At 49.0% G+C, this 72,089-nt stretch overlaps 1 protein-coding gene across 1 annotated transcript; it reads right to left on the bottom strand.

Moving 5' to 3' along the window:
- Window positions 1-48,015: 48,015 nt before the first annotated feature.
- Window positions 48,016-48,606, bottom strand: LOC138287031 (olfactory receptor 5G25-like). The gene has a single exon (XM_069227392.1). The coding sequence runs from the start codon at window positions 48,604-48,606 to the stop codon at window positions 48,016-48,018; it is 591 nt and encodes a 196-aa protein (XP_069083493.1).
- Between the last annotated feature and the right edge of the window lie 23,483 nt (window positions 48,607-72,089).

Genomic DNA, 72,089 nt, shown 5'->3' with positions numbered 1-72,089 from the left:
AGGCCAGGATAAACATAGGAAACTAAGTGGTTTGGCAGCTGTTTTTTTATCTCTCCTGTTAAATACTAGGGATAGTGTTAGTTGTTAGTAAATGTTTCTCACTGCATATCACAAGGTTTTACTGATGTAAACAACAAAGACATTTGAGATGTCAAAGAAAATGTGACTTCATTTTAGCTTTCTAGAGCACTAAACTTAATTTATGTGACAAAATGAAACCTGTGGTTTTGTTCCTCTACTGCAGTCTTCTTTTTAGGGAGTGCTTTGAGTTTTACAGCTCTGATTCTATCTAGATGACATTCAGGTGTGACACAATGTAACCATAAAGACAGAATGTTAGCACTGTAGATGCTCATTAAAACTCTATGGTGAAGCTGCACTTCTTCCAATAACAGACTGCTACTGGTGTTGAAACTATAGGTTTCAGTCTGCAAGTCAAAATGTGTTACTGAAATGGATGAGGCATTTGGTAATTAATACAAAATGTGTCATCCTTTTACCTTTCTAGAACACTTACCATAATTTCGAGGACAAAATGAATCTCTCATTTCCTTCATTTCTAAACTAGATGCTGTAGGACAGCTTTGAAACTACCAAGGTGTTTTTTAGGAGTGACAACGTTTTGAGAAAAAGCAGAATGTTAGTGCACTAATAGCACTTAGAACCCCTGTTTGAAGCTGCAGAAAAACATTGGGGAATAAACTGACAACACAACATTATGATAAATCTGCCCAAACGTGGCTAAAGAAACTAAAACTGCTGTTCCTGAAAGCAACTTCAGAACTGATGCATGGTCAGCTTGGCTTATAGGGGAACCTGACAGTGCTGTAGGGCTGGTCTGACGTCATGTGGGACATTTTTAGTGTGTATGGGCCTGTTTTACAGTTTGTTAGGATGGTTTTCACTTTTGATTTCACTAATATTACCACCAACATTGACCACTAGGCATACTATGCAAAACTCCTTACCAGTGTGTTTGTACACTCAACTGATCTGCAAATGTGGGCAGTTTGTTAGCTGGTTGATTAGCTAAGATAGGATACATTTGTTTTGGTGCCCAGTCTATGTCCTGTTCCAGTCTGACACAGAACTGCTACACAAACCTCTATTCATACCCCTTTTTTGTCACACTGGGAAGGCGGTAATGCCCAGCTCCATGGCTTTCCAGCTCCATGCTGACATCCTTTACATGCATCCTACAATCTTTAGCATGTCATGTACAGGGCCTAAAGAGATATGAACACATCATCGCCATCCTGATGGAACTTCACTAACTCCCTTTACTGGCCCACACCATCTTCAAAAGCAGCTGACATGATTACGACCGGCATCTCCGCTCGTCTTGCAGACAAGTTCAACTTCTCTGGTGATGCTTGCCACATCTGCAGCCAGATCTTCATCAGACTGTGGACTAAAATGTGGAAAGAAATGTGGAATAAACAAGACAGCAGGCCCTTTCAATCTATCCACCCAGGATCTGGAACAACATCCCAATAGCTGTGCTATGTGCTTGCTTTTGACCCTGTATATGTCTCTGCTGGGTTTTAGCTAGGATTGCATTATATTCAGATTGCACACATGCATACATTTATTGCCGAACAATGTCTGACATTCACATGAAATCGTCGTCAGACTTGCCTATGGAAATTTGAGTGACAAACAACGTATGGGAGCAATACTAATATTAGAGCAAGTTAAAATGAATAATAATGATAAGATAATGCAACCCTTCTTAATACTACTTCCTATTAAAAAAAACTACCCTGTATATCCAGAAAGAAGACATGTTAAAGGAATATCCTTCGAATTTCAAGCCATCCTTTTATGTTCTGCAGACAGGGAGGAATTGCCTAGCCTCTACTTTTTGCAACATTGAATAGACAGAGTTTGTTTGTTTGTTGTTCAACCCCAGCAAGCAATCCTAGAATGGCATTCAGTGCTCCCAAAGTATGAGTGCCAGTGACCAGGAATGGCCTGCAGAACACCTCAAGATGGACAGGAATCCTCGTGTAGCTAAGGATACAGATGAGTACAATTAAGGTAGCAGGAAATTGGCCTCTTAATACACCATGTTAGTTACAGTATGTCTGTCTCGAAACTCTCTAACCCTATGATAAGAATTACATTCATTTAGATACTCCATGACTATAGCTCGTAGAAAACAAAGTTAGTCATCCACTACTGACATTGAAAGATAGTGACGCTTCAGCATAAAGTAATCATAGGGTGTCAGCTACTTACATATCCCAGCGTGACATCTTCAGGATTTTTCTCAATTGGTCAAATGCCACTTTACGCACATAATCAATCCGATGATCACAGGTCAATATGGTGTATTAGCGTCAAACAAGTAACTCGTTTGCATTGGTGTCTCCACAGCACGAATCTAGCTGTGAAGCAATACATATTATCCTGTATCTAACATTGCAGTGTTCTCTCTGTGAAATAAGACAGGTCTTAAAATCCCACGGATGCACCTTCGGCTGCTCACTAACTCTGCTCTGTGCAGAATTGTAGGCACATTGGAGAACGTGGGAGTCTGTTCTCCGCCCTGCGTGTCAATGATGGTCTGCGTTGGTAGTGCAGGGGTTTTACCTGTTCAATGGTCTTTCCACGTCTACTGGGGCCTTCAGTCAATGCCCCCCCTGAAGCCCGTAATCCTTATAGAAGCCGGCTATGAACAAGGACAATGTTGTCTGAGAAACAGGGTAAATGCCAATCCACAACAAATAAATGCAAATACTTTCCAATACTGATGTACTAAGAGGTTAACACCAGGCTGACCTCTTTGAGAAATCCATCTTTCTTGCACCATTCCATTTAACCTCTGTGTTCTTCTTTGAGAAGCAGTTTACTCTTGGGGTTCCCTATGTTTCACTGCAGAACCCTTTCTGAAAGCGTTCTCAGCTGGGACAGTGAGATTGGATATATGTCAGACTGATTTTTTGGAAGCAGACTTGGTTAGGTGTCCGACAGTAAATGTAAACGCAAATATTTAATAGAAAACGAATAATGCAGCAATCCAACAAAAGAGTTTGATGATTCACAGATGCGATCGGGTGAGGACAAATCCAAATTCTCTGGTGTTATCCAGCAGTTTCCCGGATTTGTTTAGTTGGAAGCTAAGAGCCTGATTCAAGGAAAGTGGCGCTGCACCCAGTGCTGGACCATTTTTCTTGCACCCCTCAGTGCCCCCCTCTACCGCCACCATGTGTTTGGTGCACCATGACGGTAGTTAGGGAACTAGCATCAGAATTTTTGACACTAGTTCGGAGCTTTGCAGGACTAGGGTAAAAAATGTTTATGCTAATCCTGCAAAGCCCCCTGAGGCCCATTGTAAACCATGGTGTGCCTCCTTTTAACGCCTGCTCTGAGCATGCGTTAAAAGTGCCAACAGAAATGACGCAAGGAGATTCCTTTGTGCCATTTTTTCCAGCCCCCTGAAGGGGGAACGCCCTCCTTTGCATACGTTATGCCTGGCGCAGTCGGAATGTAGCGCAAAGGGTTACAAAGTGGCGCAACTCATGGTACAAGATTTGTCGTATCTCATATTGTGGTGACACAAACTTCAGAATTCACTTACCATCAATCAGTGACTTTGTGGTACATTGATCAGTCGAACCGTGCATATTTGTTCAAGAGACTGTGGGGGTCATTCCGACCCTGGTGGTCCATGACCGCCAGGGCCGGGGACCGCGGAAGCACCACTAACAGGCTGGCGGTGCTTCCTGGGCCATTCTGACCGCAGTGGGAAAGCCGCGGTCAGAAAAGGTGAACCAGCGGTTTCCCGCCGGTTTTCCCCTGGCCCAGGGAATCCTCCATGGCGGCGCTGCTTGCAGCGCCGCCATGGGGATTCCGACCCCCTTCCCGCTATCCCGTTCCTGGCGGTTTTTACCGCCAGGAACAGGATGGTGGGAACAGGTGTCGTGGGGCCCCTGGGGGCCCCTGCACCGCCCATGCCACTGGCATGGGCAGTGCAGGGGCCCCCTAACGGGGCCCATAATGATTTTCAGTGTCTGCTTTGCAGACACTGAAAATCGCGACGGGTGCCACTGCACCCGTCGCACCCAAGCAACTCCGCCGGCTCCATTCGGAGCCGGCTTCATCGTTGCTGGGTCTTTCCCGCTGGGCCGGCGGGCGGCCTTTTGGTGGTCGCCCGCCGGCCCAGCGGGAAAGCCAGAATGGCCGCCGCGGTCTTTTGACCGCGGTGCGGTCATTTAGCGGTGACCGCATGGCGGGCGGCGACCACCGCCCGCCGCGGTCAGAATGACCGCCTGTGTATGCAGCTGTCCCCTCCACAAACTCAAACCTTCACATTACTTTACTCCAAAAGGTGCGTGGACACCAGCTCTGCCTAAGTTGTACTGCAATCTAATTTACCTATAAGATGAAGATGAACATGGCACAGCCAGTGGTTCCTGTAGGATATCACTTGTGCCAGCAGCGGCTGCGGAAGAGCACTTATCCATTTCGCTTCCATGGTGTAGCTGTGGAAGTGTGTGCCTGCTTAGTTATAACGTCTGAGACCCTCCAGGGATGCGAGCCCTGAGGAATGAGGGCTCCCACAGTACAAAAGGACATTAGCAGCTGTGGATCGCCCCGCCCCATTGTCCCTCCTTGACAGCAATGCCACTGAGAGTTTAATCTTTAATCTTATTGTCTCAGGACTTTTGGGAATTAAATTGAATGTAGATGTCAATCAAACTGCTACTCCGGGAGTCTTTAGATGATAAGAATGTATTTTTCCGAAGTCTGAAGAGTTCACAGGATGGGACAGAACTTACTGTAATTGATTGCTGACCCTGTAGATATGGCCCTAAGCATTGCAGTTCAGCTGTTTACAATGCAAATATTTTCATGTGCACCAAAACGCTCTTTGCTATTGTTTCCTCCCTGATCCTGGTGGTTATGGGTAGACCAGATCCCAAATCATATTCAGTAATAGTTTTTAATGCCACATCAGTGTAATTTTTCGTTCCTGCAAACAGAGGTAGCTTGGTAAGTAGGACTGGGTGGGCGGTGTTGCAGGTGTGCGACGGGTGCAGTTGCACCCGTCGCGCTTTTCACTGTCTGCTAAGCAGACAGTGAAAAGCTTCATGGGGCCCTGTTAGGGGGCCCCTGGACACCCGTTCCCGCCAGCCTGTTCCTGGCGGTGAAAACCGCCAGAAACAGGCTGGCGGGAAGGGGGTCAGAATCCCCTGGGCAGCGCTGCTTGCAGCGCTGCCCTGGCGGATTCGCCCAGCCGGGGGAAATCCGGCGGGAAACCGCCGGACCCGGTTTTCTGACCGCGGCATCAGAATGGGCTGGAAAGCACCGCTAGCCTGTTGGCGGTGCTTCCGTCATTCGTGGCCCTGGCGGTCTTCGACCGCCAGGGTCAGAATGACCCCCACAGACTGTCTATACATAGCTCCATATAAATGTAAGTTGACAGCATGTCATCGCCCAAGCTATTAAGGTACGAGAAAATAGAGGGACAAAATATCAAAAAGTAAGTGCATATTGGAAAGTATAGATTTACTATGCCTAACTCTATCTATGTATCCTGAATGTATATGTGCTGCATAGGTACATATATGTAGAGTTAGGTATAGAAAATCTAAACTTACCTGTTAAAATTATTGTTCAATATTTTGTCCTATCAATAATATGTGTATTTAAGTAGAGTAAATCTATATGTCCTTACCTCTATATTTGGTCATGATATCATGCCCACTCAATGTCCTATACTTCATATTCCAAACTACAACCCTATGCCAATACATTTGACGCTAACAAAACAAATTATATGAGTCTATTTCACCCATGCAAGAGACCCTATAATATTTGTGGTTTATCCCCTAACAGTAAAATACATATGTTGGAAATTGGGTTTTCTAGTTGGCAGAGGTTTGCACAATGTCAAGACAGGAACCACAATCCTTGTCAGGGTAAGTCAGATACAGCCCCTAAATTAACATATGTGCACCTTCAGGTAGCTTGGCACAGAGCAGTCAGGCTTAACCTAGGAGGCAATGTGTAAAGTATTTGTGCAACACTTCAAATAGTACCTCATTGAAAACACCACATAAAGATGCCACACCAAGATAGAAAAATAGATTATAGTTTAATGAAAAAAACAAGACCACAATGACACAAATCCAATAAATAAAAGAGTTGAGTTATGATTTTTTAAAGAATAAACTTAGCTGTAATGCTTAGAAGTGTATAGTAGTAACTGGGGCTATATGGTCCTGCTAAACTGGGTCAGGTACAAGAACCAGCCTTGGTCCACTGAAATAGTACCTTTGTTCAGACATGGTTTGATGTCGAGAACAAGATGTGAGGAGCAAAGGAGGAGGTGTGTTGGCACAGCTCTGGAAGATGCAGGCGATGCTTCGGGTCTGAGCTGTGCAAAGTCAGAGATGCGCCAGGAATGGAGAGTGATGTGTCATGAAGTTGGCAATGCAGTGCTCCTGATCCTCGCAGCAGCAGTGATGTGCAGTAGTTGACGGTGATGATGTGCCCTCAATCCTCGCAGCAGTGGCGATGCATTGGCGTTGATGAAGATGTACCGATCTTGGTTGGCGCAACTGCATTGATGCACAGGTCTTGGCAGTTGCAGCACTTTATACCCACTTCCAAGGACCCAGAACTGGATTAACACCACTTTGCAGGGCAAGACCTGCAGCCAGCAAAGTCCAGATGCTGTTGATGATAAGTTGGAAGTTTTTTGTGCCCCGAGACTTCAGAAGAACAGAAAGCAAGCCAGCAAACCCTTAGAGTCACTTTTGGTTCAAATTAAATGGGTCCATTCCATTCCTTCCTCAGCAGAGGAGAGGGCAGCAGACAGCAGGGCAGCACAGCAAAAAAACAGTCCATAGTCACAGTTCTTGTAGCAGCACAGCAGTCCTTCCTGGCAGAGTTCTTCACAGGTCCAGTAGTGTACTAAGTTGGTAGGGTCAGAGGTCCAGTACTTATACCTAGTTTTGCCATTAAAGTAGGGATGACTTCGAAAAAGGGACTTTGAAGTGCACAGAGCTCATTACTTTGTGCTCTTGTTCCAGGTTCACTACAAGGGATTATGCAGCCCTTTGTGTTGAAGCAGGACATTACCCATTCCAAGTGTGTCAGCTCCTCCCTCCCATCCTGCACAGGATGGGCCATCAGAATGTTGATGGCTTATCAGTCACACCTAAGCTCCCTTTGTGTGTGGCTGCCTAGAAGAAATGCACAAAGTCCAGCTGTCACCCAGACCAGATGTGTTTTGGAGACAGTCTGGAGGCACAAAGAGCTAAGAGCAGGAACATACCAACTTTCTAAAAGTGATATTTTCAAAATTGTAACAGTAACAATAATTCGGACTTTTTCATTGAATAGGATTTATTATTACAATTCCATAGGTACTAAACATGAGATATCTAGTCCTTCTCAATTAGGAATTACACCTTATTAAACATATTAAGGCATCCCTAAAGTTAAATTGGGAGTTTTTCACTTCCAAGACACATAAAACTTAAAAGTATATGTCCTGACTCTTCTTTACACAGCATCCTGCCCTATGGGCTACCTAGGGCCTATCTTAGGTGTGTCATATATGTATTAAAAGAAGAGTTTAAGGCTTGGCTAGAGGTGTAGTGGGGTTATTTTAGTGTTTTGCATGGGAACATTATTTTACCTCTGGGCCCGAGGCCTGTGCCCTTTCACCTAGTTGTGTTTCATTGTATTCCTTTTTATTATTTTAGCAAAAGTTTTATTTTAGTGGAGATATTTTATTATTTTTTATCAGTTGCCCTTTTATGCAGAATTTGTTATTAGTTCCTTTGCGCAACATTTCATCTTGTACTCGGCCCAGGGCTATACATGATCGTTTACTGGGTATTGCAGGTCCAAAGAATGCCATGTCTACTTTCCAAAGAAAAGATTTATCATCACGTCAGGGCACTCCTTAGAACAACAACATGTTTATTATAAAACAACATCCTGCCCAAACCAAGGCAGAGGTGACATTCCAGTCAGCCAGCCATCTTATGCTGCACCTTGTCATTGTAGTTCTGCGTCTTCTCTCTATCCACTTGAGAGGACTCCCAGCATACTAACAGATCTCTTCTCCACCTACTGCTACAAGTATGGGGAAAAAGAATCCTTTCAGAGACTAGACGGGCAGGTTAGGACTAAAACTGCTATTGCTCTCATGTAGATTTTTAGTAGTGTTATTATTGTGACAATGTGTTGGGACTTTTTTTTTTGTTTCTCTTGTCTGGTCACCGTGATAATAGTGTTGTGTTTCATTATCCTAACAATCACAATTCATGCCTTTTTACATAGAAAACAGTTTCTTCGATAAAATGTATTGAACCAAATCCTGCATCTATTTGTCTTTGCAAGTATGAGACTTGTGTAACTGAGAGAAAGGGGTAAGATTTGTTCCACCACGACTTTCCTGAGAAGTCTTAGAGGGTCAAGCATCAGGCTGCCACAAATCACCCTTACTCTTGGGTTTTGGTGAGGTGCTGCTAGCTTTAGCCGAAAGGGTTAGGCCGACAGCTATCAGACAGTGTGGGATAAGACTCAGTCACCCACATGTGGTGGTGCTGCTGCCCGAATCCAGCATGATGAGAGTTCTACCATTGAAGTTTGAAATGCTAAGTTGACATGGGAGTGTAACTGCACATGTAGGCTCTGAATGGCAGGCTTAAGAAATGATTAAGGGTTACTTGAGTGGGCGGCACAAGCAATGCTGCAGTCCTAGCAGTAGCAGTTAGTTTACAGGCCCTGGGTACATGTGGTGCACTTTACTAGGAACTTCTGAGTAAATTAAATATGCCAGTTATAGATGTAAAACTCAAACCATGTTTAGGGGAGAGAGCACATACACTTTAGTCTGGTCAGCAATAGTTATGTGCCCAGCGCCCTAAGACGAACACAAAGATATCAGAAATACTGTGGGGCAAATGCCCTATTTTTTCTGTGGTCATCTTCATTTTTATGCTGTATTTTGTAGCTAGTGTTTAGACTCTGAACATTGGGGTATGGCTCTCCAGGGACAGTATAAATATTCTGACCTCTAATACATGTAAAAATTGCCTAATCCCTAATTAGTTTACTTACATTTTCTATGAGGCCACAGTGTATGGTGAATAAACGCACCCATGGCATTAAGGCCCTCATTACAACTCTGGCGGTCGGTGATAAAGCGGTGGTAATACTGCCAACAGGCTGGCGGTAAATACCACCAAATTATGACCATGGCTGAAAAAGCTCAGACAGAGAGCCACTTACCACACCAACTGCCAGGGCAGAATCAACAGGCACCACGACGGTAGCCGTCTACACCCAGGCGGAAGTCAATGTTCTGCCCACTGTATTATGAGTCAGGAAACCAACATCTTTTCAGTGGCAGTACCAATGACATCAAAAGCCTGGCGGAAACACTGCACAGAAGGGAAACAACTCACCTGTGGAGACTCAGGGAAGAACCACGGTGTCATGGAGCCTGAGCTGTACACATTCCCGATGCTGTTCTACGTCCTGCTCCACCATGAACACCAACAACAGCGAAGACGACCATGGTGAGTACTGCCACCTAGCACACAGGGGAGGGAGGGAGGAAAAAGAGAGTGACACACACACACACGCGATATGCAACACCCCCACCCCCACCCCAACACCATACACACAAGCAGATGCAGTAACATAACATATATACCCTGTACCTCTCAGGAATAATGCAAGGACAACACCAATAGATCAAAGTGAGTGTAATAAGATAAATATAGTAGTAATACGTGCATCCAAATCAAAAAGTATATGCATATGTACAAATGAAGGGACACTGCCTAGTCGTCAATGTTCATGGGCCACAGGCCATAGGGCCACATTACAAAGTCCAAGGCCCCACTTGACTCCTGCAACAACACGGAGGAACACTGCAGAGGCATCAGGTCCAAAATAGGCAGGCACCTCTGGGGTACGGGGAACGGGGGGCATCTCACCCGGCAGATGGAACTACACCACTGGTCCTGGAGGGGGCAATGTGCCCATTACTCTGTCCTGGGGAGTGCAAAGCCACAGTCCCTCAAGTTGCTACTGGAGGGGGCATCATGCCCAGTGATCTTCATCCTGGGGAGGATGGAGTGAGTGGATGGCTTCTCCACTGGTTCTGGCATCATGCCCTGTGAACTTCATCCTGGGGAAGATGGGATGAGTGGATGGCTTCTCCACTGGTTTCGGAGGGGGCATCGTACCCTGTGAGGCAGAGCTTGGGGAGTGCAAGGTCACAGTTTCTCAGCTAGGTGTCATACCCACAGGATTTGCAGTGGGCAGGCCACACAACAGCCTGTGGAGGCAGGTCTACAGAATATCCGCCGGCGGTGATGGCTGCTCAGTGGTGGCAGTGGTGGTGGTGCTGCTGCTGCTGGTGGTTGTGGGGGGAAGCGCCTGCCCATCCCCTGCAGCCTCAGACGGCTGCCCACTGGTGCTGCTGCTGGAGGTGGTGCTGGTGGAGCTGGTGGTGGAGCTGGTGGTAGAGGTGGGGGGAGGCTCCTGCCCTTCCCCTGCAGCCTCGGATGGCTGCCCTCTGGTGCTTCTGCTGGTGGTGGTGCTGGCGGAGCTGGTGGTGGAGCTGGTGGTGGTGGTGGGGAGAGGCTCCTGCCCATCCCCTGCAGCCTCAGACAGCTGGCACCACCATGGTTAGTGGTGTGGGCTCCGACTGAGTCCCAACACCAGGCCCCTTGTCCTTTCTACCTGCTGGTGCAGGCCCCTTGCCCAGGGGATAGTTCCTTGATCCTTTTGGCAGCAGCTGGAAAGGGCTCCTTGCTCCTTTTGGCAGCAGCTAGTGATTGCTCCTTGCCCGTTCTTTTAGCAGCTGGGGGTGGCACCTTGCCCTTCCTTGCAACAGATGGAGGTGGCCCCTTGCCCTTCCTGGCAGCACTTGGCTCAGGCACCCTTTCCGTGTGGCTGACTGGTGTCCGGGATCCTTTCCTGCCATGAGTTGCTGTGGACACTACTAGGCCCGTGGACTGGGTGGCTGAGGGGCTTTCCTGGGTTTTAACCACCCTGGCCTGAAGGATGGGGGGAAGGAGGGGTAGGAGGGGTAGAGAATAGGTCAATGGTGGAGAGGACAAGCTTCTTAGGGACATTGGGAGGGGAAGAGGGAGAAGGTTTGGGAGTGGAGGAAGTGGGAGTGGTTGTAGGATGTGTCTGTCTGCTGTGTTTGGGTGCAGGTGCATGGGCTGGATGCTGTTGTGAGGTGGATGGCTGTTGGGTGTCTGTGTGCTTGCGTTTGTGTACTTTGGGAGGAGGGGGCACAGATACAGTGGGAGAGGACACAGGGGACGTGTGCATGGATGTGGGTGTGGTGACTGCCAGTGAGGTGTGCTCTGATAGGTGTGCTGGTGATGGTGGTAGTGGATGAGGATGTAGTGCATGTAGGTGTGAGAGTAGATGCAACTGGGAGGGAGGTGGAGGAGGAGGGGGACACAGTGGAGGCAGTGGATGTTGGTATGTCTGCATCTGGATGGTGTTTGTGTGATTGCCTGTGGGATGAAGTGTGGTGCCTGTGTTTGCCTGTGCCAATCTTGTGTGTTGTCCTGTGTGCATGCTCATCTGCCTGTGCTTGGTATAGGTTGGGGTTGAGGGGAATGGGATTGGGTAGAGGAAGTTGGAGGAGGGAGGGTGGAGTGTGGAAACAGGGACAATGGCTGCCATCAGAGAGGAGGCCGGAGCCTGATTGATCTCTGTTGGGCTGCCAAGCTCCAGTGGCACTAAACACTGCACCGTATTTACAAGGTGGCGTTAAGCCACTTTTTGTGGCTTAACCCCACCTTGTAAATACGGCTCCTTCACATGCAAAACTTTGCATGTAAGGGGCGAGCAGTGGGTGTTGCTGTGGGCATGCCATGGCAACATCCATTGCATTTCGATACTGCCCCAGATTTACGAGTTTTTGTAAACCTGAGGCAGTGTCAAAATCTAACGCCACCCCAGGGATGACGGAAGCAGGGCGCAATGAGGACAAAGGCTTTAATTTCTGAGACCAGATACCCCTTTTCAAAGGAAGATGGACATCTTAGTAAAAGCAAGCCCTCCAGAAAAGCATTGGACTGTTGCATTTGGCTACCCGCCCCTGGATGGCATTCACAATGGTTGACTGCCCAACAGAGATGGATCGCAGGAGGTCAATAGCCTCCTCACTCAGGGCAGTGGGGCTAGCTGGGGCAGGGCCTGAGGTGCCTGGGCGAAAGAGATGCCCACCCTCCTGGGTGAGCGGGCACGGGCAACTCACTGAGGGGCTGCTGGGAGGGTGGTGCCAGTATGGGGGTGGCGGCTGTACCTGTAGCTGGGATGGGCACAGAGGTGTCCGCCACCACCAGGGAGCTTCCAACGGAGGAGGTATCCATGGCAGAACTGTCCCCTCCAGTCTCCGTTGTGGTGTTCCCCTCGCCCTCCGTCCCACTGGTGCCCTCACCTTTGGTGAACTCTGCCTTCTGGGTCCTGTGGGATGCATCTTTCTTCCGTCGCCGGTGCCCCTGCTCCTCCGCCAGATGATGCGAATGCACATAAGGACAGGATGACAAAACACTTGGTCAATTGCTGCACCAACTCCACCGTTGGCATACACAACACACTCACACACAGGGAACAGCCCTACGCACTAGCCTATGCACTACCAGTAACAATGCTAGTCACCAGGGCATGGGGAGGGACACATACTGCCAACTGCAGCATACCTGGGACCCACACGGCCCTGCCCAGTAGTGGATGCCTACTAGCTAGGTAGGAGGAATTTCACATCAGAACCCTGCCCAACATGGGACCTACACTGCAATGTCGACCCTGGCTAAGGGTACCCAGAGGCACACTTCCGCCATTCGGATACCACCCCACCAGGCATAAGTAGTAATGATGGCCACTGTACTCACCCCCTTGTTGCTGCTGTGATGCCCCCAAGCGCCCATCCAGCTCAGGATAGGCCACCGCTAGTATGCGGGCTACCATGGGGGTCAGGGATCAACGGGCACTCCTTCCTCCTTGGGAGGCCTTCCCCAGCTGGGCCTCCGTGGTCTTCCGTGCCCAGCGTCTCAGGTCCTCCCACCATTTCCAACAGTGGGTGCTCTGCCTGCAGTAGACACCCTGGGTCTGCACATCCTTGGCGATGGCACGCCATATTCCCTTCTTTTGATGGGCGCTAACCTGCAGAGAAAATATACACAGGAAAGGTATTAGTTAGACCATCCTGCCTGTTACATTCATGGCCCACCATATCCATTCCCATCCCCTTACACACGGACATGGCCCAGTGTACATGCTGCATGCTGCCCAGGGCCCATCCACAAACCCCCCTATACGAGGCCTTCACACACAGCACTCCATGCATGCATGCCCCATGCATCACACTCACAATGTACTCACCTGTTGTCTGAAGGCACATGCAGCAGTCGGTACTGGGGTAGGACCCCATCCACCAGTCTCTCCGACTCCGCAGAGGTGACGGCAGGGGCCCTTTCCCCAGTCATACGAGCCATGGTAGGTTCCAGACACAGGTCACAGCAGCACATGCAGTGTAGGTCCTCTCCTGTTCAAGATCAGGTAGTAAGTGAGAGTAACTGAGTGACAGTCAAAACATGTCGGTGATGTCCGCGGCGGTGCATACCGCCGGCATACATGACCATTGGCCACTGTACCCCATAGGGCCCAATGATAACCAATCAGGAGTTGCACGGTGGTTCCCGACCACCTCCAGCAATGGCGCACAACATCAGCGGAATCACCTCGCTTCCACTTGTCCCTCCGTACACGACAGGTGGATGACATTTCAGGGGGTGAGGGCAGGCCATGGATCCTAACTGTGTCACAGTTCACAATTGTACATTCAGCACATATGCCACCAACAAATTGTAAAAATCACATCAGTACTGGTTACAATATACAGATTAAGACTGGCTCCTCACTCTTTTGCCCTATAGATTGCAACCGCTGCGGATGAACAGGAGATAGAGATATACCACTGTGTACAGACCCCTGGTTGACTTGGCAACACTGGAGGACAGGCACATCATCCTCACCTACAGACTTGACAGGGCTACAATCACAGAGCTGTGTGCCCAATTGGAGCCTGAACTGATATCTGCTATCCGTCACCACACTGGGATCCCCCCTCTTGTGCAAGTGCTATCAGTGCTCCATTTTTTTGCCTTCATCTAACAGGTGGATCCCTGTACTACTCACCCAAGAAGGTCTGCCAGATAATTGTGGCATGCTGTATGTTGCACAACCTTGCCTTGAGACTCGATGTGCCTTTTCTGCAGGAGGAGGAGGCTGGAGATGGCCGTGTGGCAGCAGTGGACCCTGTGGACAGTGAAGATGAGGAGGCAGAGGATGAGGATGAGGACAACAGAAATGCAGTGATTCTTCAAAACTTCCAATAACACATAGGTAAGACAGTGTAACTTCACATTTCATTGACAGTTTAATGTTTGACATTGTCACTGGTAGGCTGTGAATTCAACCTTCTATGCCCACTCACTGTACCCTTAGGCATCTCTTATTGCAGATGTTGGTGCCCCACTATTGCTCCAGGTGTGTTCACTGCAGCCAACTATCGGTCTTTCCAATGTAAACATCACTGTACATTTGAATTGCAATGTTTCAACCTTGTCTCAATTTTAGTGACGCTCCTAGTGGCACTATGTACTGCACTGTATTTACAAGGTGCGTTAAGCCACTTTTTGTGGCTTAATGCCACCTTGTAAATACAGCTCCTTCACATGCAGCACTTTGCATGTAAAGGGCAAGCAGTGGGTGTTGCTGTGGGCATGCCATAGCATCACCTATTGCATTTTGAAGCTGCCCCAGATTTACGAGTATGAAACCTGAGGAAGTGTCAAAATCTAACGCCACCCCAGGGGTGACGGAAGCAGGGAGCAATGGGGAGAAATGCTTTAATTTCTCCTCATTTTATGCTCCTTCTATGTGTGCTGCGTTCTGCACATTCCCAAGGCAAAGTAAATGTGTTTTCTCTGCATTTCCACCATGAAAGGTTATGAGTAAACTTTGAAGGATGTGTTTGCATCCTTGCTTTTTTTAGCACAATATATCATGTAGTAATTGTGATCTGTGGGTTCTTTCTTGTCATCTGCTTCTGAGACCAGATACCCCTTTTCAAAGGAAGATGGACAGCTTAGTAAAAGGACACCCCTGAATGCGTTTCCCACTGATTTTGAGGACACATTCTTGATGAACAAGTATATTGTTACATATCCACTATAGAAAGAAGCACTTAATGAGTGCCTTGAGATAGGCCTCAAACCCCACTACGCAAGGCTGAAAGTGGTGCGTAGCACAGGTATGGGTGGTCATAAGGAGCTGGGCACAACTAACTCCCAGTGCACATGGATGAAGGCCTTGTGTGAAGCAAAGTTGGGTAGTTGTAGGAGGTTTGCTGCTGGGCTTGGCCACAGGTCAGGCCTTGCAGGCAACACTGCCATCCCGTACATGGCAGGAGGTTGGGCTGGTATGGGGGTTGCAGCCCTTTGGCAGTGATTGAATTAACATACAACAATTAAAATAACTTTACATTAAAAATAATAAAAATTCACTGAAAAACAAAGGTTACGGGAACATAATTGTTAGGAAACAAACTTCATAGAAATTCACTTAAAAAACAAATGGTCACAGAGAGGTTATAGTTTGGTTCACATTTTAAACATACAAAACCTTAGAAGTTCAGAAGTTATAGTTATACGGTAACTATAACTCATGCACTGCTGATTGCCCTAGATATTACAGCACACATGACATCTTTTATAACATAATTGTTAATATTACTGCAACATTTGCTGTAAAATTACTCATGTGAAAACTGTGCATTATAGGGGAGCGAGTATACATATATATGGTCCTTTGTGATTTATACATCAACTGAGAGACCATTGAGGTGTGATGAAAGAACCACAGTGGGCAGCATGTAAGGACTATTGATCCTGTGATGTTTAAACCTGTGTATACTGAATCATGACATTGAATGTCACAAAATACTGAGATTAGGTAGAGTAAAATGTTATGTGGGGACACTACGAATCGTGTTACCCATATTGAATGATGTATTGATGGGTTTACCATGCAAATATATAGAATGTGTGATGCTGTAAATTGACAACATGGAGATTGCAGAAAACCATAATGTTGGAAGTTCAGCACTCTAGAGTTTGGTGTGGTGGGATCAGGATGATGACGAAGGACCATTTCAATAAATACTGGCTGCCATGATACCAATGCTGGCTCAGTCAAAAGTGCTCAGCTGAAACTTGTCAACTGCTTCATTCTTTTAGGTCGAGCCTAGGCAGCCCATGCACTGTCTGTCGACATGCTGTATTCTCTTCTGTGAGCTGTTACCACACCCACCTCTTTTTATTCGTTCCTTCCTGTTGCCTTCTAAATTCCTTGCTTTTTATGGTTGAACGGATGCTATCTGTCCCACCTTTTGGTGTGCTGCTCTCTCCCATGTACACTGTCCCTGTTACATGTGCCCCTACTCTTTTGGGGTACTCTTTTTTATTTCTTTAGCTCAGTCGGTCGTACTCAGTTGTGCCTTGGACTCACCATCATTGTGCTGCCACCGCCCATGTCCCTTCCCCCAGCAAGCGCCTCAGTTCGCAAACCTATGAATACAAAGGGACCGGAGGTTGTGCAGTTAGAGGTGAGGTGGGGGCACTGTGGCAGCTCTTTTGGTCTTCTCTTCACTCCCCCAAGGCACATACGCTTTTGTTATAGTTTTTGCATTCTCTAATGTTTAAAAGAATGTGTGGGTCAATTGCTTAGTTGTCTTCATTTACACCCAGGGCATGCTTTGTACATGTGTGTTGCAGACAGTCGACCTGTGAAAATCGAATGAAGGCAGAAGGAAAGACCAGTGACTAGAGTGGGCTATTTTTCTTGAGGAGGAAAACCAATGTTGGTTGCGGAAGTACAGAAACTGACTCACTTTCAGTGCTCATTAACCAGGGTTCCTAGATGACACTCGGGAACACATTCTTAAAATTGCCTCATTTTATGGAAACGGCTTCCTGAACTTTCCACAGATGTCTCAGTCCTGTGTTCCCTCGACTTCATGACTTCTTTCACATAGACAGGGAAAACAGCTAGATGAAGGAGTACCTTTTCAAGTTTATTACTTCACTGAATATAACATTAATGCATTGGAGGGTCCCAGGGAGAGCTAATCACAGGCTAGTCTTTCCCTGAGAGACTTTGTGGGAGAAGTCATGGTGGAACAGGATTGGTAAAAGTGTGGGGGAGGGTAGTCACATGAGGTGAATTGTGGGTTAAATGAGTTGGGAGAGGAAATGACGTTCTCTTACAGCTCATGGTGAAAGTGAAAGGAGATTTTCAGTGGAGCTCTCTGATTGCTAGGACAATGAGGCCCGTGTAATGCGACTCAGCATGGCAGCACGGCCTGTGCGGGCTGAGCTGCTGCCTTTGGAGGCTGTCGGGCATCAGACTTGTTGCAGCCCGATGTATTGCAGGAGGCCTGGGTCGGTATGGAAAGACAGGGTCAAAGGGTATGGCTGCTGCTGTAGCAGCATGCAGTTCGCCCAAAGGTAAATCTGTGGGGAACGGGAAGGGGAGGAAGGAAGGGGAGTTCTCCTGGGGGTGGGTGGGCAAGATAGTAGAGAGGCCTAAGAGCCTCATAGTGCCCCAGACTGTGCAGGGACTAGGGCCAGTCAAGATGTTTGCAAGGCCTGGGGGTGGAGGGTTCCACAGGGGGTCTGATAGAGGTCAGGGAGAGTCAGAGGGGGCTGGGGGTTTGATAGGCAGTTCAGTTTGGAAGGGCCCCCTGTACCTGAGTGTGCCCAAGGTGGGCAGTAGCCAGAGAGGTGTCAGGGAAGAGGTGCATGGCATTGTGGGAAAGAGAAAACAGGCAAGCAATAGTGGTGGTGATGCCAGGCAGGAGGACAAAGTACTAACTTTTACCCGGGCCAACAAGACTTGGGCACTGTAGCGGGCGTGGCTGCAGTGGAAGTAGGGGTGGGGAGGTGCTGGGGGCCCAGTGTAGTGGGGGCGGGGCTGGCTTGGTGAGTGAACTGTATGACAGGCAGGTGGTGGTTCTCGAGGCCAGGATCAGAGAACAGCTCCAGGCAGGGAAGAGGATTCAGCTTTATTGGAAAGTCTCTGAAGGGCTAAGAAACAAGAAAGGGACCAGGCAAGACACTTCAAGAAACCCAAGGGGATTCCAGTAAAGAGGGGGATTTAGAAAGGGCCGGTAGGCCAGGGGTAAGAGGGGCATTGGCAATGGGTGCACGTGGACACAGAAGAAGTAGAAGAAGTGGAAGGGGCTGGTTTGGGTGGTATTCCCAGTTGAGGTGGCGATGCACCCAATTTTAGCGACCAGATAGGAAATGGCTCAACACCTGCAGGTGAGGCTGGCATTCGGTTGGAGACACCATGATGTTGGCCTGAAGAAATAGGGTGGTTTCATGTGGCCCTCGCTACAGCATAGGATCGAATGCGTGGTGTGCCACCTAAGGAGAGGACAACACGTGAGGGGTCTGTGTGACCTTTTACAGCATCACAATTGAAAGAGTGAGTGTCCAGTGATGCTTATGAATGAATGGATGTTTTGCAGTTGGATTATGATGCAGTGAGTGACAACAGGGTGGAGGGTGAAATGCGTGACAATGAAGGGGGTGGTTGCAAGCAGCTGGCGGGACCTGGAGGGGATTCACAGGAGGCAGGAGTTGGTGTCTTGCAGGAGTCAAATGCGAACGAAGGAGGCACCCAAGGGGATGTTCACAGGGCAAGGCATGCAGGTCGGTGGATGTGGGGAGGGTGTGATTGGTAAGGAGGGTGAACAGCGGCGAAAGGCGGACACAAAAGGGGATGAGGGCAATACAAAGGTGCAAGGTGAGGTGGCCAAGGTCGGAACGGGTGAGATGGAAAAAGCCAAAGATGAGGCAGGGCACAAGAAACGTTTGCCTTAGATGGGGCTCGCCATGCCTTTAGGGTCCCATCTTTCTGATAAAACAAAGGGAAGGATATGGAAGCGCAAACACGTGTATGTCTTCAAGCTTCTTCATAGGAATGTTCAGACTAAGGAAGGGTCAAAGGAAGAGGAGTTGGGAGCTGGCCAGGAGACCTAGGGTTCCCTAGGGTTCCCATTACCATGTAGAACTGGACGTTGGCGTTGTTTTAATCTATGCTAGCTTCTACTGTGACAAATACCCCGACAGGGCAATAGTCTTATTTCAGTATATGGACATCATTCGGAAGGTTCAAATGCATTTTGGGGGTTTTGCCTGGTTTAGCTACAATGAGGAGTTCAGGGCGAGGGTCATTGTTTACCCTGACAAGCCATGGGGGACGTAGATGTTGAGCTTTGGATGCAGTGGATGTCGCCCACCCAATCTACTGCTTCGATGCATACAGCTAGTGGTTTGCCGATCACGTACAAGTCCTTTTAGCTGCGGCCCACCCAGTCAGGGGTGGGCGTTACAGCCAATAATGGAACCAAGAGTGTGTCTGTGGGGGGACATCAGGGGCTTGCTGGAATTTTAACAAAGGTTTGTGCAACAGGAATCCCTGTTGGTTCAAGCATGAGTGCTCCAACTGTGGGGGCCGACATCCTATCATGCAGTGCTTCACACTGGTCAGCTCAACAGAAACATTTAAGTCAGGGAGGGGGAAGAGGACAGCAGGGCCCTGCTGGTCTGAAGGGCTCCTACGTCAATTAAACTAGATACTATGCTGCCATAGTTAGCCCAATATTCAAATGCGGAGGTAGCTTTGAGGCTAGAATGGGATTTTCGGGAAGGTTTTTGAGTGGGGTACCAAGGACCTAGGAGTCGTAGGTGGGCTGACAATTTGCGGTCAGCTAAGGATCTTCCAGAAGTGGTAAAAGCAAAATTGAGCAAGGAAACTCATGAAGGGAGGATTGTGGGCCCTTTTCGAGATTGCCCGATGGATGACCTAATGATATCACCCCTAGGGGTTGTACCTAAGAAGCAGACGAGGGCGTACAGTCTGATACATCACCTTTCTTGGCTTGAAGGTGCATCAGTCAATGATTTCATAGCTGTGGAGGATAAGAGGGTTGTGTATGCCTCGGTTGACAATGCTGTGAGACTGGTCAGGCAGTGTGGGCAGGGGGCTCAACTGGAATAATGTGGTATCAAGTCTGCTTTCTGCTTTCTGCTTGCTGCCTATACACCCTAGTGACTTCACATTGTTAGGTATGGAGTTTGATGGATCTGCTAACGCGTCCTTTTATGTTAACTTATTACACATTAGGACTCGTTTTAGGCCAATGACTCTTTTGACCCACTTGAGAGACACCGTAGGATGAGATAGCTGATCAATATATCAATTAATATATCAATAATATTATCAACATGTATCACAACAATATATTTCATTTCAGTCAAAGTCATTAATCAGTTCAATCGACGCTACCATGACCTTTCAGTCATGAATAACCACACCAGTTTAGTAGAATTTTATGAATTTTATTCCCTATTGGTTACAATCTACGAGTAAATGAGTTAATCTCAAAACCAAGAAGCATAACAGCATAGTCACAATATGGCAACTGTGATAAGATTTCATTAACGTGAGAATCACAAACATCAGAACATAGCACGGCGTAAACATAGATCAAGAATAGCAGAGTGTCAATACGCGTCAGTTCAACATTGCATAATGTCAGTCGTTTGTCTATTTGCATCAGTTTCAGTGAACCCCTGTCCTAACCACTGATTAGCATCCGCATGTTGGGCTTCATGCAAAAGATTTAGAACACCAATTTGGAAAACATCTAGCTATGGTCTCTGTCAAAACAAGCAGTTGGTACCTAGAAAGGAAAAGCAAACAGACAAATTACAAATGCATTGTCATAATTACCCTCCAAAGATTTGGTCAGCACACAGGATCAGTCTTCGTCTTCAGGACATCAGTCAAAACGCCATCAGTCAGGACTCAACTATAGGGCATAAGAGGCATTTTCCTCATAAGGAGGAAAAGTGAAAATGGGCAGTCTATGGGTGAGGATTGTTTTAATAAGTCTCAAGTCACCAATCAGAGTGACAAAGTTTCTGGATAAAATCGATAGCATTCCCTAACTCGCTCTAATGACCTCTCTGTGACATGGGTTTTTATCCCCTTTTCGTAGTACATTCCCCCAAAATTCTATTGGACATTTGCTATACCCCACTATCTTTAACCTATTAAATTTGACATTAGGTAAACCCAAATCTTCACCCCATATTATTTTACAAGCTTTTGACTGGTCTTCATAATTGACGTCTTCAGAGGGGGCACATCCGGCGTCACTTCATTTCTTGGTAATTCTTTGTACATCTTTTGGTCAGCAGTTCTTAGTCGTCAATCAATCAATCAATCAATCAATCAATCAAGGCATTTATAGAGCGTGCTACTCACCCGTGAGGGTCTCAAGGCGCTGGGGGGGGGTTACTGCTGCTCAAAGAGCCAAGTCTTGAGGCGCCTCCTGAAGGCGAGGTGGTCCTGGGTAGTTCTTAGGTGAACGGGAAGGGAGTTCCATGTCTTGACCGCCAGGTAGGAGAAGGATTTACCTCCTGCGGTGGTTCAGCGGATACGCGGGACGGTGGCGAGTGCGAGGCTGGCTGAGCGAAGCTGACGGGTGGGCGTGTAGAACGAGAGGCGTCTGTTGAGGTATTCGGGGCCCCTTTTGTGGAGGGCTTTGTGTGCGTGGGTGAGGAGTCTGAAGGTGATCCTTTTGTTGACGGGGAGCCAGTGCAGGTGTTTCAGGTGGGTGGATATGTGGCAGTGTCGCGGTATGTCGAGGATGAGGTGAGCGGAGGCGTTCTGTATGTGCTGGAGACGTTTCTGTAGCTTTGCAGTGGTTCCTGCGTATAGGGTGTTTCCATAGTCCAGGCGGCTTGTGACGAGGGCGTGGGTAACAGTTTTTCTAGTTTCGGCGGGGATCCAACAGAAGATTTTTCGGAGCATGCGAAGGGTGTGGAAGCAAGAAGACGAGACGGCGTTGACTTGTTTGGTCATAGTGAGGAGGGGGTCCAGGATGAATCCAAGGTTGCGTGCGTGGTCTGAAGGGGTGGGTGCGGTGCCCAGGGCCGTGGGCCACCAAGAGTTGTTCCAGGCGGATGGGGAGTGTCCGAGGATGAGGACCTCCGTCTTGTCTGAGTTCAGCTTCAGGCGGCTGAGCTTCATCCATTCTGCGATGTCTTTCATTCCATCCTGCAGGTTGGCTTTGGCGGTGGCTGGGTCTTTGGTGAGGGAGAGTATCAGCTGGGTGTCCTCGGCGTAGGAGATGATGTTGATGTTGTGTTTGCGAGCGATGTTGGCGAGGGGGCGCATGTAGATATTGAAGAGGGTAGGGCTGAGCGAGGAGCCTTGTGGAACGCCGCAGATGATCTCGGTGGGTTCAGAGCGGAAGGGCGGGAGGTAGACTCTTTAGGTTCGGTCAGAGAGGAACGAGATAATCCAGTCCAGGTCCTGTCCTTGGATTCCAGTGGAGCGGAGGCGGGTTATTAGGGTGCGATGGCACACGGTGTCGAAGGCAGCCAAGAGGTCCAGGAGGATGAGGGCGGTTGTTTCTCCGTTGTCCATCAGGGTTCTGATGTTGTCGGTGACTGCGATGAGGGCGGTTTCTGTGCTGTGGTTGGCACGAAAACCAGATTGAGAGGGGTCGAGCAGGTTGTTATCTTCAAGAAAGTTGGTCAGTTGCTTGTTGACAGACTTCTCGATGACCTTGGCCGGGAAGGGGAGAAGAGAGATGGGGCGGAAGTTCTTCAGGTCGTTGGGGTCAGCCGTGGGTTTTTTCAGGAGAGCGTTGACTTCTGCGTGTTTCCAGCTCTCGGGGAAGGTGGCAGATGCGAACGAGCAGTTGATGATGCTCTTGAGATAGGGGGTGATGATGGCGTCGGCTTTGTTGAAGATGTGATGGGGGCACGGGTCCGAGGGGGAGCCGGAGTGGATGGTGTTCATGGTAATTCTGGTCTCTTCGAAGCTGATGGGGGTCCAGGCGTTGAGGGTGGTGGCTGGGGCTGTAGGTTCCGTGGTGGGCGGCGTGGACTGGGGTCCAAATCTGTTGTGTAGGTCGGTGATCTTTCGATGGAAGAAAGAGGCGAGGGAGTTGCAAAGTTCTTGTGAGGGTGAGATGGTGTTGGAGCTGTTCGCTGTTGTGGGTGTTGTTGTCATGTCTCTCTTTGAAAGATGCCCTTTTGGTGGAGCGGATCAGCTGGTGGTGTTCACGGGTGGCAATCTTGAGGGCTGACATGTTTTCTGCGGTGTGATCTTTGCGCCAGGTTTTTTCAAGGGTCCGGCAGGATTTCTTGGATTCTTTGAGGGCGTCCTGATGTTGGTCTCTCTCGGGTGGCTTCTGAGAGGGGCGAGGTTGTCGGCACAGTTGGTGATCCACTGTGTGAGGCTGAGGGCTGCGTTGTTGGCGTCAGTGGTGATGGCTGGTTGGTTATGGTTAAGTGTTGAGAGGAGCTGCTCTGTGGAGATTTTGTTCCAGGGTCTGCATGGGATTTGTTCTGTGCGGTGGTGGTGGGTCTCACGTTTGAAGGTGAAATGGACACATCTGTGGTTGGTCCAGTGTAGTTCAGAGGAGTGGCTGAAGGATATGTGGTTGCTGGCGGAAAAGATGGGGTCGAGCGTGTGGCCAGCGGTGTGGGTGGTGGTATTTACCAGTAGCTTGAGTCCGAGGTTGGCGAGGTTGTCGAGCAGGGAGGCGGTGTTGGTGTCGTTGTTCTTCTCCAGGTGGAAGTTCAGGTCCCCGATGAGGATGTAGTCTGGCGAGGCTAGGGCCTGCGGGGTGATGAAGTCAGTGATGGATTCGCTGAATAGGGTGCGTGGGCCGGGGGCCTGTAGACAAGAGTACCTCTGAGGGGGGTTCTGGGGTCGGTGTGGACCTGGAAGTTCATGTGCTCGGCGGCGAGGGGGATGTCTTCGGTGAAGGTCGGGATGCTGATGGAGTTCTTGGGATGATGGTGATTCCTCCCCCGATTTGGTTGGCGCGGTCCTTCCGGGCGATCTTGTAGCCGTCGGGGATTGCTACGCGATGTCGGGGGCCGAGGAGGCGTTCATCCAGGTTTCTGTGATGAAGGCGACGTCTGGTGCTGTTGCGTCTAGGACGTCCCATAGTTCAATGGCGTGCTTGTGGGCGGAGCGTGTGTTGAGGAGGATGCATTTGAGGTGGTTGTTGGTGCGAGTGCCGGTAGGAGGTCTGCAGGCTCGGTGGAATGTGGACTTGAAAGCTTGACAGGTGAAGGGTCCGTGAGTGTGTTTAGGGCTGCCTTGGTGGCAGGTGGCTGTGCGTCTGGGGTTGAGGGCATTGAGGGAGGCGGCGTCATATCTAAGACGGGTATTTTGAGTGCGGTAAGGGCCAGGGGTTCTGGCGCTGGGCGCGGGCCAGGCGCGGATGGGCGCAGACGGGCTTGCCTTTGGCGGGCCAGCAGCACGCCCGCTGCGCGCGGCCGCACAGCAGCCGCCATAAGTGGGAAGGGGGGGAGGAGGGGTCAGCTGGGAGGCGGGAGGCGGGAGGTGGGAGGGGGACAACGAATGGGAGCAGGGGGTGGGGCCGCACGGGGCAGCGGTGGGAAAGTGGGAGGCAGGAGAGGGGGAGAGTGGGAAGGCGGGAGAGCGCAAAAAAGGCGACTAGAGGGAAGACGGCAACAGGAGAAAAAAAGGCAGCAATATAGAAAAGGCAAAGAGAGATTAAGGCAACAAGATAGATATTGGCAACAAGAGAGAAAAACGGCAACAGGAGAAGGAAAGGCAGCAAGATACAAGAATGGAGAAAGAGAGAAAACGACCACAGGAGAAGGAAAGGCAGCGAGATACAAGAAGGCAGCAAGAGAGAAAACGACCACAGGAGAAGGAAAGGCAGCGAGATGCAAGAAGGCAGCAAGGGAGATTAAGGCAACAAGACAGAAAAGGCAGCAAGAGAGTACACGGCTATAGGAGAAAGAAGGCAACAAGAGAGAGAGCGGCAGAAGCAAAGCGCAGAGTGGAGTCAAGACATGCACACAGGTGGCAGGGGTCTGGGCAGGTGAAGCTGCAGCGGCGGGGGAGCGACCTACCCGAGGGTCAAGGGTTCCGGTTTGAGTGACCTTGTACATTACATTAATCTACACTTGTTTCAATATATTATAACAATTATTCCAGGGCGCCGAAGATGCGCCTGGGAATGGATTTAACATGGTTACATTCATCTTCCAAGCTTGAAGAAAAAGAACATTGCGGGGTCATGGCCCCTTGTGAGTCAGCACACTGGAAAACAGAAAAATGCATTTAATATGAGAGCCAATCAGCTAATCTGCAGCTCACGCTAATTTAAGGCCTATGAGGATTTTCAATGCAGATTCAGTAATGCGAATGTTAATATAAGCTTGATTGCACGTAACATAAACACTTTATTCATTATTAATAGTTTGTGTATACATTGGTGGCCACTCATCGTGGTCATAATTCAAGTGCACGTTTAAGCAAGATCGCTATTATTGTAGTCTCTATGCGGCATCATTACACATTAATATATAAACATTTCATGTTAATATAGATTACATAAGCTATGCTCTCTCAGATCCATTAACGTGGATATGGTTCTACCCATGGGTTGTGCTGTTTCCTGCACACTGTTTGAGGCTTTCAGCTCTTTTTTGCAAGTTATTTTTTGCAGGGGTGTGGGCATAAGGAGGTCACACATTACCTGGATGTTTTCTTGTTTGTTGAGAAAGTGGGTTCTGGTGCTTGTGACATGTCTTTACAACAGTTTCAGTGCATGGTGGATACCATTGAGATGACTTGTTCCTGAGGAGAAGGACTGCCTCGGTACATTCAAAATGAAAGGCAAAAAGATAAGAGAAAGGCAAAAATGAAAGGCAAAAAGCTAAGAAAAAAGGAAGGAACAAAGAGACAAATGGAGGCATAAGTTCAGAGAGACAAATCGAGAGAAGGCTGAACAGAGGGCAGCAAGCAAGAATGTAGGTGAGTGAACTGCGGCAAGTGGTCAGGAGACCTGTCACAGGAGAGCTAGAACAAGGACCTACTCAAAGGGGTCATGCTGTGGCCTCCTTTAAGTAGGTCCTGGGGAAGGTAGGGGCAAACGGTGGCAAGAGGTGGGAGGAGGGGAAATGGCAGGAAGCCGGTGGAGGGCAGGACGGGTGCTGCGAAGGCAAAAGCTATGAGAAAAGGCAGAAATGGAAGGCAAAAAGCTATGAGAAAAATCTGAAACTAAAGGCAAAATCTATGAGAAACGGTAGAAATGAAAGGCAAAAGCTATGCGAAATGACAGAAATGAAAGACAAAAAGCTAAGAAAAAAAGGAGTTGCAGAGAGACAAATGGAGAAACAGGCTGAAAAGAGAGCAGCAAGCAAGAATGAAGGTGAGTGAACTGTGGCAACTGGTCGGGACCCCTGTGGCAGAGGAGATGGCATGGGGACTTGTTCAATGTGGTTGTACTGTGTCCTCCAATAAGTAGGTCCTGGGAGGATGGCGGGGCCCTGGGTGGCAAGAAGTGGGAGAAGGGAAAATAGTGGGAAGCAGGCAGTGGGAGGGAAGCTAGTAGTGAAGGTAAAAGCTAGGAGAAAAGGCAGAAATGAAATTCTAAAAACTATGAGGAAAGCAGAAATGAAATGCAAAGGCTTTAAGAAGTGACAGAAATGAAATGCAACAGCTATAAGAAACAGCAGAAATGAAAATCAAAAAGCTGTGCAGAAAAGCAGAAATTAAAGGCAAAAGCTATAAGAAATGACAGAAATAAAAGGCAAAAAGCTCATAGAAAAGACAGAAATGAAAGGCAAAAAGCTAAGAAAAAAAGGAGGTGCAGAGAGACAAATGGAGGTGCTGGTGCAGAGAGACAAATGGAGAGAAAGGCTGAACAGAGGGCAGTAAGTGAGAATGAAGCTGAGTGAAATGCAACACTGGTTAGGGGATCTGTGGCAGGGGAGCTGACATGGGGACCTACTCAATGGGGTCATGCTGGGACCTCTATTAAGTAGGTCCTGTGGGGAGATAAAGGCACTGGGTGGTGAAAGGGAGGAAATGGCGGGAAGCGGGCAGCAGGCAGGGAGTGTGCAGTGAAGGTAAAAGCTAGGAGAAAAGGCAGGAATGGAAGGCAAAATGATATAAGGAAAATCTGAAATGAAAGTTTGGTTTATCTGGATATTTGGGGTCACAGACTTTGTTCACATTGACCATATAAACAATCTTAGTCATTTGGAGGAGTATTAAACCTTTCTGGACTCTTTGAGAGGGATCAAGCAAGCGGTCATCAGTGTCACCCCTATAAAAGTTATTGAAACATTTGTGCAAATAAGCCCGCTCTGCAAACGCACCTCCTGGTGTGAAGAATAAGGGGGGTGAAGTCCCATGGTTCAGCTGGGGTCTTGAGGCAGCTCACCCCTTCCTTCATTTCTGTTATGTTCTTTGAACCAGTAGGTGGGACAAAGGCCTGTAATCTGAACCTGAGCTGAATATGGGAATATGGCAAATCTTAAAGCCTCCTATAGAGTGTAGATAGGCTATTAAGGACTGAAAGTTTGAACTCAGGCTGCATATTTAACCTCAGATTGGTAACTTACTAAATTCTGTAGGCCTAATTGAAGCAAAACTGGATTTTTTGCAGGTTTCCCCTAAAATATGTTGCACATTGTAAGCACCACATAATGTTAGTAAACACTACAGACCTACTCTATTAATGCCCACTCAAATTATAAGACCCATCTCAGTCACAAGCTATCCCCTAATAGACCGCTATGCAACAGGCTAACTATGTGCAGAGACCACGTTGAGCAAAACTATACTCTCACACCCTCACAGCCTGCACATATCCGCATGCACTTGTGCCTATGTGTTTACATGTAACCAAGCCAAAACCTCTTACCCTAACTGTGCAGCAGCAGCCTTATTTGTAATGGCGGACATTGGCAGTTAGAACTCTCAGATCAATTATCATGAATTTACAATGAGTGATACTCAGTTAGTAAACTCGCTCAAAGTAAAATCCAAAAAATGGGTAGGCAATTGTGAAAATTCCAGAGAGGGGCCAAATGGGCAGAAGATAGTTTGCTACAGGGACATGTCAAAATCCTTTCTCCTTCTTTTTCCTCTTCCTACTTTTACCTACTTGTCCACCTTCTTTTTTTGTGTCCCTTATGCCTGACCGATAATTGACTTCCTGTTTTCCCTTTTCTTAAGTGGGCTTTGCTTTTGTTTACATGTTGGCATGCACCTAAAAGAAGGCATATACCCACCCCTGATTTTCCCTCCAATAGGAAAGTAATCAACCTCTTCTTGAAAGATGTCCATACAGCTGATTTGTATTTTTAATCCTTGTGTTTATGGTAAGTGTCAAGGATAAGGTAAAGGAGTTTGATGAATGGAAGAATTTGCTGTAGTATCTAAGCTTAAGTGAAAGTTTGACCATGATCAGATGGGGAAGAGATGTGTGAAAGAAGGGAAAACATTGAGAAGGTCAGGAAGCCAGGAAAAATTATTTTTCAACACTGATTGGTGCCAAATATGTTAACTAGAAAGATTACATAACTAGATAATTGTTGGTTTTGAATTGATATATTCAATTACTTTCTGCTACATTTGGCTTATCTCTAGATGATTATTTTCCTAATTGATAGCTGTAAGTTTTGCAAGTAAGAGTGCTGCAATACTATTCCATGAACATAGCCTTAGCAATGTAACCTTGTTCTTTATTCAATAGTGAGATGGACTCAAGGGGGCATGTTCTATTTCTGGCATTTGCTGCTTGAGGTGGATACCTGGTAGTTGCTGTTTTTCCATTGAGCAATTAATGTAAATATAACAAATCTGCAGAAATTGAAGGAGTGGTTTAGAGAGGCATGTCCAAATGCTAAAACACAAACCTAATGAGTAGGACAACTGCTATTCAAAAATGAGTCCTACATCTCTTGTAGTGGTACTATTGATAAATAGATTCAAATGTACTCCATCCAAGCCTTAGAGTAAAGCAAGTGCCACATATGGCTAATCGCTGGTACTGGTCATGGATAGAACTTGATGCAAGTAGTAACTCTGTCACCAAATAGGTAAACAATGAAAATACATGCAAAGCATTGTTCTATGTTTAAAACACACGTTTTGTTAAATGTACGTCTGTATTAATTAAATATATTTTTTAAATTAAAACCAATATCCATTTGAGCTTTATATTAAACATATGCTTAATCAAGGCTAGAAACACATTTACTAGACTTTCTAATGCAAGGGAAGAAGGGAAGCCAATTTCAAGTCATATCTTTACCGCACCCATCAACAGGTGAAACTCAGTGAAACATCAAATCACAGATAGGCTACCCACATAAGAAAGCAGGAGGCAGAGAAGAAAACAATTAGAGGAATTATAAAGAGAGGATCAACATCTTTTCAGAGAAACAGACATTGCTAGGCTTCACGTTTCTCCTTATGTCATCCTGGACCAGTTTTCCGACTAGGAGCAGTGCTTCATTTGTGCCTGTTGTTTCTGGTGGTGTGCACCAGCACTTATTTTTGAGGACCAGCACTTATTTTTCAGCCACAAGCATTTACTGCGAACACAAAAATACCTATGGGGAATACAGAGGAAGAGAAAAACAAAAAAGTGTCACAACGGGAGAAAGCGCAAATTGGCAAGAGTGAGCTGGAGGGGCATGGAGTTGCTGTAAGTGGATTGAAGAGGCCCAAGATGGCTTGTAGGTCGCTCCCCCTGCCGCTTCTCCAGGTTCCTGAGGTCCTGAGACCCACCCCACAATAAGTACCCCCCACCTCCCAGCCCCTCGTTCTGCCCCGCGCTACTCACCCTCTCTCCTGCTCCTGCTTCTTTTCCTCTTTCCTTCTTCTCTGTTCTTCCTCCTCGCTCCTCGTCTGTATTCTTCTTCTGTACTCCTCTTCTCCCCGTCTTCTCTCCTCTTCTCTTCTTCCTCATCTTCTGCTGTGGTATTCTGCACCCTGTTTCTTCGTTTTTTGTATCTCCCTCCGTGTTCTTCTGTGTTCTTCTGTGTTCCTCTGTCTTCTTCTGTCTTCCTCTGTCTTCTTCTGTCTTCCTCTGTGTTTTTCTGTCTTCCTCGGTGTTCTTCTGTCTCCCTCTGTGTTCTTCTGTATTCTTCTCTGTTCTTCTGTCTTCCTCTGTCTTCTTCTGTCTTCCTCTGTGTTCTTCTGTATTCTTCTCTGTTCTTCTGTACTCCTCTCTGTTCTTCTGTGTTCTTCTGTGTTCTTCTGTGTGTCTTCTGCTCTTCCGGTCTTCTGCTCTTCCGGTCTTCAGTCCTTCCGGTCTTCTGCTCTTCTGTTCTTCTTTTCTTCTGTTCTTCTTTTCTTCTTGTCTTCTTGTCTTCTGCCTTCGGCTCTTCTGCCTCCTCCGTCCTCTTCTCCCCGCGCCTGCCCTCCTGCTCCTGCCTCATCCCCCTCCCCCACTCGCATCCCCACCTCTATCTCCCCTATCTAACCCGTTCACTTTCTACCTCCCTCACTCCTCCTATCTACCTATCTCTCCATCTCTCTATCCCACTATCCAACTCCCTCACTCTCCACCTCCTCCTATCTTCCTATCTTCCTATCTCTCTATCTTTTTCCCTATCTATCGATTTCTCTATCTACCTTTTCTCTCTACCTATTTCTCTATCTCTCCCCCCCTCCCGCCACCCCCTCTATTACCTATCTTCCTATCCCCTCACTCTACCTCTCACCCTCACCCACCTCTACAACCCCCCCTCCCCTATCTTCACAACCCTACACCTATCTTTCTCCCTAATCTCCTAAACCTCCTAACACTCTCCCCCCTCCACCCTTAAACCCCCCTCCCCCAGCTCTTCTCACTCTACCTGTCCCCCCCCTCGCGCTTTCCCGCCGCGACCTCCTGCACGCCCCCGCCCCCCAGCTCCCATTCGCCCCCAGCTGACCCTGACCCCCCCCTCCTACCTCATATGGCGGCCGCTGCGCGAGTGCGCAGCGGGCGCGCCGGAGGCGCGCCGGAGGCGCGCCAGAGGCAAGCCCGTCTGCGCCCGTCCGCGCCTGGCCCGCGCCTGGCCCGCGCCTGGCCCGCGCCTGGCCCGCGCCTGGCCCGCGCCCAGCGCCATGACCCCTGGTCCCCAGCGCTCCCAAGCCCCGATGATCCGCTATGACCCCACCACCCTCCATGCCCTCAACCCAGGACGCTCCAACACCTGCTTCCAAGCTCACCCCAAACGCACCCATGGACCCTTCGCCTGCAACTCCTGCAAACGCATCTTCCACCACGCAACAACTACGACCACAAGCCCACGCGCCATCAACCACCTCAAGTGCATCCTAGTCAACGCTCGCTCCGTTCACAAACACGCCGTTGAACTCTGGGACCTCCTAGACTCCACAGCACCGGACGTCGCCTTCATCACGGAGACCTGGATGAACGCCTCCTCTGCTCCAGACATCGCCACCGCCATCCCCGAAGGCTACAAGATCTCCAGGAAAGACCGCACCAACCAAGTAGGAGGAGGCATCGCCATCTTCTTCAAAGACTCCATCAGCGTCACCACCTCCACTGAAGACTCCCCTCTTGCCGCTGAACACCTGCATTTTCAGATTCGCACCGACCCGAGGACCACCCTCAGAAGATCCCTTGTCTACCGTCCTCCCGGACCTCGCGCCCCTTTCAGCGACACCATCGCCGACTTCATCTCCCCGCACGCCCTCGCCTCACCGGACTACATCCTCCTAGGCGACCTCAACTTCCATCTGGAACAAAACAACGACCCCAACACCACCACCCTGCTCGACAACCTCGCCAACCTCGGCCTCAAACAACTGGTGAACACTGCCACCCACATCGCCGGACACACACTCGACCCTATCTTCTCCGCCAGCAAACACGTCTTCTTCAGCCACACCTCCGCCCTTCATTGGACCGACCACAGCTGCGTCCACTTCACATTCCGACGCGAGACCCGCCACCTCCGCACTCAACCCATCCCTCGCCGACAGTGGAACAAGATCCCTGAAGAGCAACTCTTCGCCGCACTCGCCGCCAACCAACCCACCCTCACCACCGACCCCAACGTCGCAGCCCTCAACCTCACAAACTGGATCTCCAACTGCGCAGACAACCTTGCTCCCCTCAAACGCTCGCAGCGACAGAACAACACCAAGAAACCCCTCTGGTTCTCTGACACCCTCAAAGAATCAAAGAAAACTTGTCGCGCACTTGAGAAAGCCTGGCGCAAGGACCGCACCGCTGACAACATGGCCGCCCTCAAGAACGCTACCCGCAAACACCACCACCTGATCCGCACTGCCAAAAGGAATTTTTTCACCGACAGACTGGACAAAAACAGCCACAACAGCAGAGAACTCTTCAGCATCGTCAAGGAGTTCTCCAACCCCAGCGCCAACGCCAACGCCGTCACGCCCTCACAGGATCTGTGCGAATCCCTCGCCACTTTCTTCCATCGCAAGATCAGCGACCTCCACGACAGCTTCGGACACCAGACCCAACCTAACACCACCGAACCCACATCCCCGACCATCACCCTCAACAACTGGACCCACATCAGCACGGAAGAAACCAAATCCATCATGAACTCTATCCACTCCGGCGCCCCTTCGGACCCCTGCCCGCACTTCATCTTTAACAAAGCCGACAACATCATCGCCCCGCACCTCCAGACCGTCATCAACTCTTCTTTTTCTTCTGCTACCTTCCCCGAATGCTGGAAACACGCCGAAGTCAACGCCCTACTAAAGAAACCTACGGCTGACCCGAGCGACCTGAAAAACGTCCGCCCCATCTCCCTTCTGCCTTTCCCAGCCAAAGTAATAGAGAAGACCGTCAACAAACAGCTGACCACCTTCCTGGAAGACAACAACCTGCTCGACCCCTCACAGACCGGATTCCGAACCAACCACAGCACTGAAACTGCCCTCATCTCAGTCACAGACGACATCAGAACCCTGATGGACAACGGTGAAACAGTCGCCCTCATTCTTCTCGACCTCTTGGCTGCCTTTGACACCGTCTGTCACCGCACCCTAATCACCCGCCTCCGCTCCACCGGGATCCAAGACCAGGCCCTGGACTGGATCGCCTCCTTCCTCGTAAACCGCTCCCAAAGAGTCTACCTCCCTCCGTTTCGCTCAGAACCCACTGAGATCATCTGCGGCGTACCTCAAGGCTCATCACTCAGCCCGACACTCTTCAATGTCTACATGAGCCCCCTCGCTAACATCGTACGCAAGCACGACATCATCATCACCTCCTACGCCGACGACACCCAACTTATACTCTCCCTCACCAAGGACCCCGCCAGCGCCAAGACCAACCTACAAGAGGGTATGAAGGACGTCGCAGATTGGATGAGGCTTAGCCGCCTAAAGCTGAACTGTGAAAAAACTGAAGTCCTCATCCTTGGCAACACCCCGTCCGCCTGGGACGACTCCTGGTGGCCCACGGCCCTCGGCACCGCACCGACTCCCGCAGACCACGCCCGCAACCTCGGCTTCATCTTGGACCCCCTTCTCACCATGACCAAGCAAGTCAACGCCGTGTCCTCCGCCTGCTTCCTCACCCTCCGCATGCTCCCCAAGATCTTCCGCTGGATCCCCGCCGACACCAGAAAAACCGTGACCCACGCCCTCGTCACGAGCCGCCTGGACTACGGCAACACCCTCTACGCTGGGACCACCGCCAAACTCCAAAATCGCCTGCAACGCATTCAAAACGCCTCAGCCCGCCTCATCCTCGACGTACCCCGCAACAGCCATATCTCCGCACACCTGAGACACCTGCATTGGCTCCCAGTCAGCAAAAGGATCACCTTCCGACTTCTCACCCACGCACACAAAGCCCGCCACGACAAGGGACCGGAATACCTCAACAGACGGCTCAACTTCTACGTCCCCACCCGCCCCCTCCGCTCCTCTGGCCTCGCACTCGCCGCCGTCCCTCGCATCCGACGCTCCACGGCGTTTGGGAGATCTTTCTCCTTCCTGGCGGCCAAGACCTGGAACTCCCTCCCCACCAGCCTCAGGACCACCCAGGACCACTCCGCTTTCCGGAGACTCCTAAAGACCTGGCTGTTCGAGCAGCGATAACCACCCCCTTTGTCCCTAGCGCCTTGAGACCCGCACGGGTGAGTAGCGCGCTTTATAAATGCTAATGATTTGATTTGATTTGACTTTAGGATTACGCTGCCTGAGTATTCCGTGTTCGCACATTTAGTTGCAGCAGCCACTTGTTTAAGAAGACAGCTTTGGGCACTGGCACGTTTATATTTACAAATTAAGCACTGACTAGGAGCATGAACTAAATTCACCTGCAGCCCACATGAAGGTCATCAATGCAAATGTCAATATACAGGCTGCACCCCAAGATCTGGGCAATGGATCCTTTCAGAGGGTAAGAGGACACAATATCTTAGTGAGAATCTAATCAAGATGCATGTGACTGATACTGAGAGATAGCAGCAGCTGAGTGCACCAGCTACTATGGGACCAGTGCTGATCCAGGTGCTGCTAACTATGTGCTAGATATGAGAAGTACATGTCAGAATTAAAGCATGTATTGAGAGCAGTTGAATCAATTTATACTCTGGAATGAAGGGGTGTTAAAGACTGTATAATAGCTACTTATCTTTGAAGGATGCAGGAGGACAAAATGTGATGAGTGGTAAAAGAGGAACTAGTTGAATGAGGGGATGTCCTGTTACATAGGGTTTCCCTGAAACAGGTAATCCATTTGCAGGTCAGAGTGAATAATGTGGAACACACACTCCTCGATGGTAATGAAACAATTAGGGTCTAACTCATCCAAAAGGAGGTTTTGCCACTTCATGAACTTCTCTTTTAAAAACAACTTGCTTAAGATGATGTAGGTGTGGCTGAGGTTATTAAAACATGGCACAATGGCTTACAGTGTGGAAGAGGTATTGTGTTATGTGGATTACAATTGATAGCAGGTGATATGCATGCCACACCCTATAAGCACCCAACCTTGCACCGTGCACAGCCTTTGCCCGTGCGCAGCAGGTGTTGCCCACAAGGCCTGGCATGCACCCAGTCCCTGTGGCCAACCCCTTTAACCACCCAACCCTACTCAGCACATGGCTCTTCGACTGTGCATGGCTTACCAGTCCCCGGGCCAGTGTTCTGTGTAAAGTGGATATGCAAATTAGGCTAATTATAAATGGCAGTATCAACCTACCATAAGTCCCTAGTATATAGTAGGGAATATAGGTTTAGAGACAACCATAGGTGCACTGCTGAGGTGCCCAGTGTCATTTTAACATCAGACTCATTTGCTGGCTGCTTTTAAACTTAAGTTATATGAAATTCGACTTTGGAATCAAAAGTACTTCCAAAGTTTTAAACTACCTTATTTTTACATATAAGTCCCCCCTGAGGTGTGTCCTATGTACCACTAGAGTTGTATGCCATGTAACTCTAAGTAGGGACCTTGTAAAAAATGTTTTATTAGCCCTGGTGAGGTAAAATGGCCACATTGCTTTTCCCTCACTGTAGTGAATGGCCTCCATAGGCTAAATTCGGGAGTCTTTATTTTAATTAACAAAGTCCCCATAAAAGACAGATACCATGAGTTTGGTATCATATTAATTGTTATAATGAATCCCAAAACTTACCATTGTTGAATTTAATGTAACTATTTGAGGTAAAGAGTTTTTAAACTCTACCTAAAAGTTGCCAACTTCAGCTCTGTAGTGCCCTTCTCTGATTGGCCAGCCTATGGTAGCAAGACCAGGCTACATTGATGAGAAATTAAGTGGTCTGGGCTGAACACAAAGGATGTGCCTGGGGGAGGAAATCCACCTCAGCAGATGGTGAAACAGGATGGGGGTAGAACAGCAAAAGTGGTCTTCAAAGGCAGGGAAGCAGCTAAGGACGTCCCTCATTTTCTGCAACCACAGACAATTAGATCCCCTCTTGATTAGATTAGGAGAGGGCAGGAGAGAGGTGTGTTTAGGACTCTTAGCCACACCAGTGGGTGGGCTCAGCCAGCTATAACCTCCAAAAATCAGTTTCAGACATGTTGGATTTTTGAAAATTTTTGCTGTAGGAGGCTGGCCTGGTTTGTAGTGAATAGTTATCCCTTATTAGTGAAATGTAGTCAGTGTCTAGAAGCCAGGCTCTCTAGGGGTAGTGTGGATGAGCAGCCAAGGCCTAACTAGGAGACATGCAAATCTCATGCAATACCATTGTTGTCACACAGTACGCACACACATGAAAGAAAATACTCAGTGTTACAAAAATAAAGGTACTTTATTTTGCTGACACAAATCCCAAATATACCATAGAGACTATACTCCCTTAGGAGGTAAGTAATACATACATTATATACACTAGTATGCAGAGACAGCTGTAAAAACAGTTAGAAAACAGTGAAAATAGTGAAAATCACTATAGTTAGAAATGGGCCTGGGGGAACACAAACCATATACTAAGAAAGTGGATTGCGAAATTTGGTTCCCCACGAGGCAAGTCTAGTGTGTAGAGGGTCCAGGGAGTATTAAAAAAACACCAAAGGGAAGTAATAGAACCCTCCCAAGAACCCAGAAAATGAGGAGTAAATCATAGTACTTTCCTAGAAAACACAAGAACATGAGGAAGAAGACAATGCAAGAACCAGAAGAGACTGCAAGACACCAACAGTGGATTCCTGAACCTGAAGACCTGTTGAAGAAAGGGACCATGTCCAAGACCAAGTCTGATTGATGCAAAGCAAGTAATAGAACCCACCCCAGAGCCCAGGAAAGCAGGTGTAAATCACTGAACTTTCCTAGAAAACACAAGAACAGGAGAAAGAAGATTATGCAAGAAGCAGAAGAGACTTCAAGACACCAATGATTGATTCCTGGACCTGAATACCTGTGAAAGAAGGGGACAGAGCTCAAGAAGCACTAAAGAGTCCAGGGTGAACAGGAGCCCCTGCTAACCCGGATGAAGGTGCAAAAGAAGAACCACCAGTGATGAACAACAGTCAGTACTGCACCCAAGAAGATGGATGTGGGTTCCTGGTTGGTGCAGGTGATGTCCCACGTCGGATGGATTATTGCAGTTTGGTTTGTGTCACTGAATTCCGCCAACAAGCCTTAGTACATGCAAAGCAACCCATTAGCGGAAAATGTCGCTGCCCGGGACCAGGAGGGGGAGTCAGAGGGGGCTCTCAGTAATTCAGAGAGCACTCAGAAGACCAGTCAGCAGGTACACGAGTCTCACAGCATGGGGAGAAACAAGGTGCAAAAGGAGGCCCAAGCAGCACAACACAAAGGAAGCTGTGCGTCACAAGATAGAGTGATGGGGGCTAGAGCTGCACGATGCATGAAGAACTTCGTGGAAGGATGTCAACAAGCCTTGGCAATTGCAAAACGTGGTGCACAGGGGTACTGTCTTGCGTGGAGAGGCAAGCTCTTACCTCCACCAAAGTTGGACATTAGGACTTCAGGTCCGTCGGGACTACTTCAGTCCACCACCCGTGATGCTGGATCCACGCACTTCATCTGGAGAGGGGACCCAAGCCACCAGTCATTGCTGCAAGGGGTGCCTGCTGAAGCAGAGAAGTGACTCCTTCACTTCAACTGAGATTTCTTTGTTCTTCTGGTGCAGGCTGAAGACAGGCTGTCCTCGGAGGATGAAAGACCTGGAAACAGTTGCAGTTGCTGGCAGGAGCTTAAGATAAAAATTTTCTTCTTTGCTTCTTTGTTGCAGTTTATAGAGTTTGTGGAGGGTCCAGATGCAGTGTAATCAATAAGAAGGTGAAGTAAAGGATGCAGAGGATTCCTGCTGGAGTCTTGCATTCCGAAATCCGAAGAAGCACCCAAGACAGAGACCCTAAATAGGCCTAAAAGGGGGATTGTCAGCTACACAGGTAAGCGCCTATCAGGTGAGGGCTCTGACGTCACCTGCTGGCACTGGCCACTCAGATGCTCCCAGGGTTCCCTGCCAACCTAGATGGCAAAACCCAGGGACCCTATAGAGGAGCTCTGAGCACCACCCCTGGGGTGCTGATGGACAGGGGAGTGGTCACTCCCCTTTCCTTTATCCAGTTTCGCACCAGTTTCGCACCAGAGCAGAGACTGGGGGTCCTGAACCAGTGTATACTGGATTATGCAAGGAGGGCACCATCTGTGCCCTTCAAAGCATTTCCAGAGGCTCTGGGAGACTACCCCTCCCCAGCCTGTAACACCTATTTCCAAAGGGAGAGGGTTTAACACCCCTCTCCCAAAGAAAATCCTTTGTGTTGCCCTCCTGGGCTTGAGCTGCTCAAGCAACAGGAGAGCAAAAACCTGCTTGAGAGGTGGCAGCGGCTGTGGCTGCCTGGAAAACCTCAAACAGCTGTAATGGCAGTACTGGGGCCATCCAAGGAGCCCCCAGAGTACATGGAATCATACAACCAATGCTTGCAAAATCATGGGGGTATTATTCCTACATGTGTGATACCAAACATTGCAATGTTTGGAGTTATCATTTTGTAGCTGGACATAAGTAGTGACCTATGTCCAGTACACCCGTAAAATGGCAGCCCCGCACTCACAAAGTCCGGGAAAAAGGTCCTGGAGGTCATGGTAGCACCTCTGCTAGTGCAGGGGTGCCCTCACACACAGGTACTCTGCACCCTGCCCTCAGGGCTGAAGGGTCTGCTACAGGGGTGACCTATAAGTGACCTGATGCTGTGTAAATGGCAGTGAAAGGGTGCATGCACATTTTCACACACGCTGCAGTGGAGGTCCTTTAGAAGCATTTGCATGGGCTCCCTATGGGTGGTAAAAGAAATGCTGCAGCCCATAGGGATCCCCTGGAACCCCAATAACCTGGGTACCTAAGTACCAGATACTAGAGACTTATAATTGGACATCAGTATGCAAATTGTGGGTGAAATCCTGGATTAACAGTATCCTACAACCATAATTTAAGGGAGAGAGCATAACTACTGGGGTCCTGATTAGCAGGATCCCAGTAGACACAGTCAAACACGCTGACAAACAGGCCAAAAGTCGGGGTAACCATGATAGAAAGAGGCTGCTTTCCTAAAGTTGCTCCCTAGGATTTATTTTTGCCACACTTCCCAGGAAGTGATCATCCTAGGAAGAAGTGGCTTGCCTGTGATTGGACAGTTCGGGCACCCTGTTTTTCACCTCACAAGCAAGGCTAAATATGGCATAGCTGAACCCACACCTGAGATCCTTACAAAGAACAAGACAAAGAGGAAGAAGGACTGCACTGCTGGACCCCTGGCCTGCACCTGGACACTACACTCTGAAGGACTGTCACAGCTGCGCATTTGGGCTTCACCACTAAAAGGACTTTGCCTGTCTTCTACTGCTTTAAGAAGGGACTCCCTGGTTGCTACAGGTGCAAAGGAGCTGCCCAGAGTCCCTTGCATCAACTCTTTCAAGAATAGCCAGCTGACCAGCGTCCAGTGGCAATTTGAGGATTCTGATCAGTGCATTCTGGGAATTGTAGTTCCAACTCCCAAGGAGCAACTCAGGTTCCTTGGAACCTTGAGGACACTTCAGGGTTCCAAAAAATACCTCTGGAAGAAGTTTCAGAAGGTTGGAGTTGTTTGGAGCAAGTGTTGTAAAAAATTCCATAAGTTGAAGAGGTGCATTGTGGGAGTTGTAGTCTCAAGCCCCAAGAGGCAAACTAAAGCCTCTGAACCATTGGCCAGTACTGTGGATCACTTTCCTGAATCAAGAAACACTTCTTAAAGTAAGTGTTACAGTGTTACCTCTAGACTTTGTCCCTGTCCAGTTTAACTTTTTTTAACCCTTTGAGCGTTAGTTGTTTCTATGCGCTAGAACACATTAATTCTTTAAAACATCATATCTCCGGTTCCCATTATCCGATTCTAATAATTGTGGTGTCATTTCAAAGATAAAAATATAATCCATTGTTAGAAATTAGTGTTGGATTTTTAGTGCATTTTGTGTTTTACTTATTTACTGTTTGTGATTTTTATGTGCTTTACTCACTTGTCTCCTAAGTTAGGCCATGTCGCTCGTTGCCAAGTTACCAAGGGTTGAGCTGGGTTGTATTTATTGAGACCTAACTGGACCTAAGTAGGGGTTAGAGGCCTATTGCTAGGTGTTGGTACTTACCTGCCCTTACCAATAATCCACTTTCCAACATGTAGACACACGTGCAGTAATCTTGTGTAATGAGGAAAACCACACCTCAATAGCAATAGTTCAGACTGAGGGGGCCACACCTGTATGGTAATAGTGCATATTTGGGGAGGTTGCATACGTACAGGTGCAGTTTGAGGTGAGACCTGTATGGTAATGGTGCGGATTGGAGGAATCATTTATCTGACATTGGTTAGTGAACCGCATCCACAGACGTAGACCCGAAAGTCTCCATCTTCCATTGCAGTTTCTGCCCACAAGTGAACTCAACCTCAAAGCCAGTTGGAAGAGTAGCAGTGAGGAGAGCAAAGAGTGTATGTTCAGTCCATTGTTTGCACTAACTCTACCTGACCTCACCTGTCTTAATAGAAGTCATCCTGGAGACAATGAGGCATGTTGGGGGAAAGGGTGAGCAGTTCTCTTAGCTGGGCCTAGGGATTTGGAAGACATAGAAACAGGCCTGACCTGCAGAAGCAGCTGTTCACTTCTGGGAAGTGCAGGGTGGGTGAGGAGCACAAAGGAGAGGAAAAGTCCTGTGAGATGTCAAGTACCCAAGGAGGACCCAGCTATCCGCTGGTGACCCCTACACTCCCAATCAGAGACATGCACTGGCATGCAAGGGCCCAGGGAACATTCCCAGCAGGTGGTTACTCTGAAATACTGGGAAGCTGGACTAAGGTCTGACTGCCACCCCACAGCTTTCACAGACACCTGCCTGTTAGTAATGTCCACACTGCACCACATGCATGTGCACCTCTACAAGGATGGTAGACAGCCTGTGGTGAAATGCAGGCAGAGCGTGTTTTTACATTGTTCCTATTGTTGCATTTCCGTACTGAAAATGGCAGAGGGGCTGGTACTGCTACCCAGTGAGACTCAATTTACTCTGGAAGGATGAAGTGGTGACACTGTCCTTGCGGGATTCACATTTTTCATTCACAAGTTATAAGCAGGAAACCTCCGCTGCAACAACATTCAGAGAGCATGACATGGACCTGCAGCTGTTAGCAGCTGGCAACCTGCCCATCCCTGCAGCAAGAGCTTAACTCACTGTGTTATCTAACCAGCACTTATAAAGAATACTTCTCTATCCCGCTTGGCTATCGTGTTCCTTGCTGACACATTGTATTTTCTTTTTCTGTAATGGGCTTTTGAAGACTGAATGCACCAGGGACGGGGGATTCCTGTCATTGTTGAAGTTGTGTACCTTAAATGCACAAATGCACTTGCTGTGTCTACATGCAAAGACATTGGCAACTGTTAGGAACAAGAAATTAGCTCCCTCATGCAGCTGTTCTCACAATTAATGAAGCATGTGGTTCACTAAATCCATCCATATTACACACTCGTCCTCTACAATGAGAATTTCTTGTAGTGCACTGTGCAGCTACATCTCTTTTACGTCAGATTAAAAATAGGTATTTTTTATTACTTTCTTGACTGACTCATCACTAAGCTACTTTCAGACCATTGTCATCCCGCCAGAACCTCACTGCTAATCAGGTGCATCATACAATGTTTATTCTGCCTTCCTTGACATAAGCAGCCCTGTGAGTACTTCAGAGGTGAAGCACACAGCTGCACACACTGTCCATTCACACAGTATGTAGCACACACTGTGAGGCCCTCACAATTACTAACCAGGTTCATGCAGAATAGTAGCGCAGAGAAATCTAGGTTGTGGATGGCTAATACCTTGTGAAGTAGTGTTCTTAAAGAGTGTTAGACATGGTATCATTGACGTAGTCTCCGCTGTCTTTTTTTGCCTCTGCTTCCCAGGTTTTGACTGTGTGCTGGACGCCTTTTTTGGTACTCTGGGCACTTTACCACTTCTGACCAGTGCTAAGGTGAAAGTGCTCTTGTGTAAAATATATGTGTGATTGGTTATCCATGATTGGCATATTTGATTTACTAGTAAGTCACTAGTAAAGTGCACTAGAGGTGCCCAGGGCCAGTAAATCAAATGCTACTAGTGGGCCTGCAAAACTGGTTGTGCCACCCACCTGAGTAGTCCTATAAACATGGCTCAGACCTGCCACTGCAGTGTCTGTGTGTGCAGTTTTAAACAGCCAATTCTACCTGGCAAGAGTACCCACTTGCAAGGCCCAAACCGTCCCTTTTAATATGTAAGGTACCCCTAAGTTAGGCCTTAGGTAGCCCCATGGGCAGGGTGCAGTGTATGTTAAAGGTGGGACATGTACTGATGTGTTTTACATGTCCTAACAGTAAAATATTGCCAAATTCAGTTTTCTCAATCACAACCTTTACGTGCAGATTCCCTTAGAAATAGGGAGTTTAGTGACTCTGAACTCACAATTTAAAAAATCATCTTTTGGTAAGGTTGGTTGTTAAATTAGCACTTTGAAAATGCAACTTTTTCAGAAAGTGGGCATTTTCCTGCTTAAACCATTCTGACTCTGCCCATTTGTGGATTCCCTCTCTGGGTCAGACTGACAGTTGGGCTGTTTGTGAATCCCCTCTAGACAGTGAGACAAAGGGAGCTGGGGAGTAGCCTGCATATCCTGATGGGCCATCTGAGCTAGAGTGGAGGGAGAAGTGGTCACTTACACCGGAATGGGCTGTACCAGCCCCCACACAATGCAGTCTTCAACCCCCTGGTGTGTGTCTGGGGCTTGGCTTGGGCAAGGCAGGATCTTATGAACAACAGAGACTTTACTTTGAAGTTTGCCTACTTCAAAGGCAGAAAGGGGTATAAGTAGTGGACCCGAAACCCCAGACTTTTAGGTCACTTTTGGAACCTCTTCAAAGGAGAAGAACTGAGAAGTGCTGCCCCTGCCTGTGACTGTGCTTTGTTGGGCTATCCTGCAGTTGCTGCTTCTACCTGTGAAAGGGGACAAAGACTGGACTTTGTTGTGCATTCCTGCTTTAGAAGCATCTCTAAGGGCTTGAACTGAGCTTGCCTCCTGTTTTGAAGTCTCAGGGCCATCAAAGACTTCCTCTGCCAGCACCTGGACTCTTTGCTGAGAGTTCTGCCCTGCCAAGTGGTGCCCTACCCAGTCCCTGGGCCCTTGAAAGGTGAAGCTGGCAGAACAAGAGCTGAAATCCACACACAGAATGCCGTGCGGGGAAACTTTCAATGCAATGCAGCTGATAAATGAGGTGCCACCCGCTTTGCGGCTGAAATTGATGCTCCACCTGCTTCATGGCTGGGAGATTGAAGCATCACAGCTGGAGAAACGATGCAACACCCACTTGTGGCTCCTGATAACAATGCAAACCCCACGCAGGGCAGTTTTCTAACACCATGCAATGGGATTTCTCAAGCATCCTCCTTGGAGGTCTAAGTCATCGTGAACCTGCGTGGATCTGAGGTGTCCTGTACGGAAATCGAAGCATCACTTTCTTGGAGGGAGAAAAACAACGCAGTGCCTACCCGACTGCAAAAGAAACAACGCACCGCCTCACTTGCAAGTAAGGAATCGAGGCATCACAGACATTTCTGACGCATGCTCACCCGTGCAACTTTATTTTTGACGCAAACCAGGTACTTTGTGTAAAATCGACGTTTTCATTGTTTCCTATGGAATAAGACTCTTATATTTTTGAAAATGTATATCTTTACCTGTTTGTGTTGTATTTTTGGCATTTTGGTCTTGTTTGATATAGATAAATATTACCTATTTTTCTAAAGTGGTGTGGGGTCCATTTTGCAGTGTTTTCACTATATTACTGTATGTGTTGGTACAAATACTTTATACATTGCTTATGAGATAAGCCTGACAGCTCGTGCCAAGCTACGAAGGGGGTGAGACGGGTTTATCTAGTGTGCTTCTCCATTGCCCTGACTAGAGTGAGTATGTGTCCTTGCTTCGACAGAGTGCAAACTGACTGCCAACCAGAGATCCAATCTCTATCAATCATTTTATGTAACATTGTATTCCGATGCTTTCCTATTTAATGAAATGTAGATTTTTATAGCACAGCTTATCACCCATGAGGGTCTCAGGGCACTGTCCATGGGCAATGGGAGATTAAGTGATTTGCCCAGAATCACAGAATGTTGTGCTGATGCCAAGGATCAAACCCGGGTCTCCATCTTCTGAGGAAATCGCTCCGGCCCCTGCACTACATCCTCTCCCTCAACAACTAAACCAGCTACAGTAAATTAGCTCTTCTGAGTCTTTTCACTGAAAGGACATGTTTCAAATCAAAACTAAAAGTTTGCCTTTAAAAACAATGCCCATTGCCTTATGGGCACAAAGACTACCCACAGGTGAAATTAATATTTATAAGGAGGGTTTAGGCCTGCCAAAAGGGGTTATTTCAACAGGCCGAATTCGCAGTTAAAACATGCATTACTGTGCTACACATGGTATGCCTGTGTGGCAGCCCACTGGTAACATTCACCTTACAGGCACCAGGTACACTTTACTAGGAACGTATAGGTATTTAAATATGTCAATTAATGGCACGCTAATTACATCATGTTGAAAGGGGGAGTACTGACACTTTACTGCTGGTTCGCAGTGGTAAACTGTATAGAGTTCTTAAGGCAGCAAAAACAGTCAAGCTATAGATCTGGGGGAACACAGCACAAAAAATTGTAACTTCCAACCCCAACCTCAGAAACGATGTCATGTTTTGTTTTCAGAAATATGCCTTTGGCTCAACATGTCGTCCCAGATATCATCTTATTGAGTTCGAACTATACATGATAACTTTAAAAGTGCAATGCTTCGTACGTAATGTCTGCATTACAAAATTTAATTGTGAAGCATGCATTTTGTAGTTATGCATGAAAATGATTAAATGACTACAAATGTGTGGTATTTGCATTGACGTGCTAAACATTTTCAAATAATTCTATTTGCAGACCAATAAATACATATAAGTGCCGTTTAGATAACAATACACACATTGCATACACATGTTTACATCCTTTTATACATCCTTCAGAGTAGACCCATTTGTTGAGACAAGTAAAGGGAATTAGATGGCTGTGGCATCCCTTACTGCGTCATCAGTTCCTGTGATATTACTTCATGTGGCATAATTGTGAATCACTTCTGCGAGTTAGTTGCCTATACCTCTCTATTGCATGTTCTTGTTTTTCTTATTCTTCGCTTTGTGGGGGAAACAGAGTCCCATTCACTGCAATTTTACAATCAAGTATTTACAGCAAGATACGTGCACCTTTAGCTGTATTCCACATTTACAGTACTCTGTAGGATTTTCTCGATCATGGAGCCTTTTAGAATGGTGTAATTGCTGTTTTTTATTGACGAAGGCAACCCATTCTCCTTTTATTTTACACATCCAGCGCGGCATAATTTAAAGAGGAACTTGAGAAGTAAAAACAACTTGCTTGAGGTGATGTAAGTGTGGCTGAGGTTATAAAAACATGGCACAGTGGCTCAGAGTGTTTAAGAGGTATCTTGTATGGATTAAAATTGATAGCAGGCTTTTTTATGCTTTACGTAGCACGAACCTTGTCTGAAGGATTTGGGTAACTTGAACAGAATCGGAATGTAACAGATTTGTGTTTTAGGTGCCGGGGAGATTAAGGGCCGCATCACAAAAATTGAGCACTGGTATGGCTAAGTTAAGAATCAGTCTCTACCACTGATTTGGGATGATTCGTGTATGAATTTCTTGTCGACCTGGAGCAGCTATATTTTACCACCTTAGACAGTGGTGAATGGTTGCTTGTTACAGGAGCTTTCAAGTCAGGTATTTCTTTTCGCTGGAAACGTAGCAGAATTTGTTGTCAAATCTAAAGGAACAACATAGCGTAAGACCATAACACACATAAAACAATTTACCAATACAATTGAAACTTAACTGGCCATAAAACACCAAAAAGGTCAAAACAGAATGCAACACCACAACCACAATATAAAACTACATTGTGGTGCAATAATGGTGCACAAAACAAAGCAGCAAAAAATACACCTCACCACCACAAGATGCCGCATAAATATGCTACAACCTTCTTGCCACACATTCCAATCTTTTGAATTCTGTTTTATAATGCGGTATTAAATGTGCATGGAGGAAGCTGTGCCTTAAGTTTCTACCAAAGACAAGAAATAGCTCCAGTCAGACATGTTTTGTGATCTGGCTCTGTGTGATTTCACAAAAATTGTTGGATGGTCAGCCGACGGTGGTGTTTGAACTCAGATTCCCCGGTTCCTAGTTCTGAAGCTCTAGGGCCGAGATTGATACTTTTTGACACAAAACTGCCTTTGTGCGGTTTTGCGTGAAAGAGTATAGTGCCGGCTTGCGCCATTCCAGGACGCCAGCTGGGAGCACCAAATTCATGGAATGGCGCAATCCAGCTCAAAGGGTGGGCTAACGTCCTGGAAAATTATGTTAGCCGCATGGGGTGACGGTATGAGAGAATGGTGTTTTGCACCAAAAAATTATGTTAAGCTGGTAAAAAAGATGACTGTAACCAATCTAGCATCATTTCTTGACACAAAACCATCCATACCACATGGCTCCTGTCTTACAAAAGACAAGAGTCATGCCTACCACCCAAATGGCCAGCCTAGGGGACACGGGTTCCCTAGGCATTGCCATTGCACCCAGTGCCATGTAGGGAGGCCCCTTTCAGGGCCCCCAATGGCACTTTAAATCTTTTTATAAAATACTTCCCTAGACTCAGCTATACTTACCTGGTGTAGGTGGGGGTATTTCTGTGGCTTGGGGAGGGCACCTGTGGGCTCTTTCCATGGTGTTTGACCATGGAAATGGGTCCACAGGTCCCCTAACGCCTGCCCTGACCCAGGCATCAAATAATGTCGCTAAGCAGGTTTAGCACCATTATTTAGGCCCGTCTCCCTCCCGTACACCATTTTTGCACGGGAGGATAAATAAGGCGCTAGGGCCTTAGAGTCATTTTTTGGATAGGAACGCCCCCCTTGCACCTCATTGACGCAAGGTGGTTTCACGCATCCAAAAAATTACTTTAACTCCAATATTAAGCATTAAGCTAGTCTAGCATCAAAATATAAATACGGGGTCAAGTTTGCACTGAATTAGCGTAACAAAAATGACACTAATTCAGTGCAGAGGATAAATCTGGGCCTAGGTGTTGTGGCCGCTAAGTCGCCAATAGTGTACTAACATGAAAGAGTGTATAGGGCCAGATGTAACAAAAAAGGCATTTGCGATTCGGAAATAGCAATTTTTAAGAAATCGCGATTTCTGATTCGCAAAATGCAATGTATCTTATTTGTGATTCGGTAATAGCGATTTCTTAAAAATTGCAAATGCTTTTACCGAATCGCAAATTGCGATACCGGCCCCATTCGCACCTATGGGCCTGTAGGCCCATATTTGCAAATATTTTGCATTTCCCAAGTTGCAAATTCCTAACTGGAATTCACAAATTTGGGAAATGCAAACCCCAGGGTGCTGGGGGCCTAACGCCCCCTCTGCTGCACCCCAAGAAGTTTTTTAAGGACATGTAAGGTGCACACACGACAAAGGGGCATGTGTGCATTACATGTCAATTTTAATGCATTTTTAAAATTTGCACATGGTTACCACCAAGTTCAACTTGTTGGTAATAGCGATTCCTTAATGCCCAATTCGCATTGAGGATTTGCTTGTTACATGTGGTTAAGAAATCGCAAATAAGGATTCCTTATTTCCGATTTCTCATTTAGAGAATCGCAATTTGTGATTCTCTAAACAGGCTCGCAAATTTAAAGAATCACTATTTTAGCGATTCCTTTAATTTGCGTTGCGAATGCCTTTCATAAATACTGAAAGGCATGTTTGCATTCGCACCGTTTGCGAATGCTAAAAGGCTAGATACATCTGGCCCTTAGTGACTTAATTTAGGTTGTTTAGATTGTGTGTTATAAGCAGCAGTTGGGATGATGCCAGTTTTTTCAGCACAATGATATGTTTCTGAGGGGTAGCAGAAGCAAACCTTTCTACCAGCAAACACGCTTTAATTTCTAACGCGCCCCACCCTGGCTATAGCTTTTACAAAAGCCTTTTTCACCTCCTGATTTCTTAGGCTGTAAATGAATGGATTTAGCATAGGTATTGCCACAGCATTGAACGCCGAGACCACTTTATCCTTCGTAGGAGAGTGGTTTGAGGAGAATTTAGCGTACATGAAAGTAAGAGTGCCATACAACATAGCCACACAAACAAAGTGGGCAGAACATGTTGAGAAGGCCTTCCATTTCTCAGCTGAGGAACTTATCTTCACAACTGTCAACACAATGTAAGTATATGAAACAAAGACAATGACAACAGACACCAGTATGAGGCCACCTGCCACTAAAACCAGCACCAGCTCGTTCAGGGTGGTGTCAGAACAGGAGAGCTTTAGGAGGGCAGGCACGTCACAGAAGAAGTGGCTGATCCTGTTCGACCTGCAGAAGGGAAGCATGAAGGTGAAAGTCGTCTGTATAATTGAATTAATGACGGCCAGTGAAAATATAAAAGCAATGAAGTAAATGCAGGCTTTGTTGCTCATGATGACTGGATACAGCAGTGGATTGCAGATAGCTACGTATCGATCATAAGCCATCACCGGGAGGAGGAATATTTCGGAGCTCCCTATGGAAAATATCAGAAACATCTGTGTAACACATCCCCGGAAGGAGATCGTTTTTTTCTGCAATATCAAGCAGGACAGCATGTTGGGGACAGTAATTGTGGATACACAGATATCTATGAAGGACAATTGGCAGAGCAGGAAGTACATAGTTGTGTGAAGGTGGCGGTTCGCCCTGACCAATGCGATGATCCCTATGTTGCCCACAAGAGTAATGATGTAGACCAAGAGAAAGAAGATGAAGAGGGGGAGCTGCAGTGATGGGTCTTCTGACAGTCCAACGAGGATGAACTCTGACACCTCTGTCCAGTTTTCTGTTTTCATTGTTTCAGATTGGGGAGCCTTTTAGGAAAGAAGAAGACATATAAATAGGTGGCAAAGTACATTCAGCCGGTAATTTGTTGCTAATTATTACAATAAAACCATATGAAAAACATCTGCCTTTTATAGCAGAGGAAGTTCAGAGAGCAGAGGATGTTGGGAACTCACAGAACTGTTCACATTTCCTACGCATGTTTTTATTTAATTTTATTTTTTTATTAAAATACTGCTTAGTTCACTTCTTACTGTACCAACATCTCTTTGCCTGACCCTCAAAACCTAAATACTGATTTGATTGTCAATCTATCTAACAGAATTCTCTCCAAACCTTAAACTGAGATCATATCTAAGGGTCTCTCTTTTTGCCCTACACTTAGTTGGGACCTACTTCAAACAATAATTGACCTGTTCAAATTCACCAGGAAACTGAAACTTAATTTTTTTTTTGCCACACGAGAATATGACAAGACTCAACCCCCAGAACAACATACCACAAGTGATCTCACAGTCCAAAACTTAGCAACAATACAACTACTCAGTAACCTCTCCAGCACTGCGGAGCATGAACAATCATTAACAGAAATAGCACTGGAACTCAATATTGACATCACACTTACTAAACAATACAAATTGCCGGTAAAATCAACTTTTACACTTAGATTACCATCAGGCAACACTATTGACCTCTTCTTCACAGCTATGATGGAGGTCCTTGATCATGAATATCAAAAATACATTAGAAAACAGAAATATCTTATCTTGAATACCAACTTCAAACAAAGGCAGGCAGTACGAGAACTACAAACAGACAACACAATTCTGATTAAGGTAGCAGACAAAGGGGGCAACATTGTCATTCGCAACAAAAGAGATTATGGGGGTCATTCTGACCCTGGCGGTCTTGGACCGCCAGGGCGCAGAATGACGGAAGCACCGCCAACAGGCTGGCGGTGCTTCAAAGCCCATTCTGAACGCGGCGGTAAAGCCACGGTTGGAAAACCGGGGCCGGCGGTTTCCCGCCGTTTTTCCCCCAGCTGGGCGAATCCGCCAGGGCAGAGCTGCAAGCAGCGCTGCCCTGGGGATTCTGACCCCCTTACCGCCAGCCTGTTTCTGGCAGTTTTCACCGCCAGGAAGGGGCTGGCGGTAACGGGTGTCTTGGGGCCCCTGGGGGCCCCTGCACTGCCCATGCCTCTGGCATGGGCAGTGCAGGGGCCCCCTCACAGGGCCCCGGCCAGCTTTTCACTGTATGCCAGCAGACAGTGAAAAGCGCGACGGGTGCAACTGAACCCGTCGCACGGCCGCAACACCGCCGGCTCCATTCGGAGCCGGCTCCTGTGTTGCGGCCTCATTCCCGCTGGGCCGGCGGGCGCTAACTTGTTTAGCGCCCGCCGGCCCAGTGGGAATGTCAGAATGGGGGCGCGGAAATTTGGCCGCATGGCGGCCAAATGGCGGTTTCCGCCTGCCAGAGTTGGAATGACCCCCTATGTCTAAAAGGGCCACCGACAAATCAATGATACCACATGCTACACCGCACGTTTGCCAATCTAACACAGGAGATTCAGGAAAAACTAGGGGAATTATTGGATCATTGGTACTCAAGAGAAATCCTTACCCTGGAAGAGAAGAAATTCCTATTTATCAAGCAGCCGACTACACCTACCCTATATCTTCTTCCTAAAACATACAAGGGGGGGGCTGTCCACCCAAAGGTAGACCAATCATTTAAGGCATAAATTCCATCTGCTCTAACGTGGGCTTTTTCATTGACTCTGAGCTGCAACCCTTTAATAAGATACTACCCTCCTACATTAAGGATACAAAGGACATACACCAGAAACTTCAAAACATTGACTGGCGACCTGACTATATACTCGTAATTATAGATATTTTCAGCCTCTATACTTCAATCAAGCATCAAGACAGCATCAAAGCGGTCCAGAGATGCTTATCCACAAAATCAGTACACCTTCTAGAAAGAAATGAAATGATCAAAGCTATGCTATCCTTTTGTCTAGAAAGCAATTTCTTTCTTTTCTACTACCTCCAGAAACAAGGGAGCGTGATGGGAGCTTGCTTTACTCCACTGTACACCTGCATTCTGATGGGTGAAGAAGAGAGTTACTGGCTTTGGAATGAAAATACAGAGGATTTCTCACAACTTCATATCTTCTGGGTTCAGTATATTGACAACGTTTTGCTTATCTGGCAAGGCCAAGAATCCCTGCTCCAACAATTCTTATGTACCCCCATACCCAATAAGGGGGTAGTGAAGTGACCTATCAAACTTCAAGGAAATCATCTGAATATTTGCATCTCACACTTTATATAGACCAGAATCAGTTGCATACCCACGGAAAAGCACAGCTGCTAACTCCATCCTTCATGCAACCAGTTGCCATCCACCAAGCACAATACTTAACATCCCAGCGGGTGAATATCGACAGGCAAGACGTAACTTCAGCAACATAGAAGACTATGAGACAGCAGCATCAGAAATTTCAGAGTGTCTAGCCAGAAGAGGGTATAACACCTCTGGAATGAACCACACCAAAGAACACTTAGTTCCACAAATGGGCTTCAAAAGAGCACCAAATCTAAGAGACAAAATATTCTCCTCTTTTTTTCCAAGAAAAGAGAACAGTCAAACACTTTTGGAAAAAAAAAAAGGTTTCTATGCCTGTACCAACTGCTCAATCTGTAAACTTGGTGTATCCAAATCCAAAGATATCACCATCAATGAACAACATTTCACTATATATGACTTTATTAACTGTGAGAGCACCAACACAGTCTATGTTATCACCTGCCCTTGCAACAAGGCCTATATAAGCAGCACAACTAGAGCATTTTCAAAACATACAAAGGGATGATGTAAGATTTCCATTGGTTAAACATTTAGTTAAATGTCACCCCTCCGCACGAACTTCCAAATTCTGTGGTATACAGAAACTTAAACAACAACTTCGGGGTGGGGATCTTGAACTTAAACTATGACAATGTGAAAGTACTTTTGTTGTCCGCTTTCATTCAGTTCGACATGGTCTCAACAAAGATGTAGAATGGCACTATTAGCTCCTCTAAAGACTTGATGGACTTGGACATATCATTTTATTATTATTGGCTCCCATAATGTACATTCATTGTTACTCTCTGCCTGTCATTTCTCGGTCTGTTTTTCTATAACAGGTTTGAATTGATATCACAACAGGACCAGTACGGAATAATGGCCTCCTAACATCCACACAGATTGTCAGAATTACCACTCCTATTTTACACTTTACTCTGGACTGTGTTCTATTTCAGTGTGACCTTTTTTAACATTTTGAGCGGTAGTTCCTTCTATGCGTTACAAAGCATTAATTCTTTAAAAATTCAACTTTCCGGTTCCCCTTATCTGATTTTAATTGTTTTGGTGTCATTGTAAACATAAAAACATCATCTATTTTTATAAATTGGTGTTGAATTTTTATTGTGTTTTGTGTTTTACTTATTTACTATTTTGTGATTTTTAAATGCTTTACACACTAGTCTTGTAAGTTAAGCCTTGACACTTGTTGTCAAGCGACCAAGGGTTGAGCTAAGATTAATTTACTGAAACCTAACTGGACCTAAGTGGAGGTTAGTGGCCTATTGCTAAGTGTAGGTACTTACCTGCCCTTACCAATAACCCATTTTCCAACAATTACGGAACGTCAAGTTACATATCTCACTGATTTTTCTGATATGCCTTGATGAGCTATGGATTAAACTGTTTGCCGATCATTTAATTTCTAATGCTTAAACATACCACTCTAATTAAAATCGAGACATAGTTTCCGATCCAATTTTGAATATCTGATATACTTAATGTTGCTCTTGTTTATTTTTGGAAAGTTCTTGGTCATGAAGAATTCCTTTCCTGCTAGCACCCTCTCTTGGGCACTAAATCTGTTTCTATACATTTAGACATGTTAACTCTGAATATCCCGTACGAATGTGTTAAACAGTTTTGCTAATTATCTATTATTGATTACTTTTATAACGAGAGTTGTAATATTTTATGCTCACAAGTAGATAATCATCTGACCACATTACTATTGTGTCTTGACATACTTACCTATATAAAGATGAATCCTACATAATCAGTACTGATACTATATTTTATACTATAATTTCTCTAACAACCGACTGAATATATTGACCAACTAATACGTGTTCCAAACAAAGAACCTACTCTGATGATGTTCATTTGGTAGGAGTTGTCTTTCTTTGTCACTTATTGGAATCACTGAATTAATACATTAATCCTGTAACAACACACATATATTACTAACTAGTTCCCACCATCATCTGCCCTACTAACTAACAGCACACCTATACATGCATGATTCACCAATAATCAGTAAAGAATGACTAACCGATTGTATACCTCACCATACCTAACTCACAAGCAATATCAGTTGAAACTCTGGCCACAACTACGTATTTATTCTTCACCCTCTCAATTTCTTCTTTTTCTTCCTATCCCTTTTCGCTTCCTCTTCTTTTTGATCTTGTGTACACACCCTCTCTCACAGGGTGGTGCACTCAATTATCTCTTTTCTCCATACCCGCACTGGACGCACGGGATACTTCTCCCTTCTATATCACAATAAAGAACGTGCATGCAAGAAATTCTGCTGTCCCACAATAGCCTCCTCAAATACTGACCCCTTGCCATATAAATATTTTGCAGCCTTGAAAAATCCCCAAGGTAGACACACCATAGGGGTCAAAAATGTGTTGGCTCTTTGGCTCTTTGCCTAATAATGGACATCAGTAAATAACTTTGGGCTTTCTGGCTCTCTGTTCAAATGTTTATGAACTTTATTTGAAATGAGCATCAATAAACTAACTTGGATTCACCATCCTGACCCAATGGATTCATTCTTCATTACGAACTGGTATAAATCACAAACCCAGAATCTCATACTCGAACTACAAAGTGGGTTCTCAATCTCTTACTTGGTGAAGTACACAGGGATCAATCTGATCTTCAGACACCAGGTGACTCCTCACTGTAGTCACACTTGCTCCTGTGCCTCTCAGATCCTCCACCCTCTGTCCATTAATTGTCACCCACTGCCTGTACTTTTTAGTGTTCTCAGGCACTAAGGTTCTCTGGACCATCTCACTGTCCCATAGTGAGGCAAGGGTCATCTCAGCTAGATCCCATTCACCTGGAACCAACTGCTCCCCAAGCGCTGCACTAGTTAAACCCTGGGACTGAGCACCAGTGGGTGTCGGTGTACTCTTGGAGCATTTGGGGTCCCCCCTCACATGACCCAGATAGTCACATGCATAACACTTACGTGGGGGACCTCCTTCCACAGGTTTCCCTTTTGAGAACCATGGCTTTTTTCCAAGGGGTAGCTGGGAATTCTTACCAGGGAACTAGGTTGGGGCCCTTTATAGAACTCCCCCTGTTTACCCTTACCCCCTCTTTCTTCTGAGAGGGACCCTGCCCACCCTTGCGTGGTCTCCCTCATACCTCTTCTGGACCCTGGTGCTCTCCCAGCGGTCCGCTTCCTGCGCATGCTTCCTGGGGTCAGTCAGATTGCTCTCAATTAGGTGCTGGCACAGCTCTGGAAAACATAAACTATAAAAGTGCTCCCAAGCAATTACATTGTAAAGCCCCTCATACGTTGTCACCTCACTGCCCTTCACCAAACCATCCAGTGACCTGCAAAAAAAACCAGCACATTCCAACCATGTCTGGGATTCCTTCTTCGTATAGGACCTAAACTTGTATACTGCTCAGGGGTGGAATCATACCTTTTGAGTAGGGCATCTTTTATGATAGACTAGGTGAGCCCCTGAGAATCCCATAAGGAGGTTAGTGTAACTCTCCCCTATACCTTAAAGTGCTTCCAGAGACCTGCCCCCAATGAGTTCAGGGACCAGATTCATATAGAGACCAGACCTGTATCCCTTGAACCACAAGAATATGTAATCCTCCCTTTTGCAATCCTTCATAAGGTCTTTAGGAATGCGTACACTGCTACCTGCCCTGTAGACTCTCTCCCTGGACATAACAGGCTCACCCAGTATATCATTGTGTATGGATTGCACCTCCTCATCCTCCTCCTCTGTGTGCCTCTCAGCTTCCTTTGCTGTTGCCCAGGCCCTCAGTGCCTTTTGCAACTCCTCCTTCATGATGAAGCCCTCAATGGGACAGGCAAGATTTTTTGCAGAACTGCCTCAACTGAGCAACTGTATAGATCTCTAGTTTCCCTAAGTTAAAAGCAGCTCCAGCTGATGCATCTCCAGATTAAGACATGATGAAGAATCAAAAAGTGCAAGTTCGAAGGCAGAAAAATAGTTCCCAATAAAGTTCAAAAGTCAATCAAAGATCTGCAAAAATATGTAAGTAGGAAAAAACAATTGAAAAGGGAAAAAGCAAAAACAAGCTGTATGTTGTCAGGTAATGGTCTGCACTGAAAACAGTAGTGTACACTTAATCACTGTATGTCAAGTCCAACCCTCACCGCTGATCACCAATGTTAGAAGTTGAGTCTTTGGTTGGCAGTCAGGTTACCCCTTGTCCAAGCAAGAACCCTCACTCTAGTCAGGGTGAAGGAGAACCACCCTTAGTTAAGCCCCGCTGCTCCCCTTCATAGCTTGGCACAAGCAGGCAGGCTTAACTTCAGAAGCAATGTGTAAAGTATTTGTACCAACAAACACAGTAACCCAGAGAAAACACCACAAAATGACACAACGCAGGTTTAGAAAAATAGGTAATATTTATCTAAACAAAACAAAGCCAAAACCACAAAAATCCAACATACACAAGTCAAGATATGAACTTTTTTAAAGAATAAGAGTCTTGGGGCCAGATGTAGCAAGCATTTTGCATGGTGCAAACTGCGAAAATCGCAGTTTGCGCCATGCAAAATGCCCATAGCGATGCACATTCACAATTTGCGAGTCGGTACCGACTCGCAAATTGTGAATGCGACTCGCAAATTGTGAATGCGACTCGCATATAGGAAGGGGTGTCCCCTTCCTATTTGCGACTCGCATCGCTATGCTAAATTGCTTTGTGACCGCGAATGCGGTCGCAAAGCAATTCGCAGTTACCCCCAGTGTCACACTGGTGGTAACCCATTCGCAAAAGTAAAGGGGTCCCCATGGGACCCCTTCCCCTTTGTGAATGTTGCCCAAAAAGGTTTTTCAGAGCAGGCAGTGGTCCAATGGACCACTGCCTACTCTGAAAAAACTAAACCAAATAGTTTTGGTATTTTTTTTATTTTGCAACTCGTTTTACTTTAAGGAAAACGGGCTGCAAAATAAAAAAAAAACTGCTTTATTTAAAAAGCAGTCACAGACATGGAGGTCTGCTGTCTTCAGCAGGCCACCATCCCTGTGAGTGCAGGGACTCGCTATGGGGTCGCAAAATGCGACCCACCTCATTAATATTAATGAGGTGGGTCTTTGCGACCCCATAGCGAATCGCAGACGGTGTCTGAGACACCGTTCTGCATCCGATTTTGCGAATCGGAAATTGCGAGTCGCACCGACTCGCAATTTCCGATTCGCAAAATCGGACCTACCTACATCAGGCCCTTAATCCTTAGAAAACAGTGATAATGCTGTTCGCACACAAAAGTAATGGGTAACGTCAAAATAAAGCCGTGCTGACGAGTGTGTGTTGAAAAAGGCCAGCAATAGTCGATTTCTCACATCCAAGCGAGAACATGCGTCGTACCTCTTTTGGTCAGGTCGCCGTGCATCATTTCTTCTCTCCCGTAAGAGAGCGATGCATTGATCTAGACGGCCACCTCGCGTCCATTGATTTTCCACACCCAGCAATGTTGCGTTGAAATCCAGTCGCACAGTGTCTAGAAACTGCGCTGCGTGGGGCTTGCGTCATTAACAGCGGCAGCTGCAGGCATTGTGCGTCATTTCTTGAGCCACGTTGCGTCAATCTTCCAGCCACAATGCAGGTGGAGTGTACATTTAAGCTGCGAGGCCAGCGGCACGATGTTTATCAGCCGTGAGGCGGGTGGTGCGTTTAAAGTTTCCCTGCATGGTGGTTTTTGCATGGATTTTCAGTTCTTACCTGCCAGTTTCACCTCTCAAGGGCCCAGGGAGTGGACAGGGCACCACTTGGCAGGGCAGGAGTCTCAGGGGAGAGTATAGGTGCTGGCAGGGGAAGTCTTTGATGCCCTAAGACTTCACCAACATGAGGCAAGCTCATTTCAAGCCCTTGGAGGTTCTTCTCAATCAGGAATGCACAACAAAGCTCAGTCTTTGTCTCCTTTCACAGGCAGAAGCAACAACTGCAGGACAGCCTAACAAAGCACGGGCAGGGGCAGCACTTTTCCTCAGCTCTTCAGCTCTTGTTCTTGGAAGAGGTTCCTCTTGATTCCAGAAGTGATCTAATTTTCAGGGGCTTTGGGGGCTCTTTTCATGCCTCTTTGTGCCTTTGAAGTAGGCCTACTTCAAAGAGAAGTCTCTGTTGTTTTCAAAATCCTGCCTTGCCCAGGACAGGCCCCAGACACACACACAAGGGGGTGGGAGACTGCATTGTGTGAGGGCAGGCATAGCCCTTTCAGGTATAAATGACCACTCCTCCACTCCCCTCCCCTGCCCTCCCCTCAGCCCAGATGGCCTATCAGGATATGCAGGATATACACCATCTCCCTTTGCATCACTGTCTAGAGGAGAGGTGCAAACAGCCCATCTGTCAAACTGACCCACACAGGGAATCCACAAAAATGCAGAGTCACAGAATGGTTTAAGCAAGAAAATGCCCACTTTCTAAAAGTGACATTTTCAAACACACAATCCAAAAACCAACTTCACTAAAAGATATATTTTTAAATTGTGAGTTCCGAGACCCCAAACTCCACATATCGATCTGCTCCCAAAGGGAATCTGCGCTTTAATAATATTCAAAGGCATTCCCTATGTTAACGTATGAAAAAGATAACAGTGAAAACAGAATTTGGCAGTATTTCACTGTCAGGACATGTAAGACACATAACTACATGCCCCACCTTTAACATACACTGCACCCTGCCCATGGGGCTACCTAGGTCCTACTTTAGGGGTGCCTTACATGTATACAAAGGGAAGGTTTAAGCCAGGCAAGTAAGTACACTTGACAAGTTGAATTGGAAGTGTGAGAGAACAGGGTTGATTGCAGAGGCCCCCTAACTTTTTGCCCCCATGTTCCACTTTTGCTGGTGTTTTCCTGACTCTGATGGTGCCCTGGGTACTGCTAACCAGTCCCAGGGCCTGTGCTATGTGTAAAATCAGTATGCAAATTAGGCTAATTATAATTGGCTAAGTCAACCTACATATAAGTCCCTAGTATGTGGTATGGCATGTAGGTTTAGGGACCCCAGCGTAGGTAGTGCACCCATAGGTACACTGCTGAGGTGCCCAGTGTCATTTTAAATTAAAGTTATATGCAAATTCGACTTTGGAATTAAAAGTAGTTCCAAAGTCTTAAACTACCTTATTTTTACATCCCCTAAGGTGTGCCCTATGTGCCCCTAGGGCTGGGTGCCATGTAACTATAAGCAGGGACCTTCTAAAAATAGTTTTATAAGCCCTGGTGAGGTAAAACAGACAAACTTGTTTTTCCCTCATTCTAGTAAATAGCCTCCATAGGCTAGAATGGGGAGACTTTATTTTAATTTTAAAAGTCCCCTTAAGTAATAGATGACAAGAGTTTGGTATCAAATTAATTATTATATTAAATCCCACAACTTCCAGTTGTGGGATTTAATATAACTTGTTCAGGTAAAGAATGTTAAACTTTACCTGAAAAGTTGCCAACTTCAGCCCTGCAGTGTTTTTACTGTTGTGCTCTGATTGGCCAGCCTCTGGCAGCCTGACCAGGCTGCCTTGATGAGGTGTGAAGTAGCCTTTTTCCCACAAAGAGATGTGCTTGTGGTAGGAGATCTCCCCTCAGCAGATGGTGAGGCAGGAAGGGGAAGGGCTGCCAAACTGGTCTTTAAAGGCAGGGAAGGTCATTTGGAGCAACCCAGCAACACCCCCACATCCTGCAAACCCAGACAATTAGGTGCCCCCTTGATTAGATTAGGAGAGGGCAGGAGAGGGGTGTGTTTAGGATTTTTAGTCACACCAGTGGGTGGGCTCAGCCAGATGAACCTCCAAAAATCACTTTCAGCCATGATGGATTTTTGAGGAATGTTTCTCCTTGGGATAGATTTTTGCCACACTTCCCAGGAAGTGATCATCACAGGGGGAAGGACCCTGCACCTGATTGGAGAACCAAGACCCCCCTGTTTTTTACCCAGGAGCAGGGATAAAACTGGCAGACCTGTACCCACCCCTCAGTTCCCTACCAGTTCCCTACCAGGAAGAACTACAGAAGAAGAAGGACTGCCCTGCTGGACCCCTGGCCTGCACCTGGACCCTGCACTCTGAAGGACTGCACCAGCTGCACACTTGGGCTTCACCACAAGAAAGACTTTACCTGGCTTCAACTGGTTCAAGGAGGGACTCCCTGTTTGCTACAGGTGAAAAATTGCTAACCAGAGTCCCCTGCAACAACTCCCGAAGAAATCAACCAGCTGACCACTGTCCAGTGGTCAAAAAGGTTTTTGCGCCATGTGCATTTTGGGAGTTGTAGTCCACTCCCCCAAGGATCAGCTCAGAGCTTCTGGAACCCTGGGGTCAGCTGTGGACCCCAAAAGAACCTTAAAGGAACATCTGGGAGAAGATCCAGAAGTTTGGAGAACTTTGGAGAACTTTTTAGAAAAAGCTCCATAGAGGGAGCAACCCGCAGCAGCAACTCTAGCGAGCTTGCCTCAACCGCGACCCGGCCTGACTTGCAGATTCCTAACGGTGATGAAAATCTCCAAAAAAGAGACTAGGGGGGTCATTCCAACCCTGGCGGTCGGTGTTAAAGCGGCGGCTAACTCCCCAACAGGCTGGCGGTTAAAAAAATGGAATTCTGACCCTGGCGGAAACCACCAACAGAGACCGCCACTTCAACACAAACAAACAGCGCGGCGGTCACCGCCAACAGACAGGCGGAAGACAATGTACCGCCCACCCTATCACAACCCACCAATCCGCCACCTTTTCCGGGGCGGTAGCCCCGCCGATAAAAACACGGCGGAAACAGATATTTCGAACGGAAAACGCTCACCTCCATACACCCCACGAGGAATCTGGACAGCATGGAACCGGAACTATACATCCTCCCAGCTATTGTATTCCTGCTCCTCTACCAGGAGCACGAACGCCGGCGCAGAAGACAACGGTGAGTACTGCACCTACGACACAGGGGAGGGGGAGGGAAAAATATTACGGGGACACACATACGCGACACACCCACCCCCACCCTCACCCACTACAACACACACATCAATGCATAGCAATACATCACAGTTACACCCCCCAAATCCCCCGGAAGAATGCAAAGACAAAAGGAAATGATTATAAAATTTGAATAATATTGTAAGGCTGAGTATAAAATATATCAAACATCTATAACTATATATACATAAATTGTCCTGTCCGATATGTGTATCAGCCATTGTTCGTGGGCCACTGGGCCAAAACACATGGGCAAAGCCCACACAGGATACCTGCCTCCAACGGAGAGAACACTGCAGGGGCATCAGATAGGAAAACTACAGGCACCTCAGGGGGAAGGGAAGAGGGGGCACCTCAGTCAGATGAGTCCACGGCGCCAGATCCACGAGGGGCCTCCATGCCCACTGTGCCATCCTGGGGAGTGCAAAGCCACAGTCTCTCGAGTCTCTACAGTGGGTGGGTTGCCCACTCTGCCATCCTGGGGAGTGCAATGCCACAGTCTCTCAAGTCTCTACAGTGGGTGGGTTGCCCACTCTGCCATCCTGGGGAGTGCAAAGCCACAGTCTCTCAAGTAGATGCAGGTCTCCACTGGTACTGTAGGGGGACTAGTGCCCAGAGTGCTTCGTGCAGCCCTGCCCGACACAGATGCAGGCCTGCCCCTTCCGCCAATGGGCCAGCGGTTCATGAGATGAAGGGCCCAGTTCAGCGTTGCTTTAGACAGCGGTGCCCAGCCGAGCGGTGCCTGAGATGAAGGGCCTAGCGGAGCGGTGCTTGAGATGAAGGGCCCAGCGGAGCGGTGCTTGAGATGAAGGGCCCAGTGGAGCGGTGCTTGAGATGAAGGGCCCAGCGGAGCGGTGCTTGTGATGAAGGGCCCAGCGGAGCGGTGCTTGAGATGAAGGGCCCAGCGGAGCTGTGCTTGAGATGAAGGGCCCAGCGGGGCGGTGCCTGAGATGAAGGGCCCAGTTCAGCGGTGCTTGAGACGGCGGTGCCCAGTTCAGTGGTGCTTGAGACGGCGGTGCCCAGTTCAGCGGTGCTTGACTTGAAGGGCCGAGTTCAGCGGTGCTTGAGACGGCAGTGCCCAGTTCAGCGGTGCTTGAGACTGCGGTGCCCAGTTCAGCGGTGCTTGAGACAGCGGTGCCCAGTTCAGCGGTGCTTGACTTGAAGGGCCCAGTTCAGCGGTGCTTGAGACAGCGGTGCTTGACTTGAAGGGCCCAGTTCAGCGGTGTTTGATTTGAAGGGCCCAGTTCAGCGGTGCTTGACTTGAATGGCCCAGCTCAGCGGTGCTTGACTTGAATGGCCCAGTTCAGCGGTGCTTGACTTGAAGGGCCCAGTTCAGCGGTGCTTGAGACGGCGGTGCTCTGTTCAGCGGTGCTTGAGACGGCGGTGCCCAGTTCAGCGGTGCTTGAGACGGCGGTGCCCAGTTGAGTGGTGCTTGAGACGGCGGTGCCCAGTTCAGCGGTGCTTGACTTGAAAGGCCCAGTTCAGCGGTGCTTGACTTGAAGGGCCCAGTTCAGCGGTGCTTGACTTGAAAGGCCCAGTTCAGCGGTGCTTGACTTGAAGGGCCCAGTTCAGCGGTGCTTGACTTGAAGGGCCCAGTTCAGGGGTGCTTGACTTGAAGGGCCCAGTTCACCGGTGCTTGAGTTGAAGGGCCCAGTTCAGCGGTGCTTGAGACGGCGGTGCCCAGTTCAGCGGTGCTTGAGACAGCGGTGCCCAGTTCAGCGGTGCTTGACTTGATGGGCCCAGTTCAGCGGTGCTTGAGACGGCGGTGCCCAGTTCAGCGGTGCGTGAGACGACGGTGCCCAGTTCAGCGGTGCTTGACTTGAAGGGCCCAGTTCAGCGGTGCTTGACTTGAAGGGCCTAGTTCAGCGGTGCTTGAGATGAAGGGCCCAGCGGGGCGGTGCCTGAGATGAAGGGCCCAGTTCAGCGGTGCTTGAGACGGCGGTGCCCAGTTCAGCAGTGCTTGAGACGGCGGTGCCCAGTTCAGCGGTGCTTGACTTGAAGGGCCGAGTTCAGCGGTGCTTGAGACGGCGGTGCCCAGTTCAACGGTGCTTGAGACTGCGGTGCCCAGTTCAGCGGTGCTTGAGACAGCGGTGCCCAGTTCAGCGGTGCTTGACTTGAAGGGCCCAGTTCAGCGGTGCTTGAGACAGCGGTGCTTGACTTGAAGGGCCCAGTTCAGCGGTGTTTGACTTGAAGGGCCCAGTTCAGCGGTGCTTGACTTGAACGGCCCAGCTCAGTGGTGCTTGACTTGAAGGGCCCAGTTCAGCGGTGCTTGACTTGAAGGGCCCAGTTCAGCGGTGCTTGAGACGGCGGTGCTCTGTTCAGCGGTGCTTGAGACGGCGGTGCCCAGTTCAGCGGTGCTTGAGACGGCGGTGCCCAGTTGAGCGGTGCTTGAGACGGCGGTGCCCAGTTCAGCGGTGCTTGACTTGAAAGGCCCAGTTCAGCGGTGCTTGACTTGAAGGGCCCAGTTCAGCGGTGCTTGACTTGAAGGGCCCAGTTCAGGGGTGCTTGACTTGAAGGGCCCAGTTCACCTGTGCTTGAGTTGAAGGGCCCAGTTCAGCGGTGCTTGAGACGGCGGTGCCCAGTTCAGCGGTGCTTGAGACAGCGGTGCCCAGTTCAGCGGTGCTTGACTTGATGGGCCCAGTTCAGCGGTGCTTGAGACGACGGTTCCCAGTTCAGCGGTGCGTGAGACGGCGGTGCCCAGTTCAGCGGTGCTTGACTTGAAGGGCCCAGTTCAGCGGTGCTTGACTTGAAGGGCCCAGCTCAGCGGTGCTTGACTTGAAGGGCCCAGTTCAGCGATGCTTGACTTGAAGGGCCCAGTTCAGCGGTGCTTGAGAGAAAGGGCCCAATGCAGCGGTGCTTGAGATGAGTGTCCAGGTCAGCAGATCCGGCCGTGGCATGGATGTCACTCGCCACCTGACATGTGGCTGGCGGGGCCTTCCTGCCCATCTTTCTGTTGGCTTGCGGGGCCCTCCTGGGCTGCAGTACCGGGCCTGTGGGTGTCCTCCTGCACACCTGGAATGGGGCTTGTGGGGCCCTCCTGGACAGCTGGCCTGCTGCCGGACTTGTCGGGCGTGCTGCCCTTCCCACCCTTCCCTGCCCGTCTGTGGCCCTTTCCAACCTTTGACGGTGTGCCAGGTGGCACCCCACTTCCTGACGGAGCCAGGGTAGGGACTTTGGACCCTGCAGTCTTTGGCCTCTCGCGCCGGGCACTGGCAATCCTTGCTTGCTTTTCCGGGGGTGGGCTGGCCGTGTCTTTGCTCCTAGCAGAACTAGCTGCCCTTGAGGGTGGGGGACTCCACAGTCCTTGGACAATTGTCTTTATAGGTCCAGGTTTTGTGGTGGCTGAGGTGCTGATTGGAGTCTTATGAGATGGACGGGGTGGGGGATTTGTTGGAAAGAGGTCAAGTTTGGAAAGGAAAAGCAATTTAGAAAGAGAGGGACGGGTAGGTGTAGTGGGTATGGGAGTGGAGGAAGAGGATGTGGTTGTAGGAGAGTGAAGTCTGGTGTCTTTGGGTGCAGGTGCTTGGGTTGGAGGCTGTCGTGAGGTGGATGGCTGTTGGGTGGGTGGCTGCCTGCGTTTGTGTGGTTTGGAAGAGGGGGTGACAGACACACTGGGAGAGGACACAGGGGACGTGTAAATGGTAGTGGGGGTGGTGACTGCACGTGTGCGGAGTGTTCTGGTGGGTGTGCTGGTGATGGACGTAGTGGCTGAAGATGTTGTGCATGCAAGTGTGAGTGGAGACGTCACAGGGAGGGAGGAGGGAGACGAGGAGGAGGGGGACACAGAGGAGGCAGTGGCAGTTGGTATGTCTGCATGTGGATGTTGCTTGTGTGATGTGTGGTGCTTATGTCTGGATGAGCTTCCCTTGGGTGTTGAGGTGTGTGCAGGCTGGTCTGATGGTGTGGCTGGGATAGGCAGAGGTACAGGGGATTGGGTCTGGGTGGAGGAAGTTGGAGGGGGGAGGCTAGAGACAGGGACAATGGCTGCCATCAGTGCTGAGGCCAGAGCGTTGAACGATTGCTGATGGGCAGCCTGACCAGAATGAATGCCCTCCAGGTATGCATTACTCCGGTGCACCTCCCTTTCTACACCCTGGATGGCATTCAAAAGGGTAGACTGCCCAACAATGATGGTCCTCAGGAGGTCAATGACCTCCTCACTGAGGGCAGCAGGGGTGACAGGGGCAGGGCCTGAGGTGCCTGGGGCGAAGGAGATGCCCACCTTCCTGGGTGAGCGGGCACGTGGCGAACGCTGATGGGCTGCTGGGAGGGCGGTGCTGGTAGGGGGGGTGGCGGCTGTACCTGTTGTTGCGGGGGCACGGATGTTGCCGCCACCACAAGGGAGCTCCCTTCAGAGGACGAGTCGCTTCCACTGACATCAGCACCTGTCCCCGCCGTGGAGCTCCCCTCGCCCTCCGTCCCACTGGTGTACTCAGAGTCCGTTGCATGGCCCTCCAGGCCCATGTGGGATGCAGCTCCCTCGTGCTCCGATGCCACTTCTCCTCTGCCTGATGATGCTAATGCACACAAGAACAGGAAGACCACAAAAAAGGGGGGGGGGAGAAAAAAAGACATGTTGAGTGCATGCATAGGCGACACCGTTGGCGGAGAGGACAGACACAGAAGCCCCCTGCACTACGCCGCGCACTTGGGGTCCACTACTCAATCCGTGGGACATGGCCTACAATCCTATGGACGACAACTGCACACATAGATGACACAGGGCCATGGATACCCGTACTTGGCACCCTACAGAGGTGGGGGGCGGGGGCACAGGGCCATGCCTTACGGAGGGGCCTAGCCTACAGAAATCGCCCAGGCCTAGGGATACCCACAGCCCTCCTCCCCCACCCGGACACCTCCACTGCGCGCAAAGTCAGCAGAATGAGGTTGTACTCACCCCCTTGTGTCTGCTGTGATGTCCTCACGCGCCCATTCAAATCGGGGTAGGCCACCGCCAAGATACGGGACATCAGGGGGGTCAAAGTGCGACTGACACCCTTCATACGTTGGGAGGCCATCCCCAGCTGAGCCTCCGCCGTCTTCCTGCTCCAGCGGCGGATGTCCTCCCACCTCTTCCGGCAGTGGGTGCCCCGTCTGTTGAACCCCCAGGGTCCGGACGTCCTTGGCGATGGCACGTCAAATATCGACTTTCTGGTGGGCGCTGACCTATGTGACATGTACAGGGAGAGAAAATTTGTCATCACCTTCTGCATGCTCGATGTGAGTGGCCCCCCATCCCCACCCTTGCCATGTGGCACATGCTCTCATCTGTCGTTTGATGCATGCCTCAATCGGTCCCCTCCCCCCCATCTTTCATCCACCCTACTCAACACAGGCATTGCCCACAAAGCATGCTCCCAGTGTACTTACCTGTTGATCTGGAGGACCGTAGAGTAGCGCATACTGGGGGAGGACCCCATCCACAAGTTTCTCCAACTCCTCCGTTCTGAAGGCAGGGGCCCTATCCCCAGTTGCATGAGCCATTGTCGCTTCCAGACCGAGGTCACAGCAGCACTTGCAGTGTAGGTCCTCTCCTGTGGAAGATCAGGTATAGAGTGATTAAGCAGATAGAAAATGGCGGTCACGCCCACGGCGGTGCGTACCGCGACCGCCGGCGCACATCGTCATTGGCTCCTGAAACCCATAGGGATCAATGTTAACCAATGCGGCTTTGCGCCGCGGTCTTTGACCGCCTACCGCCACAGTGTGCCACGCCAGCGCATTGACCTCATATCCCACTGTCGCACTTCACAGGTCAGGCAGCCGCCATTTCAAGGGCCCACATGGCTTAGTTTCTACTGCGTCACACATACCTAGGCCTTGCATCAACACTCATACAACCCATTCAATGCATTGGAAATCGTTTTATGTGCAAGCTGTGGTTACGTACCTGTGCTCGCTGTTGTCCTTCATAGGCACGGTCCGCTGGGACATGCGAGGAGATGGAGGAATCTTCCCGTGTACAGACCGCTGGTGGACCTGTCGACAATGGAGGAAAGACATGTCATACTGACATACAGGCTTGACCGAGCCACTATTCAGGAAGTGTGTGCCCAGCTGGAGCCAGACCTGATGTCACCAATCCGCCAACCCACAGGGATCCCCCCTCTAGTTCAGGTTCTGTCAGTACTCCATTTTTTGGCAAGTGGGTCATTTCAAACTAAGTGGCCATTTCATCAGGGATGTCTCAGCCTATGTTTTCAAACGTGTTGTCCAGAGTGTTGTCTTCCCTGATGAAATACATGCGGAGATACATCGTTTTCCCTGAGGTGGGGGATTTGGCTACAGTGAAGGGTGATTTCTATGCCCTTGGACATATTCCCAACATCATTGGTGCCATTGATGGGACACATGTGGCTTTGGTCCCCCCCAGCAGGAGTGAACAGGTGTACAGGAACAGAAAAAGTTATCATTCCATGAATGTCCAGATGGTCTGTTTGGCTGACCAGTACATCTCATATGTAAATGCCAAGTTCCCTGGGTCAGTGCATGACGCGTACATCATGCGAAATAGCAGCATCCCTTACGCGATGGGTCAACTCCAGAGGCACCGTGTGTGGCTAATTGGTGACTCTGGTTGCCCCAACCTGTCGTGGCTACTGACCCCAGTGAGGAATCCCAGGACAAGGGCAGAGGAACGGTACAATGAGGCCCATGGGCGTACTAGGAGGGTGATCGAGCGGACCTTCGGCCTCCTGAAGGCCAGGTTTAGGTGCCTCCATATGACAGGTGGATCCCTAATGTACTCACCAAAGAAGGTGTGCCATATCATCGTGGCCTGCTGTATGCTTCACAACCTGGCTTTGCGACGCCAGGTGCCTTTCCTGCAGGAGGATGGTCCAGATGGTGGTGTTGTAGCTGCTGTGGAGCCTGCGGAGAGTGAAGAGGAGGAAGACGAAGAGGACGACATTGGAATATATGGTATTACTGGCTTAAATATATATATCTACACATCAAAAACTCTTATATACATATATGTACAAGTCCGAGCATTGTAGCAGGCATTGTCCGTGGACCACTGGGCCCAAATCACATGGGCAAAGCCCACACAGGATACCTGACTCCAACGGAGAGAACACTGCAGGGGCATCAGATAGGAAAACTACAGGCACCTCAGGGGGAAGGGAAGGGGGGGCACCTCAGCCAGATGAGTCCACGACGCCAGATCCACGAGGGGCCTCCATGGACACTGTTCAATCCTGGGGAGTGCAAAGATACAGTCTCTCAAGTCTCTGCAGTGGGTGGCTGGCCCACTGTGCCATCCTGGGGAGTGCAAAGCCACAGTCTCTCAAGTCTCTGCAGTGGGTGGCTTGCCCACTGTGCCATCCTGGGGAGTGCAAAGCCACAGTCTCTCAAGTCTCTGCAGTGGGTGGCTTGCCCACTGTGCCATCCTGGGGAGTGCAAAGCCACAGTCTCTCAAGTCTCCCAAGTGGGTGGGTTGCCCACTGTGCCATCCTGGGGAGTGCAAAGCCACAGTCTCTCAAGTGGATGACAGTCTCCACAGGTTCTGGAGGGGGACTGGTGCCCAGAGTGCTTCGTGCAGCCCTGCCCGACACAGATGCGGGCCAGCCCCTGCCGCTGATGGGCCAGTGGTGCATGAGACGGCGGTGGCCAAGTCAGCGGTGCTTGAGATGAAGGGCCCAGTGCAGCGGTGCTTGAGATGAAGGGCCCCGTTCAGCGGTGCTTGAGACGGCGGTGCCCAGTTCAGCGGTGCTTGAGATGAAGGGCCCAGTTCAGCGGTGCTTGAGACGGCGGTGCCCAGTTCAGCGGTGCTTGAGACGGCGGTGCCTAGTTCAGCGGTGCTTGAGACGGCAGTGCCCAGTTCAGCAGTGCTTGAGGCGGCGGTGCCCAGTTCAGCGGTGCTTGAGATGAAGGGCCCAGTGCAGCGGTGCTTGAGACGTCGGTGCCCAGTTCAGCGGTGCTTGAGATGAAGGGCCCAATACAGCGGTGCTTGAGACGGCGGTGCCCAGTTCAGCGGTGCTTGAGATGAAGTGCCCAGTGCAGTGGTGCTTGAGACGGCAGTGCCCAGTTCAGCGGTGCTTGAGACGGCGGTGCCCAGTTCAGCGGTGCTTGAGATGAAGGGCCCAGTGCAGCGGTGCTTGAGACGGCGGTGCCCAGTTCAGCGGTGCTTGAGATGAAGGGCCCAATGCAGCAGTGCTTGAGACGGCGGTGCCCAGTTCAGCGGTGCTTGAGATGAAGGGCCCAGTGCAGTGGTGCTTGAGACGGCGGTGCCCAGTTCAGCGGTGCTTGAGATGAAGGGCCCAGTGCAGTGGTGCTTGAGATGAAGGGCCCAGTTCTGCGGTGCTTGAGACGGCAGTGCCCAGTTCAGCGGTGCTTGAGATGAAGGGCCCAGTTCAGCGGTGCTTGAGACGGCGGTGCCCAGTTCAGCGGTGCTTGAGACGGCAGTGCCCAGTTCAGCAGTGCTTCAGACGGCGGTGCCCAGTTCAGCGGTGCTTGAAATGAAGGGCCCAGTGCAGCGGTGCTTGAGACGGCGGTGGCCAGTTCAGCGGTGCTTGAGATGAAGGGCCCAGTGCAGCGGTGCTTGAGACGGCGGTGCTCAGTTCAGCGGTGCTTGAGATGAAGGGCCCAGTGCAGCGGTGCTTGAGACGGCGGTGCCCAGTTCAGCGGTGCTTGAGATGAAGGGCCCAGTGCAGCGGTGCTTGAGAAGGCGGTGCCCAGTTCAGCAGTGCTTGAGATGAAGGGCCCAGTGCAGCGGTGCTTGAGACGGCGGTGCCCAGTTCAGCGGTGCTTGAGATGAAGGGCCCAGTGCAGCGGTGCTTGAGACAGATGTGCCCAGTTCAGCGGTGCTTGAGATGAAAGGCCCAGTGCAGCGGTGATTAGGATGAAGTGCGCAGTTCAGCGGATCCGGCCATGGCGCGCAGGTCATTTGCCACCTGTCCTGTGGCTGGTGGGGCCTTCCTGCCCATCTGTCGTGTGGCTGGCGGGTCCCTCCTGGTCTGCAGTACTGGGCCTGTTGGTGTCCTCCTGCCCACCTGGGATGGGGCTCGCGGGGCCCTCCTGGCCAGCTGGGCTGATGGCGGTCTTCTCGGGCGTGCTGCCCTTCCCAGCCTTCCCTGTTCGCCTGTGGCCCTTCCCCACCTTGGGCGGTGTGCCACCTGTCTCCACACTTCCTGCCGGAGCCATGATAGGGATTTTAGTCCCTGGTGTTTTCACCCTCTCGCGCCGGCCACTGCCTATCTTCGGATGTTTCTCCGGAGGTGGGCTGCCCGTGCCTTGGCTCCGTACTGAACTGGCTGCCCTTGATGGTGGGGGACTCCACAGTCCATGGCAGACTGTCATGACAGGGCCCGGTTTTGTGGTGGCTGAGGTGCTGACTGGAGTCCTATGAGATGGACGGGGTGGGGGAGTTGTAGGAAAGAGGTTAAGTTTGGGCAGGAAAAGCTTTTTAGGAGCAGTGGGACGGGTAGGTGTAGTGGGTATGGGAGTGGAGGAAGAGGTTGTGGTTGTAGGAGTTTTAAGTCTGGTGTCTTTGGGTGCAGGTGCTTGGGCTGGAGGCTGTCGTGAGGTGGATGGCTGTTGGGTGGGTGGCTGCCTGCGTTTGTGTATCTTGGAAGAGGGGGTCACAGACACACTGGGAGAGGACACAGGGGACGTGTAAATGGTAGTGGTGGTGGTGACTGCACGTGTGCGGGGGGTTCTGGTGTGTGTGCTGGTGATGGACGTAGTGGCTGAAGATGTTGTGCATGCAGGTGTGAGTGGAGACGTCACAGGGAGGGAGGAGGGAGACGAGGAGGAGGAGGACACAGTGGAGACAGTGGGTGTTGGTATGTCTGTTTGTGGATGTTGCTTGTGTGAATGCCTGTGTGATGTGTGGTGCTTATGTCTGGATGAGCTTCCCTTGGGTGTTGAGGTGTGTGCAGGCTGGTCTGATGGTGTGTCTGGGATAGGCAGAGGTACAGGTGATAGGGTATGGGTGGAGGAAGTTGGAGGGGGGAGGCTAGAGACAGGGACAACGACTGCCATCAGTGCTGAGGCCAGAGTGTTGAACGATCGCTGAAGGGCAGCCTGACCAGAATGAATGCCCTCCAGGTATGCATTACTCTGGTGCACCTCTCTTTCGACACCCTGGATGGCATTCAAAATGGTAGACTGCCCAACAGTGAGCGTCCTCTGGAGGTCAATGACCTCCTCACTGAGGGCAGCAGGGGTGACTGGGGCAGGGCCTGAGGTGCCTGGGGCGAAGGAGATGCTCACCTTCCTGGGTGAGCGGGCACGGGTCAAACGGTGAGGGACTGCTGGGAGGGCGGTGCTGGTGCAGTGGGTGGCGGCTGTACCTGTTGTTGCGGGAGGCACAGATGTTGCCGCCACCACAAGGGAGCTCCCTTCAGAGGACGAGTCCGTGTCACTGATATCTGCAAGAGTCCCCGCTGTGGAGCTCCCCTCACCCTCCGTTCCACTGGTGAATTCCGAGTCCGTTGCATGGCCCTCCATGGCCATGTGGGATGCAGCTCCCTCGTGCTCCGATGCCACTTCTCCTCCACCTGATGATGCTAATGAACACATGAACAGGAAGACCACAAAAAAGGGGGGGGGTAAATTAAAGACATGTTGAGTGCATGCATTGGCGACACCGTTGACGGAGAGGACAGACACAGAAGCCCCCTGCACTACGCCATGCACTTGGGGTCGACTACTCAATCTGTGGGACATGGCCTACAAGCCTATGGACGACATCTGCACACAAAGATGACACAGTGCCATGAATAGCTGTACTTGGCACCCTACAGAGGTGGGGGGCGGGGGCACAGGGCCATGCCTTACGGAGGGGCCTAGCCTACAGAAATCACCCTGCCTAGGGATACCCACAGCCCTCCTCCCCCACCCAGACACCTCCACTGCGCGCAAAGTCACCAGGATTAGAGTGTACTCACCCCCTTGTGTCTGCTGCAATGTCCTCACGCGCCCATCCAAATCAGGGTAGGCCACCCCCAGGATCCGGAGCATCAGGGGGGTCAAAGTCCGACTGGCACCCCTCCCACGTTGGGAGGCCATCCCCTGCTGAGCCTCTGCCGTCTTCCTGCTCCAGCGGCGGATGTCCTCCCATCTCTTCCGGCAGTGGGTGCCCCGTCTGTGGTGGACCCCCAGGGCCCGGACGTCCTTGGCGATGGCACGCCAAATATCGATCTTCTGGTGGGCGCTGACCTATGTGACATGTACAGGGGGAGAAAAATAGTCATCACCTTCTGCATGCTCAATGTGAGTGGCCCCCCATCCCTACCCTTGCCATGTGGCACATGCTCTCATCCGTCGTTTGATGCATGCCCCAATCGCTCCCCTCCCCACCATCTTTCATCCACCCCACACAACACAGGCATTGCCCATACAACATGCTCCCAGTGTACTTACCTGTTGGTCTGGAGGACCGTAGAGTAGCGCATACTGGGGGAGGACCCCATTCACAAGTTTCTCCAATTCCTGAGCAGTGAAGGCAGGGGCCCTTTCCCCAGTCGCATGAGCCATTGTCTCTTCCAGGCCGAGGTCACAGCAGCACTTACAGTGTAAGTCCTCTCCTGTCGAAGATCAGGTATCGAGTGATTAAGCATACAGAAAATGGCGGTCACGCCCGCGGCGGTGCGTACCGCGACCACCGGCGCACATCATCATTGGCTCCTGAGACCCATAGGGTTCAATGTTAACCAATGCTGCTTTGCGCCGCGGTCTTCGACCGCCTACCGCCACGGTGTACAACGCCAGCGCATTTACCTCACATCCCATTGTCGCACTTCACTGGTCAGGCAGCCGCCATTTCAAGGGCCCACATGGCTTAGTTTCTACTGCGTCACACATACCTA

The sequence above is a fragment of the Pleurodeles waltl genome, chromosome 4_1 (assembly GCF_031143425.1).
Source record: "Pleurodeles waltl isolate 20211129_DDA chromosome 4_1, aPleWal1.hap1.20221129, whole genome shotgun sequence".
Taxonomy (NCBI): domain Eukaryota; kingdom Metazoa; phylum Chordata; class Amphibia; order Caudata; family Salamandridae; genus Pleurodeles; species Pleurodeles waltl.
This window is presented reverse-complemented; position numbering and strand designations above follow the sequence as displayed.

What these genes read in the sequence shown, in the direction of transcription:
- LOC138287031 (XM_069227392.1), bottom strand. Translation starts at nt 48,606, where the DNA reads ATGGCTTATGATCGATACGTAGCTATCTGCAATCCACTGCTGTATCCA.